At 44.1% G+C, this 69,256-nt stretch overlaps 3 protein-coding genes and 1 pseudogene across 10 annotated transcripts; all 4 read left to right on the top strand.

Moving 5' to 3' along the window:
• The first annotated feature begins 9,614 nt into the window (after positions 1-9,614).
• On the top strand, positions 9,615-14,331 carry LOC308057519 (ankyrin repeat domain-containing protein 26-like). 3 transcript variants are annotated; one of them, XM_080411600.1, is made up of 5 exons: positions 9,615-10,027; positions 10,449-10,583; positions 11,652-11,757; positions 12,170-12,311; positions 13,828-14,331. In XM_080411600.1, exons 1-4 carry the CDS (start codon positions 9,875-9,877, stop codon positions 12,184-12,186), a joined length of 411 nt encoding a protein of 136 aa, XP_080267726.1. In that variant the 5' UTR covers positions 9,615-9,874; the 3' UTR covers positions 12,187-12,311; positions 13,828-14,331. The 3 variants fall into 3 exon arrangements, with proteins under 3 accessions (XP_080267726.1, XP_080267728.1, XP_080267727.1); XM_080411602.1 differs by lacking the exon at positions 11,652-11,757 and having other exon boundaries at positions 12,182-12,311; XM_080411601.1 differs by lacking the exon at positions 11,652-11,757.
• Positions 14,332-29,709: 15,378 nt separating this feature from the next.
• On the top strand, positions 29,710-68,751 carry LOC308057560 (ankyrin repeat domain-containing protein 26-like; annotated as a pseudogene). Its single transcript has 7 exons — positions 29,710-30,276; positions 60,402-61,391; positions 63,276-63,410; positions 64,489-64,601; positions 65,019-65,148; positions 67,004-67,285; positions 67,965-68,751. The product of its transcript is annotated as an ankyrin repeat domain-containing protein 26-like (transcript).
• Positions 42,237-55,859, top strand: LOC308057530 (uncharacterized protein). 5 transcript variants are annotated; one of them, XM_080411617.1, is made up of 4 exons: positions 42,237-42,481; positions 48,010-48,095; positions 51,519-51,745; positions 52,591-55,859. In XM_080411617.1, the coding sequence occupies exons 1-4, from the start codon at positions 42,442-42,444 to the stop codon at positions 52,760-52,762; spliced, it is 525 nt and encodes a 174-aa protein (XP_080267743.1). In that variant the 5' UTR covers positions 42,237-42,441; the 3' UTR covers positions 52,763-55,859. The 5 variants fall into 5 exon arrangements, 4 of the variants coding, with proteins under 4 accessions (XP_080267743.1, XP_080267742.1, XP_080267741.1 ...); XM_080411616.1 differs by having other exon boundaries at positions 48,010-48,134; XM_080411615.1 differs by lacking the exon at positions 42,237-42,481 and adding an exon at positions 46,937-47,318.
• Positions 49,461-50,757, top strand: LOC308057527 (uncharacterized protein). Its single transcript, XM_080411609.1, is given in 9 exon segments — positions 49,461-49,757; positions 49,759-49,809; positions 49,811-50,096; positions 50,099-50,149; positions 50,152-50,192; positions 50,196-50,281; positions 50,283-50,349; positions 50,353-50,477; positions 50,479-50,757. Coding segments are annotated over 9 exon segments (1,140 nt in total). The 5' UTR covers positions 49,461-49,601; the 3' UTR covers positions 50,756-50,757.
• Positions 68,752-69,256: the final 505 nt, after the last annotated feature.

Below are 69,256 nucleotides of genomic sequence, written 5' to 3'. Positions count from 1 at the left end.
TTGTTGTGTGTTTAAGGTTTTTTGTAAACCTGATGCATATGAAGATTCTTGTTCTTTCGTGTGACCACCTGATGTTCTTTCTTGTTCTTTCTTGTTCTTTCCTGTGACTACCTGATGCGCTTTGTGTTGACAAACACTTCACTTCTGTTTAGAGTGCTTTTGAACATGCTGGCCAAGTCAACAATAAGGTCACGTGCACGAATTCTGATTAATTACATGAGTGTGTGTGCACAGGCATAGAAGTATTTCATGTGTTTAAAAAGGGTGAGGTATCTCAGTTTTTTCACTGCAGGTATCTCAGGATTTTTTGCCCTGCTCCCCGCTCCACCTTTTCTCTTGCAGCTGTGTACCCTCCTGACTTCTTGCCCACCCTGAACTTACTTGTGTGGGTTGTGGCAAAGTGAGAAAGAGAAGTTGTTGACACTGTTCAGCCCTAGCTAAAAATCTGGTGTGTTATCAACACTGTTTTGGTCAGAAATCTAACACACAGCCCTGTGTGGGCTGCTGTGAAGAAAATAAACTGCGTCCCAGCCAGACCCAGGACACCAGAGAATCCAAAATTACAGTTCATTGACCTGTAGGAGAAGGATTCTCGGTACTGAAGAGAGCTAAACCCCTGGTATTAAACAGGGAATGCACGTAAGCGTATAGCTACATGTCTGTAGCTGTAAGATTTCTGTCACTTTGCGTGAAGTTTAGGGAACAGTTATTTCAACTATTTGCTTAATATCTTGCGGAAAAATTAGCCTTCCAGTAGACATTAATAGCACACAATAATTGTTTCAGTCTTGAACTATATCTAGCAAAGTTACTATACCAGATTTTAGTTTAATTCAGTTCTGCAATTAAGTTTTCAAAGCAACTGTAGGTATTATTCATAATGCAAAGTAAGCATTTCAGTACTGAAATATATTTCTTGTTTTCTAGACCTGCAGCAACAACCAGGAGTGAAAGGAACGAGGTACTGTAAAACTAGTTTCTTGATAAACAGTCTCTATCAGCTTTTAATCACTTAGATGGGAGCAGTGTTTATGTAGTGATCAACCAGATGTACAAATTGCTGCTGGTATGCAGCTTTATTGTATTTGAGACAAATCTGTGGGCTGTGAAGGAGAGAATGAATCATTCCTGCATTTGTAATGGTCTGTAATACTAGACAGTGGAATTACAGAAAGTACTGTATTTTTTGTAGGTCAGCATACCAGTGGAAGTAACTGATGACCCTGGTTTAACTCACTCATCTGACCCACCTTCAGAGGATGTCCGGTTACAAGCTTCAACCTACAAGGAGACTATGCTGCTGTTGGAAGAGCTTAGTGTGGTTCATATGGGTATGTTTTCAAGTCTCTGTCTTCAGCTGTTACAAGTTCCCCTTAAAACATGATTTCTTTGTATGCACTCCAAAGTATGTTAATTTCATATTTTGATATAGTATCTCTTTGTGACTAGAGATCCCCCTCAAAAGCTGTGAAACTGTCACTTAACCTGAGATGTTGCCTGCATTGCCAGCCGACGTGCCTTACGTTATCATTGGTTCTCTGTCTAGTCAGAGCTGGAGAAGCAGTTTCTTGCAAAGTACAGTTCAGCTCCTTCTAATGCGGTCATCAAAAGTCAGCAAGAGCTTTTTCTTCTTTATATCCCCTTGATGTGGTTTAAGCCCAGCCACACCTAAACACCTAAGCACCACACAGCCACTCACTTGTTCCACCCCAGTGGGGTGGGGGAGAGCATCGGAAAGGGAAAAGTGAGAAAACTCATGGGTCGGCATGAAAACAGTTTAATAGCAAAAGCCACGCACGCAAGCAAAGCAAAGCAAGGAATTCATCCAGCACGTCCCATGGGCAGGCGGGTGTTCAGCCATCTCCAGGACAGCAGGGCTCCGTCACGCATAACAAATACTTGGGAAGACAAAGTGCCATCACTCTGGATGTCCCTCCCTTCCTTCGTCCTCCCCCAGCTTTATATGCTGAGCATGATGCCGTGTGGCATGGCACATCCCTTGGGTCAGCTGGGGTCAGCTGTCCCAGCTGTGTCCCGGCCCGGCTCCTTGCGTACCCCCAGCCTGCTGGCTGGTGGGGTGGGGTGAGGAGCAGAAAAGGCCTTGGCTCTGTGTGAGCGCTGCTGGGCCATAAGGAACACATCCCCGTGCTACCAACCCTGTTTGCGGCACAGCTGTAAAACATGGCCCTGTACCAGCGACTGTGAAGAAAATTAACACTATCCCAGCCACAACCAGCACACCCCTCAACAGCTAATGAGAAAGAGTACAGCAAAATAATGGCTTTGCTTAAAAATAATAAGTACATATATATAACAAATTTCAACTGTCATAAGATGCTTGCATATATGCACAAGGCATTATATAAACATAAGCATCACTTACTAGGGCTCTTAAACTATGCTAAAATTTCATTAGGCAAGTGTTAACCTTGGCTGAAGGCCAAACTCCCCGCCCAGTGCTGCCACTGCCCCTCATTGACGAAACGGGGTGAAAAAGCCTGTGGGTCAGTGTGAAGGCAGGGCTGTCACTTCCCAGTGACTGTCACTGGCAAAACAGACTCCACCGATTAAAATACATTTGGATAGTGAGAAACAAAGACCCCAAACCTGAGAAGGACACGTCGGCACCCCCCCTGCTCAAGCTCTGCTGCGCTCCTTCCCTGCCACCTCCCCAGGCAGCACGGGGAGGCTGCGGTCTGCAGTCGGGACGTAGCAGTTTCTCTCTGCTGCTCCTTCCTCGTCCCTTTTCCCTGCTCCAGTGTGAGTCCTCCCCCAGGCTGCAGTCCTTTGGGGAAAATCTCCTCCAGCCTGGGCCCTCCATGGGTCGCAGGTCCTTCGGGAAGGATCCGCCTGCTCTGGCACGGGGTCCTGCGCAGCACTGCGCTGTGGGTATCTGCTCCAGCATGGTTCTCTCAGGGGCTGCAGGGGAATCTCTGCTCTGGCACCTGGAGCAGCACCTCTCCCTCCTCCTTCGCTGACCTGGGTGTTCGTTTGCGGGGCTGGTTTTCACATGCTTTTCCCCTTCTCTGCCCGTGTGGTGGTTTCACCCTTTCCTACGTTTGTTTTTCCTGAGGAGCTGCCAGCACGGCTGAGAGGCTCAGCTGTGCCCTGCGGTGGGTCCATCGAAACCGTCCATGTCCAGCACGGGACGACCCCTGGCTCCTTCTCACAGGGACCTTCCCGCTACCGAGACCTGCCACCTGCACCTAATGCAGCAAAGCATTGAACAGCTTATACATTGGGCAGTATTTGTGCAGCTTTGTGTCTTTTCTGTCTCAAAACAGGTTCTGCTACTTTGCTGAAAATGCAAAACATACTTCTTGAATATGAACAGAGAATAGAACGTCAGAAAAATCAGTATAAAGCGCTCTCAAGAGAAGTAAGGAAATTGGAAGATGAAAGGGAGGAGTCACAGTTCAGAGCGGAGAAGACTCAAGATTTGAAATCCGTATTGGCTCACCAAGCAGCAGAATGGAAAAGGGATATCCAAAGCCTTAAGTATGTAAATTGTGGTCTGATAATGTATTATCTTGTCAGTGGTTTTGTTCCGAAAGACACTGATGGTGCAGGCAACAGGATGAGAAGTTTCCAGTCTTTTGGGTTTGGGTTTTTTGAATCCCGTGGGCCAGTTATGCTATGAAGTAGATAATGGGAGAGGGGAAAAACGTCCGGATACCAGCTCCATGTACAGTCTTCTGGATGTTGTTCTAACTTTGTTTTCTAGCAAGAAAAGAGCAAGAGAGTGTGTATGGGGAAATCAGATTTATAAGAGAGATTTGAGAGATGGTTGGGTGGTGGTTTTTTTTTTTTCATTTTGTCCTTGCGGCTTCAGTTGGCCTATAATACTAGGGTTTCTGGTAACTCCACCCAGTGCAAGTCAAACCAGAGCTTAGAGCATTTGTTTGCTTACCTGTTTGTTTGTTGGAAAGGTCAAGTTTGGGATTGCCCCTTTCCCCACACTCCTGAGCTAGACCCGGAGGCGTGAGGTTTCTCATCGCTGTTGACATCACGTCAGACAGGGGTGGCCAGCAGGCACCGTAGGCAGTTCAGCAAGGACAACTGCAGAGCCCTGGCCTGGGAGGGGAGATCTCCTTGTGGTGATCCCCGGTGGGACGGCGTGGCTGGGGAGCGGCCCAGGCAGAGAGCGAGCTCAGCAGGAGCCACCGTGAGCTGGCAGCTGGGGCGGCCCGCAGCGGCCTGGGCTGTATGGAGGGCAGCAGTGCCAGGGCACTGGGGGCAGTGAGTGCCCACCCCTCCGCAGGGCTTGCTGAGCTGTGTCTCGAGCCCGGGGCCCGGTGTTTGCCCGCCCAGCCCAGGAGATCTTGCCCAGTCCGTGTGAGGTCGGCAGGGAGATGCCGGGCTGGCCCGGGGGCAGGAGCACCAGCCCTGTGAGGGGAGGCTGCGGGAGCTGGGCCTGGGGGAGTTGGGCCTCCCAGCGCGGGGGAGGGGGGTACGAGGAAGAGAGGCCGGTCCCAGCTTGGCCTGGGTTTGACTTCAGCAGGTGTTCAAAATCCTCAAACATCTGTCAAGTATAAAGAAGTAGTATTTTCATTCTAAGTGAATTCTCCAAGCAGCGTTAAATTTATACTTTCAAAAGTTACACTTTTTGCGAAATTACACTAGAAATTACATGTAAAGCTTTCTCCTTGCAATATACGCCATTCAAATACAAATGTTTCTGTCAGTCTTTCAAGTAATTTTAGTGGTGGTTGATTCTTGTTTTGCGGAATTTCTAAAGCAGGCTTTCAATTGGCAGTTCTTCCCTTAGGTTGACACTTGATTTTTTTTAATTTTTTTTTTTTGTCCACTATTGTGAGTATATGGGAAAAAATAGTCAAAATAATGATCAAACGCAAAGCTGCTTTCTTGTTTGGGTACCGTGGGCACACCATGGACCGTTTTTTACCATGTCAGTGCTCATTGCTGATTGTTTCAGTTGGTAAAGAAGCTGACCTTCCATAAGGCTTTCCTTGTAAGTCAGCTTCAAAATGAAATTGCTGTAGTTTCTCCCAGAGGTAGATCCAACTGAGGTTTAAAACTGTTTTTAATCGTATTCAGCTTAAACCCCATGCATTTCTGAATCTGGTTTTGAACACTGACATCCTTCTTGAGTAAACAGAAGCTGCTTGTTCTGCCTGTGGGCAGCAGTTGTTTTAGACTTACAGAAGGCTGCTGAAAAATTGTCGGGTCTGCCATAGGTAAGTGGCGTGCTGATTCACCAGTATTACTTCTGGTCACTGAATCCGTAATATGTAGGCAATGCTAAGTATACTAAGAAAATGTATACTAACCATAGTAAGTTTACGATGCTTTGATCTGATGAGACAACAAACTCCTTTTTCAACAAAATGGCTGTAATATGAAGATGGGTTTTTTTAATTTTATTTTTCTAGTGTGCACACTGGTGTGTGTTTCCCTATACAAACTTACAAATAACGGATAAATCACCCAAAGTTTTTTTTCTCTATCTTGTACAACTGATACCATGCACAACGGAATGAAGTTAGAATTCTTTAAAAAGTTGAAAAGTACAGTAAAAATATGAACTCTGAAAACATTTAACATTTTTTATGGTTTGAGTTGTCTCTGCAAGTTCATCATGTTGGAATATCTACTTTTATATCAGTGCTTTTGTTTCTCAAATCCTCCGTTAAATCCCAGATGTTCTTTGAAACAACAAGAAGAAAAGAGGCTCAGAGTAGAAGTGCTGTGTGAGAAAATGAGAGAAGACCTCCGAAGGAAAGAAGATCAATATTGTAAAGAGATGGAGGAGAAACAGAAACTTGAGTTACACTCTAGGAATTTAGAAATGGAGTTAAGAACACTGAGAAAGCTCTTGAAACAGGTATATTAAATAATGAATTAAAGTCTTTGTCTTATTTTCTGCTTCTTTTCAATTGTATTCCAGTATGCCTAGAGAAGGAGGCGCTTTGTTCACGGAAGAGGCGTTGGATAACAATTGTCAGGTTTTGAGAACAGTAGGGTACAGTTGGTTCACAATTGGGCTGGTTTTTTTTTTTTTTTTGCTTTGCAGTTTATTATTCCTTTTTTCCTTTTTCAAAATTGAGGTTTCATTTGTATTTCAGGCAAAGCCTTACGTTTTTTTGAATTACTACAAAACATCCTGTATTTCGCCTTCTTAAATTTTCATAAGAAAATTTAAATTTATTTATTTATAGGTGGATTATCATAACGGTGGGGAATCAAAAATGTTTTCAAGTATGCAAGGGAGAATGGGAAGATGTATTGCTAGCTCTGTTTTTTCTTCAGATGCAAGCAGTTTTATTGTATTACTGTAGGTTGAAGAGGAACGTGATGAAACACAGAGACAGCTCTCTTAGGAAAAGAGGGCCAGAGCCCTTCAAGAAGGAATTTTGAACAACCACCTTGGGAGACAAATGGAACTAGAAGAAGGGACAAGAAGATCTATAGGAAAAAAATCAGAGGTAAGCAGATTTTTTTTTCTAATAATAAATTAAATTTCACCATGTTTGTTTTAAAGTCATAATAAATCTTACATAACTTTTTCTGTTTCTTGATGGTTTATTTACTGTTTACCAGTGTAACTTATCTGGGTAAATACCTTTCTTGTTTTCTCTTATGTCTAAAAGTTCTGGAAAGCAGCATCACTCCTGTATGTACCTGAATTACTTGTGCAAGTAGGAAACTAATAGAAGACACTGTTTACACCGTTTCTTAACCTATCTGTTATTTGTCATTTCACAGACATTTCGTCATCACTTTTTAGGCTTTCTAGCAGTGAAACACCTAGCTACCTATGGCAAGGTTGACCAGGAAGAAAGTTGTTTGACAGTGTTTGTGTTTCCATTGCTTTTTTTTTTTTTTTTTAAATTAGTTATTCCCTTATTGAACTTACTTCAAGTATGCCTTTCTTTTCCACCTCCACATAACTAAAATTTTATGATCGAATATCAGCAATGAATTCAACTCTCTGTAAGAGTTAGAGTAACTGGAGGAGAAAAAGCAATCATAAACACTGTATTAAAAAAGATCTTGAAAAGAGTTTACTGAATTTCCTAAAGAATGTGCAGTGCCTGGAAGCCTTTTTGTTCTTGGCTGTGCTGCCCAGTAAATGTAGGGTGAATGTGTTTAAGTGGAAAAAAGTTATACATACAATAAAGAGGAAATATACAGGACTATTGCATTCCGGGGGTGATTGAGTTTTATAGCTAACTTCCAGTAACACAAAAGGATAAGTGTTCAGAAGACATTTGAGAAGGAAAATACCCTTTCTGGCCTTGTGTTTACCAGATCTGTAGCACAACTAATTCAACCTTAAAGGCAGTATTATAAAGGCATGCACATACAAGAAAGCGCTGTCATTTTAAAAGCTTTGGTTGCTGGTTTAAGGGGGGAAAAAAACGTAACTGTATATTTGGGATGTTCATTTAGGTTTTAAGGATATGTTGCACTTCCGTTGTGTACGTACGTTGTACATGTGCATGGGTTCACAGAGTAGCTTATTGCCTGAAACTTCATCTTTGAAGTCATGCTTTAGTACTAGAAATGTTAAAATGCAGTTTATTGCTGCAGGTTTTTTGTAGATTCATTTCCCAATTGGCTCTTTATTCATGTTCCCTGTCCTTCAGGAATCCAGCACTGACAGAGAACAGGATCTGTTGTACAAGAATCAGTTACTACAAGATGAGATTGCTATGCTAAGGCTAGAACTCACTCAAGTAAGACTTAGGCACCAGGAGGAAGAAGGAAAATATTTAAAGGAAAATGAGACCTTGAAAGAAAAAAATGAAGCTCTCAAAAAGGAACTTAAACTGAACAAGGAAGCGTTAAGACAAATGTTTTTTCAGTTCAACACGGAGCTGGACTTACTAAAGACAGAATCTGCAGTGCTGACTTCCAAACTTGAGCAGACAAACAAAAGCAAAGACAGACTAGAGACAGAAATTGAATCATTTCGTTCCTCCCTGAACGCTGCAGTTCAAGAACTTGAACTTCATTTGTCATCAAAAAGCAATGCTGAACGAAGATTTCACAGAGAACGTGATGAATGCCTTTGCTTGCAAGTCGAGCTCCATCGTGACCTCTCTGGCGTGCAAGAAACCAACAAGAGCTTGTCTCTGCAGCTGTGTAAAGCTAAAAGCAAAGCTAATAGGCTAGAAAATGAGCTTCACCAGTTGAAGCAAATGCTCAGAGAAAAAGCTTTGCTTTTAGAAATGGCAAAAAAGAATTAAGTCAAGGCCAGTGTCGGGCAAAGGAATGTGATCATGCTTGACAACTTGAGAAAGATCCAGTAAGCAAACCTGTAATAAAACAGGAGTCCTTGCAGGAGCGATTGGCCCAGCTCCAGAGTGAAAACCTTTTTACTCCATCAGCAATGGGAAGAGATGCAGAACAAGAGGATCATGAAAGAAAAAATAGTGGATTATGTGCAGCACTGTTTTAATGACATTTTCAGCAAACTTAGAGCTGATACAGAAAAGCAAGTTTATCTAATAGAAGAGCGAAACAAGGATTTAAATGCCAAGTGCACTGATTTAAGGGAACAAGTCTTTAAATATGAGACTGACGTAGTAGAAAGACAGGTAAAGTATATGCGTAGAAAGAACAATTTAAAGTTTGTCCATTCTTGAAATTAGTTTGTTCCTACAATGTATCCGGTGTAAGTTATATGCATGGGACCAAAGAATACTGATTTGTTCTGGTTTGTTATGTTCCTCTCGGAATTGCGGAAAGTTTTGGCAACGGGGATATTAGTCCTCAGATCTAAGCAGAGAACAGAAAAAAGGTATCCAAGTCTAAGCTTTGATCAAGAAAGGTGATTCTTCTCTAGAACTTTTTTTCATCTATTTTCCTTAGTCCATGTTATGCCCTATAGAATAGTCTTAAGTATTTGATGGTGTTGATGTAAGTATTGCACTGATGACATGAATGAGAGTGGTATAAAAGGAGGAACCATCCAATACACGAGGGCTGAGAAATGAAGGTACAGAGAAGTGAAGTGGTTGGGGATAGATTTATATGAAGCTTCTATAGAGGGGAAAAAATAGGTTCTCTGTAAGCTGCTATCAAGATTGAAGAGTATTAGTAATGTCCAGCTGTTGATTTCTGTATGTGTTTTGAGGGTTCTGAGGGGCCTACCTGTTCCTCAAAGTTCATGTCAGACGGTGACCTTAAGCTTTCCCTTTTATGATGTGTAGCCACACTCCAGCAGTACTGTCAATCATTGTAAACTGTGACTTGCTTTGTATTCTTACTACCAAAATAATGGGTTCCTTTTGAAGATCATGTGAGAGAGTGTGTGTATATGTATATAGCTATATATATATATGAGCTATGCAGATTTTTGTAAACCTAATCTATCAGTACTTCTAAAACGAGCTGAGTAAGAAGACTACAAGAGGATGTGATTCAACATACCCTTAAAGTGTATCTCAAAGGAGCTTTCAGATATTTGTATTCATTTAATTGTATTTGTATAGTGAAGAAACAGAAGAAAGAACAATCTAACACAAAGTCCTGCCTTCAGTCACCAGAGTAATATTTGCAGTCAAACTGTGGCTCTTAGATCACAACAGATTTCTTTGGGTTTTGTCAGGAAAAAAATACCTGATTGCAGTGTGTTCCTGTGTATTGTTCAAGGAAGAACGATACCTGAGCCTTTTTTATGTGTTAGGAAACAGAAATCCTCGTGAACAGCTGCTGATAGTCAAAGGTTCTCAGCTGAGAAAGATGACGAGAGGTCATCATCCATGCAGATGCCTGCTGCTGGCAGGCAAAATTTCATACTTTTGGGTTCAATCTAGACAGGTCTAATTGTATAATAAAATAAGTTAAAGGCGTATTTCATGTTCTTAGAACTTTCTTCATGCTAATTTAACTGTTTCATTAGGGCATGTTTGGACAACTGCAGCAGGAGCTTGCTGATGCACCTAAAAAGCAATCTATGCCAGAAGCTTCACTTGAAGTTACTACACGCTACCACAGTGACCTGGAGAGAGACAAGCTGCGCTTGCAAAAGGAGTTGGAAAGAAAGTTGAAAACTAAGGTACTTAATGTCTGTAACTATATGAATAAATCTGAGTGTAGCTGTTGAAAGTAGGAGCGAATGTTGTCCTTTTGCACCACCTTTTGCAGTGTTCTTACGAAAACTGAAGTATAGAGGGAACCAGAGGAGCTTTGCAGGAAAGCTGTAGGGTGATTTTGTGTGTGTGTGCATGTCATCTTATCCCCCAAAGTTGTAACCTCATCCTGTCGCTTCTAGAGTATTCCTTCTTCCCACCAGCTCCAGCTGCTGTTCTTGGTTATGGTTCCTAAGGTGTGTTTTACACTCCACATCAACCTTGGCCATAGGTCTTGGATGGGTGGAGGAGAGCTTAGGCCTGTTTCTGTGTAAGTTACTGCATTCTCCTGCGCTCTTGTCTTTTCCGGCCACCTTACTTTTTCTTCTGCCACTGTTGCCTTCACAGACGCAGAAGCAGAACATGCTGGCTCTGACATCCAAGGACTTGCACAGCACGTGGGAGGAGCACTTGAAGTCAAGATCCCACCTTGAAGAGCGCGTTGCTCAGCTGGACGAGGAGAAGGCTGAACTGTTGCAACAGGTGAGCCCAGAAAATTCTCCGGGCACCGAGGCAATACCCAGGAGAACCACATGCACCTTCTGGTCAGGTTCTTACATATCATTGCTTTCTGTTATCCCTGCCATTCAGGCTGCGAGTACCTTATCGTTTGGGGGTCACGGAGGAAGCAAATAAAAGCTAGATGGGTATCTTTGTGTAAGTTCTGGAGTGGCTCTGTTGGGAAGAGTTCCCAGTGTGGTTTGCTATCAGTTGAGCACATCGAGCAAGGCCACAGTTCCCAGTTCTTCCTTGGATTTTGTGTGGTCATCTTCTGACCCCTTGGTTTCTAGGCAGGTTTATGTTTCCAGTGCGTGTATGGAGGAGCTGCTGTATGTTTTCAGCGTAGCGGGAGCTTAAAAGCCTTGCAGAAAAACATACTGAAGGAATGCTGGGTAAATGAACGAGTGCTTGGGAAACAAGCAGCGCCTGCCAGTTGCCAAGGGGCAGCCTTCCCCTTTTCTCCTTTTCTGTAGAGGGAAAATGGAAGAACAAAGTCAAAACAGCTGCCAGCTCTCCTCTGGTGTGGCTGAGAAAACACCAAGAGGAGGAAAACCATCATGTGGCTAAGTAAATGCCCACACAGAAGAGGTGGAGGTAATGGCCGAGGGGAATAAAATGTTGAAGAACTCCAAAAGATCAGATTCCTCCACAAGCCCCTGCCTGCTGGTTGGTGGAAGATCCCATGAAAGCTTTGGATGGATTGATGTTCTCCCATGAAGTGCATACCTACATAATCCCTACTATGAGCAGAGGCACTGCCAAAAGTGTTCTCCAGCATCTTTTCCACCTGTTATGTCTAGAAGAGGATGGCCTTTGCTTCAGGCGAGGGCATCTGTTTCTGTAGTTACATATTGGTCTGTTTGATGTGAAACCTGAAGTGATGGATGGAATAGCCTCGGGAATTCCGTCCCATGGCATTCTGTGGAACGTGGCTAACGGATAGAGATGTCCAGCAGCTTCTCTGTGGAGAGCGCTAGATGCACAGACTGTACGTAGGTATTTTTCCTGTGCTCTGTGTGCGTGATATATCTTTCTTTTCTCTTTTGAAAGTGCGAGAGTGAAAGAAAGGAAGTGAAGAAGCTGGTAGAGTTGAAACGCCCAGTTGAACTACGTCTGGCCCAAGTAATGAAAAGAAACCTCGATCTGCAGAAAGACTGTAAGAGGTACGGCTTTTTAGCGTGGTGAAGAGGTATCCCTGCGTAGGAGTCATGTTTTATTAAACTTTAGTGTAAAAATAGGTGTACCTAACTGTGAGCAGATGCCAGCCTCGTGTTAGTTCTTGCAAGGTACTTCTGTACACCAGCCCCTGGTTTTCAATAGCTGCCAAAACAACTGCAGATGCAGGTTGCCCTGCAGTTCTCCTGGGAAAAAGGGAGTCTTTCATTCCTCTTTTCAGGTGAAATCTGGACTCTCCAAGTGTATGTGGCACAGGAATACTGTTTTTTCCTGGTAATTCCTGGTGCGTCAAGTACATTAAAGATAAAGCAAGCTGTGTCTGTGCTGTTTACATGAGAGTATGTGAAAAAGTCCAGTTTTGTTTCTTTTTGCTTCATTGTTTTCATGACTAGTTTGCTGTGCAGGTTGAAGAGGCTGCTGAGCAGAGCTACGAAGGAACTAAGGGTGTATGAGGCGAGAGGGGGACTGTCCCAGCTTAATTTGCAGGGAGAAGTGAAGAAAATGGTCAATGAAATTGGCAGATTAAGAACAAAGGTGAGCTTTATTTTGTTTGGGTTATTGTGGTGGTTTTTCTTTTGTAACCTTTATTCTTTCTTTATACTTCTTTTCATGTTGTTGATTTTGACTACTTTTTTCTTGGCTGTATTTCTGAAATTATTTGGCTGGTTTTTGATGTTCCTTCTATGGTCACAGTAGTAGGCGACTGTAATACTGATGTAGCTCTTAGGGGTAAAGATGGAAGTGTTACGTACACAGCAGTATCTGCGAGGGCGCATCAGGGGTAGGCTGTCCTGCAGAGGAAGGGCAAAGCAAGAGCCACAGCAAGGCTGGCAGGGTCTGTGACCACACAGGCCAGGGATCAGCCCCACAGGCCCTCACCAAGAAGAGCAGAAGAGTTCTGGGGACAGTTCTGGGGACAGTTCTGGGGACAGTAAGCAGAGTCCTCCAAGAGTGCAGATCACCAGGCCGGTCCATAGGGATGGGCAGGTCTGCAGTCCTACTGGGACGTCACGTCCATGGGTGAGGGCCAGGGCTGAGAGCAGTGAAGGCCCAGCACAGGCCTGGCTGCAGCTTGAGGCCGTGGCAGCATCGTCGGGCTCCGACGGATGCATTCCCTCTCGGAAGAGAGGGGAGTAACGCCACCATCACTCGGAACAACTCTGTGCAGTTGGCCTTGCCCAAGGTCACCCCCTGAAGCCTGTCTCAGGCACGAGTTGAGCAGGAGGCAGGTGGGGGTTTGCTTTTCGGAATGGTGTCTTTGCTTCCCAGGGCACGATGCAGTGTGAGGTGATGCGGAAAAAACCCTGTAACTTGTTGCTTACTAGTAGCTGACTCAGTCCGTCTTTCCCTTGTCATGGAGACCCAGAAGTAGAGTTCCCAGAAGTGGTTCTGAGGTTGCTCTGCGTAATAGATTCTAGTTTTTAATTTTGCATCCTTTCTGTCTAATAATAAACAAACAGTTCCTGTTGTGCCCATAACACTATATCCACAGGACCCATCAGCACTCTCTTACCTTCCAAGCCTGAAACTGAATTTCAGCCCAGCCAGCTACCAAAGTCCCTACCAACTAAAACTGGGTAATCACAGGGGGGTTTAATACCATTCTGAAACATTTGACATTGCACAGGAACTGTAGGGTCTCCTGGTCTTGGCTGGGGAGTGACCTGTAAAAAACCCAAGTTTTTGTGGCTGAGCATGCGTGCACTTGGAAAAGGACTGGAGAAGAAATACTTCCTCCTGGAAAGAGCACAGAGATGGATTGTGTTTACTCTGTATTGCCACCTTGTATATAAATTCCTGCCTTTCTTCTAATGTTTGGAAGAAAACAAATACACCCAATTAAAAAGTGCATTTTGCTCTCCATTCCCCCATTAAATGGTCAGACTGATTACAGAAGTGCTCTTGAAATGGCTGCTGCTCATAGCCATTTCCCAAAACTCATACAATTCAGGTTTTGCAACCTGAATTTACTTGGCTGTGTTTTCAACAAAAGTCTTTTTTCTGTCTTTTTAAAATTATTATTATTATTTATTATAGCTTTTCCTTCTAGAGATCACGTCTACAATAACAGATCGCTGCTAATACATTGAGGATCAGCTAAGGAAAGTGACTGTACATCAGCCACTTTGGTCGGGAGAACACTGCCAGAGTGAACAGGCTTGATAAAGCTGTGAAGGCTCATTCCAGAAAGGAAAATGAAGGTTTTAGGAGCTGTACCATTATTAGCAATGAAGAAAAAGAAGGTATTTCAAAGGGCTGAATCTTCTCCCTAAAAAGTGGTACCAGATTCCTGTCCTGTTGTAATCAATATTTTCAGCGCTAATCACAGTGAAGTGTGTCCCTCTCTCTGATTTAGGATTTCTTTCCCATCTCTCTGTTTTTCACAAACTCATTGGCAAGAGACAGTTTCTAAGAGGAAGTAGTGTGCTGGCAAGGTGTTCCATCAGTCAAACCATCTAGGGTATACTGGACTGTGACATCACCCCAAAACCTTATGGTACTTATAATAAGGTTTCACCACGCTGAACTACCTAGCGGCATCACCGCAGCAGTACAAAAGTTGGGAACCATCCTCCTAATCTATACCAAAGGCATGACCTGTCTTTTGATTTCTGGACCACGTTTCCATACCCTCAGTGCGCGTTTGTGTTCTTTTGTGGCAGTGCCAGCTCAGCCACATTTACTGGAAAGTAACTTTCTGACCCTGTCCTGGCAAGGCAGGTAACTAGATGATGCCTACAGCCCCCCCCCAGCCCCCCTCCCGCTATATTAACCCTTGCTGTTCGTTCCTTTGGCATCCATTTGCCCAGGGCTAACGATGGCACACAAGCAGGACTGCTCAACAAACTAGGAGGCGAATTGCTCGCAGAGCTGTTTTGGCCATAACTCCCTGACGAGATGCCCTTGCCCTGAACGACAAGCGCTTTCCCAGTTTGAGCCATTTTCTTTTAAAACCAACTAGACCGAGCCCCCCAGCGTGCTCGCAGCGCGGGCCCCGCCGGGGCCAGCGGGGAGCTGCTGCTGCCCGGTACGCCGGCACCCCCCCGGGCTTCCCGACAGCGGCCCGAGTGCTCTGCGGGGGGCGCAGCGCCGCCGCCACCCGCCGAGCCTCTCGCTGCCCCCGGCCCCGCTCGGCAGCGCCGCGGCCGGGCACCGCGGGGCAGGAAGTGACGTCACTCGCGCTGGACTCGCGCTGGACACGCGCCGGAGCAGACCCCGCCCCCGCCAGCAGAGCCCGCCGGCCGTTTAACCGCCGCGCTCGCCGCTGAGGGAGGCGCTGTCCGCCGCTGCCGCGCTGAGGAGCAGCCTGTGCGCTCGGCTTCCCGCCCTCTGGTGGTTCGCTCTGTAGACAGCCGTACCGGGCCGCTGCCCGGAGCCCCGATCCCCCTGCCCCGGGGGCCCCCCGATCCCCCGTCCCTGCCCCGGGGGCCCCCCGATCCCCCGTCCCTGCCCCGGGGCCCCCCGATCCCCCGTCCCTGCCCCGGGGCCCCCCGATCCCCCGTCCCTGCCCCGGGGCCCCCCGATCCCCCCCATCCCCCGTCCCTGCCCCGGGGGCCCCCCGATCCCCCGATCCCCCGTCCCTGCCCCGGGGGTCCCCCGATCCCCCGTCCCTGCCCCGGGGCCCCCCGATCCCCCGTCCCTGCCCCGGGGCCCCCCGATCCCCCGTCCCTGCCCCGGGGCCCCCCGATCCCCCCATCCCCCGTCCCTGCCCCGGGGCCCCCCCGATCCCCCGTTCCTGCCCCGGGGCCCCCCGATCCCCCGTCCCTGCCCCGGCCCACCGGCTGCCTCCCGCCGTCGCTTCGCTGAGGCGGGACCGTGCCGCGGGATGAAGAGGTTTTTCAGGTTCTGGAGGAAGAAGAAGGGGCGGCCGGCAGCGTCCGGCAGCTCCGCCAAGCCCTTCCCCACCGGTGCCTACGAGCTCCGGCTGAAGGACCTGGGCAAGCTGCACCGTGCGGCCGCCCGTGGCGACCTGGGTCAGGTGCGGCAGAGACTGAAGAAATACGGCATCGACGAGCGGGACACGGCGGAGCGGTAAGCGGCGGGGGGCAGCAGCGCCGGGCGGTGCTGGGGCGGGGTGTGGGGGGGTTGCGGGCAGCGCCGGCACCCTCAGGTGCAGCTGCAGCCACCGGCAGCTCAAGGGCACTGGGAGCGAACGGCAGCATCGCTGCGGGGAGCCTCAGCCTGGGCGGGGAGCCAGGGCTGTGCTGCCAGGAGCCCTTGGAGTCGGCCGAGCATCCCCCGTCTTGTCCCGGTCTTGCCCCGGCCCCCTCCGTGCCCTCGTTCCCGGGGGTGTTGCCTTGCCTGGGGGCTCAGGAGCTGCAGGGGGCCGGCAGCAGCCTGGCCAGGGCGGGTTGCAGAAGGAGCCTCACGGCCATTCTCCAGGCACACTTGGAAGGCAGAGTGCAATTGCATTACCCCTCTGAGGCCTCAGCATGGGGGGTTAGTAGTTGAGCTGAGCAAGCTGCACTGCCTCAGCTGGGAGTAAAAGAGGGGTAAGCACTGCGTTTAGGAAAGGGTAAATGTGCTGTGTATTGGTGCTGTGTGGACGGTTGCCCGATGTGCCTTTTGTGACTCTGATGTTGCAGCCAAAGCAACATCAGTCTGATTTTAGGTGGCAGTTACTTTGCTGTTTGCTCTGTGGCCTTGGTACAGCTAATTAGTGCCTTGGTTTGGAAGATCTGGGCAGTGCCATGCAGAGGAAGCTGCTGCTTCTGGCAGGTGTTAGGATATGTGCTTTTGAGTCGAGCACAGCAAGTACTTGGCAGTTGTATCTTAAGGAGAAGCCCTGGGCTGCAGCATAGCTCCTCATGATCCACCGTAAGCCTAAGGGAATCAGCTGAAGGTTTTGGGTCTTGTATGTGTTGAGCTGTTAATGCCTTTTCTGAAAAGACTGAGTCAAAACATCCATGACATTCAGAGGAGATGCTGGTTTAATCAGAGTACTTCAGCATCCTGGGCTGTCTTTTCTGAAGACTGGACTTTTGCCAGCCAGCTAGCTTATTGCCCTGAAAACACCTGGAACTGTCTAGATTTGTAGGAAAAGCAATGAAGAATGCAGTCCGTCAGCACGTGGGCTGTGTGCCTGAGTGTTGCCAGCCAGTATTAGTTTATGCAGCTGGAGGGTGGGTGATGCTGGCTAAGGTGGCTCGAGTGCACTTTTGTGCATACTTAAGCTGCCAGAGTCAAGGTGCTCGATGGCATTTATGGAAATAGTTCTGAAAGTCTCTCTCTTTTTCTTCTTACTGCCTTCCCATTCACTGTGGCTGATTCAGTCATCAGTCAGTCACCAGCTCTTAGCAGACCCTGGTATGAAATTGAGCTAGTTTTTGTGTTTCAAGCTCATCTTGTCTAGAAAGCTTTGTTTCCTCTGGAAAGGTTTCCTTCTGTGTGCCAGGCTATTGTCAGTGTTATAACAGGACAAATAAAGTCACAAACGGTAAAAAAAAACAAGCCAGGGCCGGGGGGGGGGGGGGGGGGGGGAGGGGAGAAAAGGCAGTGTACTATGATGAGCACTGTGGTGGTTTTGCCATGATAATGCCCAGTGCTGAAAAGCTGCTGAAAAGCGCGGCTGAGAGCAATTCAGTGGACAGAGCCTGCCTGCTTGCTGCAGCCACTGCCCTCTGTACCAGCCATGGGGGTTGCAAGGCCACCTGTGCCCTCTTAGTGCTTGTGGGTGTGATGTGTGTTGTGAGTGACCACTGGATACAGCTGCATTTCAGGGCTTCATCGTGTTGGAAGACTTGATATCATTGGAAGTAGAGGTGAAGAATAGGAAATAATGCAAAGTAACGGCAAAAATGTGTGCATTGGTTGTATGACTATCTCAGGTTTGCTCCTCAGGATTTCCAAAAGCAAAATCTTGCACCAGGAACATGGCAAGTATCACACATACAAGTTCCTTCCATAAAGTGGGTCCTGTAGCCCATAAGACCTCCCGAAAGTGTGCTTGATGCAGCATCAGTTAGGAGCAGGCAGCTTTCAGAGGTGGTCTAGCAAAACCTTCAGCCTCACTGACAAAGATGGGCAAAAGTCAGCACAGAGCTGGAAGCACTGCAGGCACAATGCCAGCTAGTCATGGATCCTGGGTCAGAGCTCATCGCTAAGGGAGATTTACCCTGTCAGCTGCCTGTCAGACTGAACTCCAGCGCTTTCATTGCTTGGCTTGTAGCTGCTGGGTTGTCGGCTCAAGGGCCATTCAAAGTGTGTACTGCCAACCTGCTGTTTCCCAGTGGGGTTGTTTCGTGGCTGCTCAGCATCAGCAGTTCTCTTCTACTCTGTAGGTGATCAGCATAGCAGCAGCAGGAGCAGGAACAGAATCTGGGCAGTGTCCCCAGGGTTGGGTGGCAAAAGAAGTTCGGTGTTACTGGAGGCCTCTTGCAGGGACAGGCAACCCTGAACACCGGTGTTCTCTGCCAGCCTGTTCCCTGAAGTGGATCTTCTGTGGAGCACAGCAGGCCTTGCTCCAAGCAGAGCCGTCTCCTGTTGACAGACTGAGAGGCTTGGTTGAGGAGGACAGCAACAAGTCCACAAGTTTTCTGAAGGCTTTTCTGTTTGCAGAGCTGATAGTGACTACTTCACGTCTGTCATGCTTCCTAGTGGTTGGTAGTAGCAGCTTTCAGATGATTGTGGACTCCTTCATAACCAGTCCTGGTTAGCTTTCAGATAATCTCAGCCATTCATTTCTTCAGAGATGAAGGATCCTGCATGTTTACATGGGAATTTCTCAAAAGTGGTGGTAGTTGCTCTTGAGCTACTCCTCTGTCAGTGCTCCAGTCTGTTCCCTGTCTGTAGCAAGACATTACAAGTGCTTTGAAGTTTTATGTATTTCTCTCATCCTCATCTTTGTTGCAGTGGAGGAGGCTTTTCAGCTGCCCTGTAACAAGTATCTGTGTTACAGATTACTGTGTTTCTGCATCACCTGCCACTGCATTTGTGTACCTCTCCCTTTCCATTCCCCCGTAGCCAGGGAGCTGTTGTGCTTCTGCCTCAGCAAGGTTGGTTGAGCTTTCCTAAATACAAGAAGGACCTACCCACAGTGATGTGGTTCAGAGCCAGTGCTGGTGTTCCCCTCAGTTCTTGAGGAACTGTGGATTGTTACTGCATCACCTTCAAGGGAGGAAGGTCCCAGCTGTTTTCTAGCTTGTCTTCTGCTCTGTTGGGACAGGTGTCCTGCAGAGCAGCAGGTGCTTTGCCTTTGCACAGAGTGAAGCTTGTGCTGATTTGTGCCTCTGACTTAGGGGGAAACACATGCAAGGACTTTCTGGGCAATTTCTTTCAATATAAGTAGGCTGGTTAATTGACATCAGACCCAAGGTGTTCTGTGGTTTGAAGGAGTCCTTTTCTTTCTGGCAAGGCTTTAACTTGAAGAAAAGAGTTTCATTTTCTTATGCTGGTCATGTATTATGGAAACACAGTATTCCCTCCCTGGAGAGGACTTCCTCTGTAGTAGGCTTATTATGACTATTGTAGTTATACATATCTGAAGGATCAGGTATTACTTTCCTGTACTCAGGATTACAGTGTTCTGTCTGGTTTGCTGCATGTTATGGGGGGCACTTTGGTGCAAGTGAGTACTTGGTTTTGTTGCAGTAGTAAGCAAGCTAGAGAAAAAGCAGAAATTCTTGAAGTGCAGGGAAACGCTAATACTCTTTATATAAAGCCCATCTACATCTCTGATACTTCTGGCACATGAATAATTACAGAACTTAGAGGGTTGCTTGCCATAGTTCTCAGATTCCCAAACTTTGGTCTTTTTTGCTGCACCACAGGTGTAGTCCTGCTGGAGGCAGTGACCAACACCTGGGCACAGGAATCTGTGCAGATTAAGTTCTAGAGTGAAGGAAATGGCACCTTACTAAGCAGATGCTGCGGAGGGGTTTTGCTGGCCAGTCTCGGGTGTTTGGTGCGCAACTGCTGTTACTGGTAACGGAATGAGAAATCATTTCTTAAGCTTGCTTTGTGCAAAGTGAAACTTGTGGTCATATCAATTTATCAGAGCCTGAAATTATTTCTCTAGTTGTCTGTTTGTGCTAATTTAATATGTTTAATTTTTAGGACACCTCTGCATCTTGCTTCTGCGAATGGCCATGTGAATGTTGTTACATATCTCGTAGAAAACAAGTGTAAACTAAATCTTACTGACAGTGATAACAGATCGCCGCTGATGAAGGTATTTGGAATATGTTATGCTCTTTCAAGTGGGGCTTGCCAACTAAATGAGAGGTGGCTGGTAGGATTCTTTACACAGCTCAGCGTAGAAGCATGCATCTGGTAATCAGCGTGGAATAGGCATATGTTAGCTCAGCTTTGTAGGTGCTCTTATTTTCCAGCATTGGGAAGCTGGGGCAATTGTAACAGAGTGCTGGCAGTTCTTCCTTTTTTGCGTGTTGTTCCCAGGCAGTACAGTGCCAGCAAGAAGAATGTGTAGCTATTCTGCTAGAGCACGGTGCCAACCCACATCTGGCAGATGCTGACGGCAACACTGCCCTTCACCTTGCTGTCCGATCTCCTAATACAGCTGTAGTGGGGCTGTTACTTGAGCATAATGCCAATATTGATGCTCGGAATAAGGTAAATTTTTGTATTTGTTGAAGAAGTTCTTTCAAAAAGTTGTACTAGTATTTCTCTTGTAGGGTTGTTTTTTTTACTTTTATTTTTAAATGTATTTATCTGTCCTTTCAGGAGGGAAACACTCCGCTTATTCTTGCTATCTCTGAACGTCATGAAGATATAGCAGAGTTTCTTCTGCAGAGAGGAGCTGATGTGCATGCTCGAGATCACTGTGAAAGGTGAGTGGTTTGTCAAAACTCTGCATGGGTCTCTTCAGTATTCTTTAGGTTGGATTAATCGGAGGCCTGAGAATGAGCTCTGAAAAAAAAAACAACCCAGGGAGCCACATAGCAGCTATTTCTGTGTGACTTGTGAAAGAACATCTGCACTTGGCTGTTGTCATACCTCGGTGGGTGCTTTCCTCGTAGAGGATTACAAGAAGGCATTGTCTGTGGTGGCCCTTCTGGCAGGAAACATGCTGTTAACTCAGCAGCACTGCCTCGGTTTGAAAAGACATCTCCTGCATAGTGGCATAGTTTGTATGTGAGTGTTGTCTATGTGGAAGCTTTGTCTGAAGATTGAACGTTTGGTTGTTTTGACTCCCTCTTGCATTTTATGGTTGCTGTTAATATTTAATGAAAACTGCGTTTTCTTTTGCTCATTCAGTAATGAGGACAGTAGTTTTTGAGAGCAAATAGGAATAAAAATAATTACAGTGTCTGTGTCAAATGATCTACTTCATAACATATTTTTGGTGTTTCAGAACCCCACTTATGACTGCAGCATCTAGTGGACAGCTTAATTTAATAAAAGTTCTTCTTCGATATGGTGCTGATCTTTTCCATAAAGACACTAATGGATGGACAGCTGAGGATTATGCTGTTATTCATGGATATTCTAGGTAAATTTTTGACTTTATTGTTAGAATAGGTTGTCAGTTGTCAGTGTGGCTTTTGAATGTTTTCGGTAATAGCAGCACGGTTTAATGGTGTGTTGAAAGCTGTCCTGAAGCTGTGCTCAGTGGCGTCTTCTGATACATATCGTTCCCTGTGTCTAGTATTAATCTGGATGTTGAAGAAAATTTCCGCCCTGAATTGTCTGTAGATTTTAAGTTTTGACGCTAAGCTTGCACCTGCCCAATACAAACTCTAAAACATGTCTGTATCCTACAGTTACCCAGAGGTAGAACGTGGCAAACTGAAATGCATGTCAGTCCTCTCCTCAGACCAGCACCATTGTCCTTACTGACTTCCACTACAATGAGCAGGAACTACCAGCCTTTTGTTTCAGAGATCTAACATATCCCTTTTGTTAAAGTCTTAAGCAGTTTCACCCCTCTTATGGATAGCTTTGTACCTGTGCGTATCCCTTCTCTAAGGTGGTTATGTGTGCTTAACAGCTAAGCTGAAAATACTGTGCCGAGCGGGAGCTAATAGCTTCGTAGGTGTGGATATGCACCTCTAGAGTGAACATGACTGTAGTGAATATTGAAGTATGTAGTAGTCGTGCAGTAAGTTCTGTGTGTATTACTCTCAGTGAATGCATACAAGTATACGAATTCATACGGCTATGAATATGTGTAGGGTGGATAAGTGGCTGTTAACTGTTCTATTAAACTGTGTAAGCAAGTATGTGGTTGTTTTTACCAAATATGTTTCTTCTCTTTCCCTATATAGTCTTTGTAAACAACTGGTGGAATACGCATTCTGGGGAGACAGAGACGAAGGTGGTGCACAAGGCGACACAGTACCTGGCATTCCTCACCGGGCCAGAGCTGCTGGCTTGACGTTGGGTGCACCTGCTGTGGACAGAGGAGGTAGGATCTTTAATCACGCAGGAGCTCATGAGGAAAATCACTGTGGCCTTTCCTTTAGGGGGTTTGTGTTGTCAGCGCTCACTGTGTTTGCCGTTGACTTTAGTGGAGGCATCAGGTGGGGTAGCGCAAGAAGCTTTGTGAATATGCTGATTTGTTGCTGGTTGGAGGTGCTTCTTGTCAGGGGTGAAGGCAGCTGCGGTTTGTGTGCTACGGGCCCACTTACCGGGTTGTTGCGTTCTGCCTGCCAGATTGCCCATCTGTATAGGTTTTCATACAGAGAGAGAAGGGGGACAGGGAAGGAACTAGGTGAGAGTGGTTTTGGTTTTGGGGTGTGTACTTGTACCTGTAGATGGCCATTCAGATTGTGAAAATGAATTGCAAAAGCAGTAGGTTCGTCCTGAGTAGTTGTTCATCTTCCTGTAGCTGGGAAGCAACAGATGAGTTAGCAGGGCCGTACATGTCTTGTTGATTTCCACTGAGTTTGTGCGATGGTGTTTTAATATTAATAGTTTCACCTGCACTAAGCTGCCTTTAGTGAGTTGTCTTATTTCTCAGCATCAGTTACGATTGTTGCTGTGTAGGTGCTGTAGAGACATACTTAGGAAAAATCGTCTTGGAAAAGTCACTTTGTTAGAAACAATAATGCAACTTCTGTGTGTACTGTATCTTCATGGACATAGTTTGATTCCAGTAAAAATAAATAACACTTCTACTTCCAGTAATTTTATGAAATAAACATTAAAAAGTCCATATTAACTTGTGATCCAGAAAAACAATTGAATTGCCTTGTTATCAAAAAATTAGCTCCTTCAGTGAGTTCATTTTAAATTAAAAAAACCAACTCCTTAATTTTTAAGATCCAGTCTATGCTTACGAGCTCATATAGCCCTAGAGGAATCTTAGAAAACTAATCTTTTAATATAGTACAAGACAGTTTGATCTTTACCTCTCAGGCCCTACAGTGGGAAGTTCTATCCTTTCTGGTTTTTTTAAGGGTGTTACATCAGAACTTTGTGGCAAATGGGCAGCAGACAGTGTTCAAACACAGTTTATTACTCCTTTTTTAAATATGTCATGAAATATGAGCAAAACATGGGATATTTTTTCCGAATTCACTTTTCCCAGATAGGGGAGTTTAATTTAGAGCCAATCTTTGTTCCTTTGACTTGGAATAGTTGCTTTGATCTAGTCAGAGATTTGTAAAGTTTCTTGATAGATTGAAGGAAGATGTAGAGGTTTTTATTTTTTTTTTTATTTTGTTTTTGGAAAGCGCATGGTACAGGTAGTTTAATCAAGAAAATGTTGCTTTTACCCAAACAGCACTCTGTGGCTGCCTCCTGTGCACATAGATAATTGCTGTGGTACCACATTGTGATGACTGACAGGCCTGGGTTATGTTAAAGTATGTGGCTTGAAGAATAATACTGTTGTATATTCATTTTGGAATCACACCCTCAGGGAAATATGGCTTCTTGAACCAAGTAATTTGCTCGGTTCCTTGAAAACAGTAATACTACTAGCATAAGTCAACAATGTTACGGGAAATCCTCACTTGAAGAGGCCTAGTAAGTGTGAAGAGCATATTTATGTGGGTTAAGGACTTGGGAGGAGAAAGAGTGCGCTGTGGTCTCAGACTGTTTATAGTAGGGCTTGTTTTTCTTGAGTAGTACGAATCTTTTTCTCCTTGTGCTCAGTCTCCTAGAAAATGACCCCGGCCTGTTGAGTGAGAGGGATTAGTAGCATGCAGGGAACACTTGGTGGCATTGATTCTGCAGTCTCTTGCTTGCACACACAAAGCACAGGTCCTGCATCCTGAGTCCCTTTGATAGGCTGCAGTAAAAGCTTTGAAGCCCCTGTTAGAGGAGAAGCTAGACTGATCTTGAGACAACGCAGGAATACCCACTTTGAATTCTTTGTTTTAATCTTGCTCTTCATTCCTGTTTTTCTGGGATCTTCAATGTAGTCCTTATTCCTTTTGCACTTGTTGAACATTCTTCAAAATACTCGCTTCTAGTGAGCAAGTCGGTATATTTAAGAGGTTGGCTCATGCTTATTTGAGTGTTTACTTTTTGTCAGAACATGAACCTTTTCGTTGATTACAGACAGACTTGCAAAAACCTCCAAATGAATGGCTTCCACCTCTAGCATATCGAATGACAGACTTTTCAGATTTGAAGCTGGAATTTCTTTGGCAAAAAGTAATTATGCATTTTTTCTAAAAGCGAAGGTTCAGATTTCTAGTATGTCTTCAGTGGCAGCTTTTTTTAGCTGCCACACTGCATATTGGTGTATTGTTCCTTCAGCGTTTCCCTGAGTCCCTACAGAAACCATTGGTTTTTCATCATAGAGCTCTTGGAAAAGAAACAAGTGCTTCAGTGTGTTTCACATTGCTTCTTCATTTCTCGATTTTTGTAAAAAGTGATACAGGAGATATAAATCAATCTTGAGGTCCTTTTTTTAACTCTTACATGTGTATTTTCGATAGGAGTCCTCTTGCCACATCCATTCCATGTATTTGTGGTAACATCAATATAAGCGGGACTCCCTGTTGCTCTGAGGCAAATGTTATGGCCTTGTCACACAGACATTTGGTGTTGGGTAGCTGCAATAACAACCACACCATTCATTGACATAAAAAATAAAATTTTACTAAGTAGGATGGGTAGAGCAGGTGCATGGTGATTTATATTCTAAAGCTTCTGTTCCACAACATAGACACGCGTACACACACAAGCACACATGCATGACACTCACACCAGTCAGTGCACCCGTTCTGGCCCAGTTGTGGCCTGCCCTATAGCCCTGGGGGAACAGGATATTCACTCTGACTGCTTGTCATGCCTGCGTTCTGGCTGGTGGCGTAGCTTCTCTATGTGAACAGTTCAGCATGGTCAAATCAATATATGCAGGGCTTTTACCTTCAGACTGAGGTAGGAGGGGGCTGTGTTTGCTTCAGGCACCATCTGACACAACTGGCTAGCATATCTCCAAAGTTTGTTGGCACCTACAGATTTTTGGGATGCTTAGAGGGATTTTAAGTGTGCCGTATGTATAAAACACTCTACAAATACGAAGGAATTGCATTGGCAGTCAGTGCTGGGCAAGGACCAGTCAAGCTGAGAGAAATTCAAAGTTGACAGTACAGTAAACTGTCAAGAATCTGTTTCAGTGTTTCAAAATATTGGAATATAGGTATTCTACAATGGAGCAAGTAAATTAAGTTACACTGTTTGACACTGTCCCTTAAGAGTAGAGTTCTGTAGGTTGTGATAGGTTTGGCTTCTACTTCTTGTAACTGTAGAGTAGGCTGATGGTCACAGTACATTCTCCCATTGCTATAGCTTTGTTAATGTACTGGTTAGGTTTTCCAAATTTCTGGGAATTCACATTTATTCTGGTGCCCTTGTTTGGTCTGTCCTTGACACGCCTTTCCCTAAATGGATATAGGAATGCCACAATCTCCTAGCCAGACATCAAGAACAGGAAAAACAAAGAAAGGTATTCTATACAGTAGCATTTCAACTATGGAACATGTTGTGTGATGTACAAATACTAACACACCTGTGATGTTTATTATCTTAGAGGTCTCTATTCTGATGGTTTTGGTTTTATAAATCAGGTTTGAGAGCAGGGTTTGGGCACTTTTTGTTTGCGTGTTTTGCACGGGTCCTTTATTACTGAATTGAGTGATTGCTTTGTGTCATTAGTGATAGTAAATAATATTAAAAAAAATATATATGCTCTTCTGTTACTCCACAATGAAAATGGACTTCAATTAAAGTAGAAACAAGTGATCCCTAGATACTACTTTTCTAGATCCCATTTCTACAGTAGGGCATCAAGATCTGTCTGAAAACTAGCTCATAAACTTTCTCTCTTGCTTTTTAAAGGAGAATGGGAACTGGTTTTGATCATTGCTTAAAGTTACTATCCATGGAAAGCAAAAGTTCAGATAACTTACTCAACATGATATGCCCTTTGTTTTCTTTTCCTTCTAATGATTTTGTCTAAGACATTTTGTCTAAGGTTTGGCTGTCATCATACAACTTTATGGAAGGCCACCAATCTTCTATTTATAAGCAACTTCATTTTGTGATGATAGTTAACGAGAACTAATTATCGAGGACTTGAGGAATGCTGAAATAGATACGATGTGGAGGCTCTATTTGTTTTTTTCCTTTCTGTCCTGGGAATTGAAGAGGCCTTTTATTTCATCTTAGTTGTTGGTAATTGAGAGGTTTTCGCACTCTTCAGGCTGGATTCCTAGAGTTCAGGTTTCTTTAGTACATCAGTGGTGTGCTAGAGTGCGCTATCGTTGAGTTTGCAACATGTGCATCTGGGCCACGCTGCCATTCGGAGGGATCTTGACAAGCTGGGTAAATGGACTGTCAGGCCTGTCTTAACAGAATTCAGCAAGGGCAGATGCCAAGTCCTGCACATGGAAAGGAACAACCATTTGCTACAGCACGTGCTGGAGCTGCCTGGCTGGAGAGCTGCTTTGCTGGGAATAGCCAGAGGGTCTTGGCAGAAAGCGAGCTGAGAATGAGCCAGCAGGGTGCCCTGCCGGCTGAGAAGGTTAACGGTGTCCTGGGCTGTATGAAGAGCAGCATAGCCAGGGGACTGAGGAAGGGGATTGTACGCTGCTACCTGGCAGTCCCTGGGTTGTGTCCAGCTCCCTGGGTATAATTTTGAGCCCCCAGTGCAAGAGAGAGTGGTCTTTCATCCGTGAGCGAGTTCAGTGGAGGGCCATCAAACTTTGCCAGGAGCAGGACTACTTGCCTTTTGGGGAGAGACTGGGGGAACTGGGCTTGTTCAGTGTAGAGAAGAGATGACTTTGAAGGGGACCCAGCAGCAGCAGCTTCCAGTACGTGTATGGAGAAGACAGAGACAGGTGCCTCCCAGTGGTGTGTCACATGAAGCAAAGGTACAAGAGGCATAAATGGAAACAAGAGAATTTCTAACAGAATGTGGGCAGCTTCACCATGGTGAGAACAGTAAAACAGAGAGGTTGTGCAGTCTCCTTGAATGGTTCAAGATCAGACTGGCTAAAGCCCTGTGCAGCCTCATCTGACCTCAGAGCTGAGTCTGCTTTGAGGAGGCGGTTGGCTGAGAGACTTGCCGAGGTCCCTTGTGACCTGATTTATCCTGTGATCCTGTGTGCAAGTTGCTGTCTTAACATGGATGAAAGCTTGGAGCGTAGTATAGAGTGCCCTGGTTACGCCTGTTTTGCCTGTTGAATACCCTTTTTGGTGCAGTGTAGAGAACTGCTGGGGATTCTTCTATGTGAGGATAAGCTTTAGATCTTGGTTATGCTTTTTGATGTTTTTTACCTTTTCAGGATAACCTGTAAGTGGGTAGAGCACCAGCTAGTATAGTATATAAACCAGTAAAATCTCTGTCAACAGTGTGTGCTTGTGTGTGCAGTAGGAGTACTTCAGCAGTTCATTTATTTACTGTCTTGCTAAAGCACCAGTATTTTGTTAACTGTTTATTAACACAGCATATTCATGCTATGCTGGCTTTTTTTAGTTTAGAGGTAGTTCTTAAACTTTTGGGTATAAAAGTTCAAAGGAGATAAAACTCTGGTCTTTTTTGTTTTGTCAATTCAGTGTGACTTGAAAAAGCAGTTGTTTGGAAATGCATGCATTCATTCATGCTGTCTTACGTTAAGTTGACTCCCCAAAGTTTCATTCTGTTATGACATGTAGAGTTGTCCAGGTTAAATGTTTGTATGTGCTGGTTAATTTTTAGCATGCCAAATCTAATTTCAACATGTCAATTCGTGTTTGCACAGCAATAGATGACTTGTCGCAAGGAGACTCAATCAGGTAAGACTTTAAACATACCCAGCACATACCTGAGGAATGACTGGAGAGACACAGTACTCATTTTGCTTTACTTTTTAAGAAGCTTGGAGAAAGAGGGGAGTGATGTCAGTTGGCATACTTCTGAGGAAGAACTCGATTTTACTCCCAAGGTATGGTGTATTTACAGTAAATGTCCTATAGAAATAAGTGATCTGAAGGCAAGTTTTCTGGGGGATTGAAAGAAACTACAGTTCTAGCCAATATTGTTTTCTCCTTAGAAGCACTCTCTGACCTGCCAGCCTTTCTTCTGCTGTGAGTTTTTCCTAAAAGACCTTGTAGCTGTGGCAGATCATGCAGCAGATTTGTGGTTTGAGGCAAAAGAGCAATAGGCGACGAGATAAATCACCACAGTTTTATTTGTTCTTGGTCATTTGAGTCAGATTTTAAGTTTATAAGTTACTAATATAACCTGTTCTGTTCTTCCCCAAACACTGTTAATGTTTCCTGTAAATTTTTAGATAGAATCCTAACCGATAAAGGGCACTTTTTAGCGAAGATGTACTGAAATCCTTCATCACTTAGTTCTCCTTTCCTCCTCATCAGGTTACTCAAGAGTGCTCAGTGGATGAGTAACTCAAATGGGTCATGTTTTTTCTTCTATTGAGATGGCATTCTGTGCTTGCACGTAATCTCACACTGCATGTTTTCCCTCTTCTTTTTTTTTGAATGCTTAGGTAGTATTCTTTTTGTCAGCTACAAGCTCTCAGGCCTGCTTTTTTTGCTAGTGTTCTGAAGAATTATTAACTTCTGCAGTGATGTCTGGAACATCTGTTCTGTTGCTCTGGGATTCTGCAGCAATGAGGAACCAGTGTTCTAGTTCAGCCTACTCTGTAATACTGGAGGTGCAAGCATGTTTAGTTTTAACATGATTTCATTTTCTTGCACTGATTTAAATATAAATTATGCATTTTTTGGCATGTTTTTGAAATTTCAGGATATTCTGGTAAGTGTACTTGCAGGGACTAATTAATGCATTAAACCTAGGGTTCTTAACAGTTACTTCCCTTGTGCACAATTGCAAGTAATCATCCAGAAGCTGCGATCTTAAATATAACTGAATTTTACTGAAGTACTACAAATATTAAACCCAGATTTTTAAAACTGCTATGCATGTAACCATAGTTTTGGAAACAATTTTCAGAAGGGTGCCTGCATGGTATTTTGGGGGTGAAATACTCACTGAATTGCATATGTGAGGAGTGTTTTTGTAGTTAGAAGTATAGGATGGAGCCAGCACCTGACCACTATCAAAAGGACAGCCTGATTACATTTAGTGTTCAAGGTTTGATGTGACCAAAGGATTTGTTGTTGTCGTTAGTGTTCTAAAAGAAAATAATCATTTATTTACAGAAGCTGCAGAAGCCAAATTTGACATTGTTAATGAATGTTTCCCAGCAGTTCAGGAAAAACAGTAAGCTATTTGGAAAAGATTGCATAGTATACTAATATATAAAAGTAGATTTGCTAAGTAGTTTTTTAAACAATTCTTTTCCTATAGTAAATGAGAAAAGTAGCATTTTGAAAACACAGCACTTAGGCATTTCAGAAAAAATAAGTCATGCTGTTAAAATGAAGGTATTAATCCCCTCCTAAGCCTTTGTCCCTGGCCAAGTCCTTCCTCCATCCTGCCCATCCTTGACTTGGTTCCTTTTCCAGACATTCCCAGATTACTCCATTAATCTGGTAACATGCCTGTTGCCATTTACATAACTCCTTTTGTTGTTTTGACATAACTGCCATGTCTCCGAAGACGGTGAATAATGAAGTATCTTGCAAGTCAGTACCAAAGCAAACTGTCTGTCAAAATCTAAATAATTTGCAAGATAAACCAGAAAGTTGGAACAAGAAAAGCATGATTCAGGCGAAGTTTCACAGAAATGATGACTCCCTTTTTGCAGAATCTAAGATGACAAACTGGAAAAAAGAGACACCTCGGCTTCTCTCAGATAGTTGTGGTCTTAAGGAGAAAAAGTCAAGCTTCAGTAATGGCTTTGAAAGTGATAATAGTTCTTTGTCAGCAGGAAAAAACCCAAGGCTTGAAAGTCAAAGACCAAACTCTGTCTGTCTTGAACATGTGGATGATGAAGATACAGAAGAAGAGCAATGTGAAGTAGATAATAAAGTCTGTGAAGCACCGAAACAAGAAAGTGAACACTTGTGCTTGAATAGGCATGAAGAAAATGTAAGAGCAGCATTTCACTCAGGCACCAAAGTAAGTTATATAAGGATGATTCAATCACAAAGGTATTTTCTAAGGGGAATAAAGGTAAGAACGAAAAGGTAAACTGGATTTCTGTTGATATTTCACGTATATCCATCTTTTGATCATCCTTTTTTTATAATAGAAAATGCCTTTACTCCTAACCAAAGCAGTTTCTTAGGTATAAGAATAATATTGGGCAGTATTTTCAATATTTTTTTATTGGTTGCAGTGGTTTTGCAGGAAAACAAATAGGCAGTATAGTTTTTCTGAAATAAATTAATTTTTTTCTCAGTTGTATGTACAGTTTTTATCTGTCAAGATTTATTGCCATTTAGTAAAATGCCTGGTGTGATGGCTGAAAATGAGGAACGAAAAAGTTTGAGTAAGATTGAGAGCAGGAAGTTAGTGATTTTCCTGGAGCAAAGTAGAGGAAAAGGAGCATGTTCCAAAACAATGTAACTGAAATGAAAGCTAGAGTTAGGCTGACATGAAGAATTGCTTCTCTGGAGCTTTGCAGAGCCAGGGCTAATGACTTAGGGCTAATGTCATTGCTGTCTCCTCAGAGATTCCCATGGAAAAACTGAAGGCCTTGTAAAACAAAGCTCAACAAAGTTTCCCTGTTGTCTTACACAGGAGAAGCATTTTTAAAGTTGTCAATGGGTGGCTAAGAAGGTGCTTGTTTCTGCTATTTCCAGCTGTTTGGTCAATCTCTTTTAGGAAAAATCACCTGAACAGGAAGAAGAGGAGAAGGAGCAGGAAAAGGAAGACACTGGTGAAGGGCTACAAACTGCAGTTGTTGAGGGTGTGAAAAACTCTATTTGTAATGATAGCCATCAAGTCCACAGTGCTTCCAAAGACAACACTGGTGAGAGAAGTGAGTTAGTGAATACTGATCCCAGTTCTTCCTCTATAAATATTAATGCACAGTAAATGAACTGAAATGGTGATTGACTTCTGAAACAGTAAGTTTTTCCCTTGCCTGTGAACCCTAGTGGGCATTGGCAAGGAGGAAAGTAGCTTTTGTTCCTTTTCGTTCGTTCCTGAAGAACAAATTGTGGCCTTGGATTCCAAATGATGCTACATGGAGCACGTGTCATTCTTGGTTTTGTTGCTGTGTTCTCCCTGAAGCGATCAGAACAAAATGCACAGTTGAAAAAGAGGAGGATTAGAGAGTCTTGGGTGTGACAGTGGTATTCCCCTTTCTGGCCCGTACTGTCAGACTGAAAAGTTGTGATTGCTCTTGGCTGAAGCCTGGGAAAGATTTGAGTCGATCTGAGAGAAAGCTGTTCTGTTCCAGTGCCTCACCTTGTCCAGTTTTAAAACGTAGAAAGTCTCTCCAGTGCCACGCTTGAGTGTGCTTGAAAGCATTGCCATGTCAGTCAGGGCTGAGCACTCTGGTACTCACCTCAGGTCTTGGAGCAGGAGGAGAAGGCACACTTTCCACTGTCTGTCTCCAGAGAGTAGAGTGGTGTGGTAGATGTTACCAGAGCGTGTGTAGCTGCTGATCAAATGCTACAGAGCGGGCCTGGCAGAACCTGCTGTATTCCAGGTGTTGTGCCTATACATGCTCTTCTGTCGGTGCATTTTACCATAAGCCTGCATTTGGCACAGTGTGAGTAGTCCTAGCTGAGGCTGGAACCAGCAGTTCCCCTCTGCTAGGACGGGTGCCCTCACTGGTCTCTAGCTCCTTTCCCATTTTTTGTGTGCATGTCTCCACAAGAGCGAATCCTGAATCAGTTTTACCTAACGGACTAGCTTAAAAGAGAGAAATGAAGATAGTTTAATCTGGCCAGGAACCTACTGAGACTGAGCCTTGCGTGTGCCTAGTAGAGAAGAGATTCGGATGTTAGCCCCCTGAGATAGAGACAAGTTGTGTGTTTGGGGTGAGATTTTGGGCTGTGAGCCTCTCCTCCTTTCAATGGCAATGCTTAGGTGTCTACCTTCTGGGAAGGTGCAGGGTAAAAACTGCTAGTCAAGGAAGGTCTTTTCTGGTAGTGCTACAAAAGGAGCATTGTTTCTTGGTGATTTTAGCGTGAAGATGTGTCGGGTGGTGTTTCTATGGTACTTCTTGTACAGTGGATGGTGGTAGTCAGTGGCAATTTCTGGAGCTGTGGACTGGAGAACAGGTGACCTAAACTCTGTATGCCACAGGGCTGCAGCGTGCTGGAGCCTTTTCCTGAGTGTGACCCAAACACGTCTTCAGTGCTGCTTGTAGCTGTGTCAGCTGTTGTGCATAGCCATCTTCTGCTGGAGAGGTGGCAATCCAAAGGAAGTACCATGATGTTGTGTGCTGGGTGTGAAGAAACCCTTGAATTCAACACTCACTCCTTAGTTTGTCCTCAGCAACAGAGCCGCTGTGCATCTTTTGGGTGCAGGGGTGCTGGGGAAAAGCAGAGTGAAATAGAAGGGCTCAGTGTCTCACCTCTTACTGCCTTTGTAGGTGCCCTGACTGCGGTGGGAGCAGAGGAAGAGGAAGATGCTGAATCTCCCTGGGATTCTGAGGTATTTCCCGTGAAGGACACCGGGGTTCCCAGTGGGGCGGGGGTGGGGAGCGAGATCCAGAAGCACTCGGAGCTTGGGCCCTGCCGCGGCTGAGGCTTATTTCCCCTTCTCCTGGTTCTGCTGTATGTTTGTAACTGGGGGCCCTTGAAATACTTGTGCTGTGTGCTAGCTGTTCAGCGAGGCTTGGGGTGAAGGTAGGTCGAGCTAATGATTTGGGTCTCATGGCAGCTGGCCCTTGGAGTTGGGTTTCTGGTACAGTATTGCGGCAGTGAAGTTTCTTGCTGCTTAAAATAGTCTGAGCTCCTCAGCGGGGCTGGCGGGATTGTTGCTTTTTCACCACACAACTCTATTCCGCTGACGTGTTCAGTGGTTGCCCTTAGGGTCTGCAGCCTAGATGATGAGCTGCTTTGGGAAAGAGCCTTTCTACCGTTTTGGCCCTTTTTGAAAGTAATGTTCAACAGAGATACCACACGTGCTGGCTGTGTTTGCCCTTTTAGTTCTTCCTGTCTGTGGGAATGGGTTAGAAGAAAGCGGGCAGAGTCTGTAGCTTACGCCCTCTGACTTCTCTTGTGAGGAAGAAGGAACTCTTCCCCACCCGCTTCTTAAAAATACAAGGCTAAAATGCTGCTGTGTTGTTTTGGGTTTTTTTTTTTTTGTAGCCTTGGTTTCTGTAAGCTTTGTCTTGCTTGTCTTTGTTCAACCCTTGCAACTGGGAGTAGCAATGTGTTCGCTCCCCACTGCAGGACGTGTGCCTGGGGAACGTCAGCACAAATTTGAGTATCGGGTACCAGTTCAGTCCGAAAGTTGGGTCCCCCCCAGACCTGCAGTTACGGGTTGGCAACCCACAGCTCGAGTTACCGTGTTAATTCTCCCTTGCGGCTGTGCAGTTTGCCAGCGTGACAGACTAGTTTAGATGAGTTGTGAGGTTTTTGCCTAAGATCTGAAAACACACAAGTCTGCTGTGATTTTCCAATATACTGTGTCTTGACGTGCCCTTTCCAAGGGGCTGATCAAAGGCTTTTGTGATTCCATGCTGTGCAAGTTGGCTTAGCAGGAACATTTTGCGTAGAAATGAGTTGAGAATTTGTACCGATGCTCACGCCCGTGTTTTATGCTCTACAGACGGATTCTGAAAGTCCGGAAGAAGGATCACCTGGTGTGTTGCTTCCAGCTGCAGACAGACACGGAGCGCGCTCACGGATTGTTTCAGGGGAGCGCCACACCGGTAACTTCCTGGTGGACTAAATGTTTGTCTGTAAACACGTACAGGCTGAAGTGAGCTTTTATCGATGTCTGCCTTAGGAATGCACTTACGGTGTGGGTGCGCGCTATAGCAATGAAGTGCTTAGTATTTGTTAATTAACACCAGCTGTCACGGCGCTTGCTGGCAAGTTGTAAAGGAAGTTACCTTGTTTGCGTTACGTGTGCCCTTTGGATGTGTTTGTATCTCTTTGGGTTCGGGTTCTTGTGGCATAGTGCTGAAAGTGTATGTGGTTTAGGGCTGACCTGTCTGAACACCTGGACATTCTTGGATGATAACGTAGCAGAAGAAAGCTATGATCTGGCCAAGCACTTTTCCCCCCGTCTTAATTTTTGATACCTTACTGTTACGCTTTGCCTAGGAGCTAAAACGTGACTGAAAGTTCAGGGTTTGTTGTGAAGGGCTTCTGCCTGTAGTTTGCGACGCTGTCTCTTGAGCATCTGGAGTGTAGAATGGCAGGGAAGTTTTGCTGTTGGCGTAGAACTCTCATCTGAAGGATTTCTCCTTTACTAAACGGTCAGTCCTGCTTGTAGTGTAAGTACAATAGAATAGCTGAAGAAGCGAATCCAGTTTTAGTTTAGTAAGCTGGAAGCAAAACTTTAAAAGCTCCTGGGAGCTTGTAAATCCCCTTGCTGAGTAGTTGTCGTGCTTTGTATGATTCTACTGAGAGAAGTTTAAAATCGGTGTAAAAAGGAGGTAAAAGGTGATTACGCTAATCTTTCTAAGGTTTTTCTATACTGCTAGACCACCAAGTTTACTGAAATCAAATGCTGTTTGCTTTTTAACCGTTTTTGTAAACATGAAAATAATGCTGTGGAGCCATTCTTAGTAACATTTCATGCACTTCTTTCATGAGAGGACTCAAACTGTAAGATGACTAAAGCAGAGGACTTGAGAAATATAGGTGGGCCAGTAGATTGTGTGGGTTTGTAAATGATTTCCATGTTGGACAAAAATTTTTTAAAAATTACATATTTGGAACTGTGCTATAAATGCAGATTACAACCAATTGTAATGGGTTGGTTTTTTTCCTTTCCACACAAGCTGGACCCGAACAACCTGATAAGAACTAGTTTGCTTCTACCTCATTGAATGATGTGTATGAGGTGTCTGTGTCTGCACCCACGTTTCCTCTGTCCCATCGATGGAAAGGAAAACACTCCTCAACATTAAACACTTGTAGGATAATCGCAGTCGTAGTGCTGCTGGACTGTTTTACGGTAGTTCGTTACAGCAGACCAGCTTTGGCTTTTGAAATGATCTTTGTAGAAGGCAGGGTTCAGCTCCTCAAAAGAAGTATTTTGATCTTGTTGTGCTAACAAGCATGTCCTTACTGCTTCCTATGGCTTGTCCTGGTTCTGTGAGTATTGTTTCTTAAATCCAAGGCGCACGATGGGAAGCGTGCATTGTCCATTTCTTGTATACTGATACAAATGCTGGATGTTGAAGTAGATTGAATGTTAAGTATCGCAGTCTCGATGGAATAAAGCTTGCGAGTAATACTTAGTTGTAGAAACTGCTGATGTTGAATGGAGTGAAAGGTGCCTTCAATTAAATGAAATAACACTTTCCAAAACATTTTTTACCTCCAGGCATTTTGGAGAACCCCGACAATTCCCAGGTAAGTATTTGTTCGTGTCAGACTGACTACTTGTCCTGCTCGTTAAATATTATGTAGTTACTTCAAGTCTGAATTTTTTTTTTTTTTTTTTTTTTTTTTTTTTTTTGTCATTGGATTGTCTTTCATAGCTGAAGACCCCTGAATCTGTTTTGGAAATGAATGAAACCTCTCCTAAAAAAATGCAGCAGAAATCAGGTAATGTTCACGGCATGTAGTTCTGGGTTTAGCTTTGTAATCTTTCTAGATGGGAGTATTTAATAAAGCATCTGATTGATTTGTTTTGCGGATCTGTTGGAGGAATTTGGTTTAGGACACGCAGAAGATATTGAAGGTGTTCATAACAATCTCTTTGTAGTGTTCTTTTATGAACAGACCCATTGTACTTGCAATTTTCTTTCTAATACGAAATGAATGGCTCTAGCAAGGCATCCCGGGAGCAGAAGGTGTACTGAAATAATCCTCGGTGTATGTGTTTGCTCCCTCCTCTAGTCTGCTGTTCAGCACTGTCCATACCCTTCCGTGATGTACGCTTCCTACACCGTACTTGCTGTCATCTCCCCTTTTCAGGCAGTCCTGAAGTCTGCTTTTCTTTCCGTGGCTCACCCCCCCCCCCCCCCCCCCTGATTGTCTTGGTCCTTTGAGCATGTGCTGTGGCTGATTCCAGGCTAGGGATCTGTAGGCTAGGCTGTCCAGGAGCTGCCCGTGAGCCACAAAGGGTAATTCTTGGGCTCGTGCCGTAGCTGTAGTTTTCAGGAAATATTACTTGCCTGGCTTTATCTCTACCTGCCTGGCAGTTGTTTTGAAACATGTACAAACACGTTCCTCTGAGGCTTCCCTCTCTTGTTTCATGGAAAATGACCAGCAGGCTCAGAGGCAGGGGAGGGAGGTGAGGAAGAGAGACAAGATGGGAGGAAATTAGTGTCAGCGTGTTGTCAGGAATTCTTTTTTCTTTGGAAACAAGGCTAAAGTTGAGGCGGCTAGCTGGTCGGCTATGTATTGGAGAGAGGATATGTAACCTTAATGGGGTTTTTTTGTTTCTTTGTTCTGAGGTTTATTGATTTGTATAGTTGATAATTTGTGTTGTATTTTGTATTAATCACACTTGTTAATCGGATGAGAAACAATTTGCCATTCAGGTTTTAGAGTTTCTACAACTGTCTATTGACAATATAAACCAGAGAGAGGTGAACAGATATGCAGAAAAGTAAGCGGACTTGGAACTATTTGTGTTCTATACTTAGAAGTTACAAGTTCTTTGGCATCTTTGCTTTAGGCGAAGAAAAAAACCAGTATTGTTGTTCTTTTGACAATAATAGAGATGAAACTTCTCTCTAGGAGATGTATCTTCCTCCTTCTCCTCTCGCTCTTCTCCCTCTCCTGTATTTGCAATGGGTAAGCAACAGGTCCTCTCTTGCCCTTTATTTTGCAGTGACAGTGTTCTGGTAAGACACACAAATACTTGTTAGAGGTTGTTCGGTTAAAACTTGAGTTTTGGTTATGTCTGTATTCCACGGTAACGTGAAGTGTAGCCCCACAACGGACCAGTATGTTACGATATTACAAACACAGAAAGGTTGCCTTTTCGTGGCTCATTTCATGTCGGCTGTTTTTCCTGTGTGGCTTTATTCACCTGCGTCATGCTGGTTTTTAGCCATATGTTACCTTGAAGGTCGGGTGCTAAGAAGTAGGTGTAGATGTAAAAATTTCTTTCTTTCAAACAGTTTATGTTTGGATTTGGGTTTAAGGAATTTAGGTTGCTTCAGCAAAGCATCATGATTCCTGCAGCGCAAATATTTCTGACTCTAAAAGGGTTGAAATGCCATCCTTGACAACTTGATTTCATAAATCTGGAGAACAGGTACAGTATCTTTCACAATTAAATGTTCAGTGAGAGCTGGAATTTCCCATCCTATTTACTTTGTTACTGTTGCATAGTAATACATCCTTAAAATCTATTTTTGAGGCAAAGTAGTGGTGTTCTCGTGTTTTCTGCATAGAAGAGTAGCTGCTGTCCACTGCAATCTGCCAAAAGTCATTATGTAAGACAATTTATGAGGAGGGAAGTCTCAGAATAGAGTGGAGAGGTGAGGACTAATTGGAAAGAACTAAGATGACCAGAAGTCATTTTTCAATGCTAGCTAGAGAGCAGACCAGAGTAAAAGGTGGGGGATTTGCATCTTTTTGTATGCGCTGCACTGCAGGCATCCGTTAATAAAAATGCATGGTAGCAATAAATGACAGGCAAAAATACTGGAATCTGGTTTACCCTGTGAATTTTTTATATACGTTTTTTTGAATGGTGGGCTCTTCAGAAGCCTTGGAGTAGGGTTCTGCCAGTGTTTTAACTAAGACTTTCTCCCTGTGCTAAAAGTGAAGAACTCTTGACAGTGAGGAGTCCTCCTCTTTCACAGTGTTGACAGAAGCCAATAGAAGCCAGTGTTGGCAGAAAATAGACTCGTGAATTACTGCTCCAAGGAAAGAAGAAATTTTACTTGCAACAGCTAATGGGAGAAGTCCTTATCTTTTTAGTTTATGTTTTTGAGTTATTTTTCCAGTGGTTGGAAAAATAATTAACTGACTAGAGTTACCGACACGATGAGAACTGGAATTTTGCAGATAGAAGAACACTGTAGCCTTTCATCTTTCCTGCTTCTTCCTTGTTCTGTACCCATCATACAGAAATGTCAAGATTGATTAAACCCTGTGGAAAAGGATTCTTAGGGGCTCCAATGTTGTTAAAATTTTACCTAAAAAGGGAGACTTCAGGCTCAAATAGCTGCTGCTGAACACCTTCCTGTTGACCGTGACGGGCAAGGCTGAAGAGGAGTTAAGGGTTGCTTTTCATTCTAGCAGCATGGCGCCTAATTTTGAAGTGACTGCACTCTGAAACAGAATCCAGAAGACGAAGACACCTACGTACTCTGAACAGAGAATGTGACTTGCATCCTTAGAAGGCCCGTACAAAACAAAACCCTGGGTGCTCGCAGGTCTGCTTTTATCCAGCTTTCAGGCAGATACAGTTGACCAGAAAAGCTGGTCATTCAGCCTGTGCTGTGCACAGGGGAGGTGTCACAGCTCTCCTGCATCCACATCTAAGTCTTATCTTCTAAGCAAAATTGTGGTGTCCATGTTACATGATGGGAGTGATGGCGCGTATCAAATTGCATGGTAGGAAGCTGCCTGCATTTTTCTGTTTGTGACCTGAGTGAACATTGGTGAAGTGACAGAAGAAGTCTGGTAAGCGTACCTTCATGGAAGGAGAGTAGGAGCAGCCCCGTCTGTCTGACCGACTGACCACCCGCTGCTGTACGTGGGTGGAGAGGCTTCTAGGAGTAGCACGTAGACAATGAAAGTTTGTAAAAGGAGTCGCCTACAGGAGAAAATGCCAAAAGCGAGGCTGGCCCTGTGATTCATCAATAGTAGACCCTTTTGTATTTTTATGATGTTCCGGATTTTCTTCCTGTCTTGCTCGCTTTTCTTGTGCGAAGAATGTTGCGTCCCTCTCTAGCAGCAAAGCTTTGTGCATAGCCATCTCCTGCTGGAGAGGAGGCAAGAGAGGTGGCGATCCAAAGGAAGTACCGTGGTCTGTTGTGTGCTGGGTGTGAAGAAACCCTTGAATTCAACACTCACTGCTTAGTTTGTCCTCAGCAACAGAACCGCTGTGCATCTTTTGGGCGCAGGGGTGATGGGGAAAAGCAGAGTGAAATAGAAGGGCTCAGTGTCTCACCTCTTACTGCCTTTGTAGGTGCCCTGACTGCGGTGGGAGCAGAGGAAGAGGAAGGTGCTGAATCTCCCTGGGATTCTGAGGTATTTCCCGTGAAGGACACCGGGGTTCCCAGTGGGGCGGGGGTGGGGAGCGAGATCCAGAAGCACTCGGAGCTTGGGCCCTGCCGCGGCTGAGGCTTATTTCCCCTTCTCCTGGTTCTGCTGTATGTTTGTAACTGGGGGCCCTTGAAATACTTGTGCTGTGTGCTAGCTGTTCAGCGAGGCTTGGGGTGAAGGTAGGTCGAGCTAATGATTTGGGTCTCATGGCAGCTGGCCCTTGGAGTTGGGTTTCTGGTACAGTATTGCGGCAGTGAAGTTTCTTGCTGCTTAAAATAGTCTGAGCTTCTCAGCGGGGCTGGCGGGATTGTTGCTTTTTCACCACACAACTCTATTCCGCTGACGTGTTCAGTGGTTGCCCTTAGGGTCTGCAGCCTAGATGATGAGCTGCTTTGGGAAAGAGCCTTTCTACCGTTTTGGCCCTTTTTGAGAGTAGCGTTCAACAGAAATACCACACGTGCTGGCTGTGTTTGCCCTTTTAGTTCTTCCTGTCTGTGGGAATGGGTTAGAAGAAAGCGGGCAGAGTCTGTAGCTTACGCCCTCTGACTTCTCTTGTGAGGAAGAAGGAACTCTTCCCCACCCGCTTCTTAAAAATACAAGGCTAAAACGCTGCTGGGTTGTTTTGGGTTTTTTTTTTTTTGTAGCCTTGGTTTCTGTAAGCTTTGTCTTGCTCGTCTTTGTTCAACCCTTGCAACTGGGAGTAGCAATGTGTTCGCTCCCCACTGCAGGACGTGTGCCTGGGGAACGTCAGCACAAATTTGAGTATCGGGTACCAGTTCAGTCCGAAAGTTGGGTCCCCCCCAGACCTGCAGTTACGGGTTGGCAACCCACAGCTCGAGTTACCGTGTTAATTCTCCCTTGCGGCTGTGCAGTTTGCCAGCGTGACAGACTAGTTTAGATGAGTTGTGAGGTTTTTGCCTAAGATCTGAAAACACACAAGTCTGCTGTGATTTTCCAATATACTGTGTCTTGACGTGCCCTTTCCAAGGGGCTGATCAAAGGCTTTTGTGATTCCATGCTGTGCAAGTTGGCTTAGCAGGAACATTTTGCGTAGAAATGAGTTGAGAATTTGTACCGATGCTCACGCCCGTGTTTTATGCTCTACAGACGGATTCTGAAAGTCCGGAAGAAGGATCACCTGGTGTGTTGCTTCCAGCTGCAGACAGACACGGAGCGCGCTCACGGATTGTTTCAGGGGAGCGCCACACCGGTAACTTCCTGGTGGACTAAATGTTTGTCTGTAAACACGTACAGGCTGAAGTGAGCTTTTATCGATGTCTGCCTTAGGAATGCACTTACGGTGTGGGTGCGCGCTATAGCAATGAAGTGCTTAGTATTTGTTAATTAACACCAGCTGTCACGGCGCTTGCTGGCAAGTTGTAAAGGAAGTTACCTTGTTTGCGTTACGTGTGCCCTTTGGATGTGTTTGTATCTCTTTGGGTTCGGGTTCTTGTGGCATAGTGCTGAAAGTGTATGTGGTTTAGGGCTGACCTGTCTGAACACCTGGACATTCTTGGATGATAACGTAGCAGAAGAAAGCTATGATCTGGCCAAGCACTTTTCCCCCCGTCTTAATTTTTGATACCTTACTGTTACGCTTTGCCTAGGAGCTAAAACGTGACTGAAAGTTCAGGGTTTGTTGTGAAGGGCTTCTGCCTGTAGTTTGCGACGCTGTCTCTTGAGCATCTGGAGTGTAGAATGGCAGGGAAGTTTTGCTGTTGGCGTAGAACTCTCATCTGAAGGATTTCTCCTTTACTAAACGGTCAGTCCTGCTTGTAGTGTAAGTACAATAGAATAGCTGAAGAAGCGAATCCAGTTTTAGTTTAGTAAGCTGGAAGCAAAACTTTAAAAGCTCCTGGGAGCTTGTAAATCCCCTTGCTGAGTAGTTGTCGTGCTTTGTATGATTCTACTGAGAGAAGTTTAAAATCGGTGTAAAAAGGAGGTAAAAGGTGATTACGCTAATCTTTCTAAGGTTTTTCTATACTGCTAGACCACCAAGTTTACTGAAATCAAATGCTGTTTGCTTTTTAACCGTTTTTGTAAACATGAAAATAATGCTGTGGAGCCATTCTTAGTAACATTTCATGCACTTCTTTCATGAGAGGACTCAAACTGTAAGATGACTAAAGCAGAGGACTTGAGAAATATAGGTGGGCCAGTAGATTGTGTGGGTTTGTAAATGATTTCCATGTTGGACAAAAATTTTTTAAAAATTACATATTTGGAACTGTGCTATAAATGCAGATTACAACCAATTGTAATGGGTTGGTTTTTTTCCTTTCCACACAAGCTGGACCCGAACAACCTGATAAGAACTAGTTTGCTTCTACCTCATTGAATGATGTGTATGAGGTGTCTGTGTCTGCACCCACGTTTCCTCTGTCCCATCGATGGAAAGGAAAACACTCCTCAACATTAAACACTTGTAGGATAATCGCAGTCGTAGTGCTGCTGGACTGTTTTACGGTAGTTCGTTACAGCAGACCAGCTTTGGCTTTTGAAATGATCTTTGTAGAAGGCAGGGTTCAGCTCCTCAAAAGAAGTATTTTGATCTTGTTGTGCTAACAAGCATGTCCTTACTGCTTCCTATGGCTTGTCCTGGTTCTGTGAGTATTGTTTCTTAAATCCAAGGCGCACGATGGGAAGCGTGCATTGTCCATTTCTTGTATACTGATACAAATGCTGGATGTTGAAGTAGATTGAATGTTAAGTATCGCAGTCTCGATGGAATAAAGCTTGCGAGTAATACTTAGTTGTAGAAACTGCTGATGTTGAATGGAGTGAAAGGTGCCTTCAATTAAATGAAATAATACTTTCCAAAACATTTTTTACCTCCAGGCATTTTGGAGAACCCCGACAATTCCCAGGTAAGTATTTGTTCGTGTCAGACTGACTACTTGTCCTGCTCGTTAAATATTATGTAGTTACTTCAAGTCTGAATTTTTTTTTTTTTTTTTTTTTTTTTTTTTTTTTGTCATTGGATTGTCTTTCATAGCTGAAGACCCCTGAATCTGTTTTGGAAATGAATGAAACCTCTCCTAAAAAAATGCAGCAGAAATCAGGTAATGTTCACGGCATGTAGTTCTGGGTTTAGCTTTGTAATCTTTCTAGATGGGAGTATTTAATAAAGCATCTGATTGATTTGTTTTGCGGATCTGTTGGAGGAATTTGGTTTAGGACACGCAGAAGATATTGAAGGTGTTCATAACAATCTCTTTGTAGTGTTCTTTTATGAACAGACCCATTGTACTTGCAATTTTCTTTCTAATACGAAATGAATGGCTCTAGCAAGGCATCCCGGGAGCAGAAGGTGTACTGAAATAATCCTCGGTGTATGTGTTTGCTCCCTCCTCTAGTCTGCTGTTCAGCACTGTCCATACCCTTCCGTGATGTACGCTTCCTACACCGTACTTGCTGTCATCTCCCCTTTTCAGGCAGTCCTGAAGTCTGCTTTTCTTTCCGTGGCTCACCCCCCCCCCCCCCCCTCCTGATTGTCTTGGTCCTTTGAGCATGTGCTGTGGCTGATTCCAGGCTAGGGATCTGTAGGCTAGGCTGTCCAGGAGCTGCCCGTGAGCCACAAAGGGTAATTCTTGGGCTCGTGCCGTAGCTGTAGTTTTCAGGAAATATTACTTGCCTGGCTTTATCTCTACCTGCCTGGCAGTTGTTTTGAAACATGTACAAACACGTTCCTCTGAGGCTTCCCTCTCTTGTTTCATGGAAAATGACCAGCAGGCTCAGAGGCAGGGGAGGGAGGTGAGGAAGAGAGACAAGATGGGAGGAAATTAGTGTCAGCGTGTTGTCAGGAATTCTTTTTTCTTTGGAAACAAGGCTAAAGTTGAGGCGGCTAGCTGGTCGGCTATGTATTGGAGAGAGGATATGTAACCTTAATGGGGTTTTTTTGTTTCTTTGTTCTGAGGTTTATTGATTTGTATAGTTGATAATTTGTGTTGTATTTTGTATTAATCACACTTGTTAATCGGATGAGAAACAATTTGCCATTCAGGTTTTAGAGTTTCTACAACTGTCTATTGACAATATAAACCAGAGAGAGGTGAACAGATATGCAGAAAAGTAAGCGGACTTGGAACTATTTGTGTTCTATACTTAGAAGTTACAAGTTCTTTGGCATCTTTGCTTTAGGCGAAGAAAAAAACCAGTATTGTTGTTCTTTTGACAATAATAGAGATGAAACTTCTCTCTAGGAGATGTATCTTCCTCCTTCTCCTCTCGCTCTTCTCCCTCTCCTGTATTTGCAATGGGTAAGCAACAGGTCCTCTCTTGCCCTTTATTTTGCAGTGACAGTGTTCTGGTAAGACACACAAATACTTGTTAGAGGTTGTTCGGTTAAAACTTGAGTTTTGGTTATGTCTGTATTCCACGGTAACGTGAAGTGTAGCCCCACAACGGACCAGTATGTTACGATATTACAAACACAGAAAGGTTGCCTTTTCGTGGCTCATTTCATGTCGGCTGTTTTTCCTGTGTGGCTTTATTCACCTGCGTCATGCTGGTTTTTAGCCATATGTTACCTTGAAGGTCGGGTGCTAAGAAGTAGGTGTAGATGTAAAAATTTCTTTCTTTCAAACAGTTTATGTTTGGATTTGGGTTTAAGGAATTTAGGTTGCTTCAGCAAAGCATCATGATTCCTGCAGCGCAAATATTTCTGACTCTAAAAGGGTTGAAATGCCATCCTTGACAACTTGATTTCATAAATCTGGAGAACAGGTACAGTATCTTTCACAATTAAATGTTCAGTGAGAGCTGGAATTTCCCATCCTATTTACTTTGTTACTGTTGCATAGTAATACATCCTTAAAATCTATTTTTGAGGCAAAGTAGTGGTGTTCTCGTGTTTTCTGCATAGAAGAGTAGCTGCTGTCCACTGCAATCTGCCAAAAGTCATTATGTAAGACAATTTATGAGGAGGGAAGTCTCAGAATAGAGTGGAGAGGTGAGGACTAATTGGAAAGAACTAAGATGACCAGAAGTCATTTTTCAATGCTAGCTAGAGAGCAGACCAGAGTAAAAGGTGGGGGATTTGCATCTTTTTGTATGCGCTGCACTGCAGGCATCCGTTAATAAAAATGCATGGTAGCAATAAATGACAGGCAAAAATACTGGAATCTGGTTTACCCTGTGAATTTTTTATATACGTTTTTTTGAATGGTGGGCTCTTCAGAAGCCTTGGAGTAGGGTTCTGCCAGTGTTTTAACTAAGACTTTCTCCCTGTGCTAAAAGTGAAGAACTCTTGACAGTGAGGAGTCCTCCTCTTTCACAGTGTTGACAGAAGCCAATAGAAGCCAGTGTTGGCAGAAAATAGACTCGTGAATTACTGCTCCAAGGAAAGAAGAAATTTTACTTGCAACAGCTAATGGGAGAAGTCCTTATCTTTTTAGTTTATGTTTTTGAGTTATTTTTCCAGTGGTTGGAAAAATAATTAACTGACTAGAGTTACCGACACGATGAGAACTGGAATTTTGCAGATAGAAGAACACTGTAGCCTTTCATCTTTCCTGCTTCTTCCTTGTTCTGTACCCATCATACAGAAATGTCAAGATTGATTAAACCCTGTGGAAAAGGATTCTTAGGGGCTCCAATGTTGTTAAAATTTTACCTAAAAAGGGAGACTTCAGGCTCAAATAGCTGCTGCTGAACACCTTCCTGTTGACCGTGACGGGCAAGGCTGAAGAGGAGTTAAGGGTTGCTTTTCATTCTAGCAGCATGGCGCCTAATTTTGAAGTGACTGCACTCTGAAACAGAATCCAGAAGACGAAGACACCTACGTACTCTGAACAGAGAATGTGACTTGCATCCTTAGAAGGCCCGTACAAAACAAAACCCTGGGTGCTCGCAGGTCTGCTTTTATCCAGCTTTCAGGCAGATACAGTTGACCAGAAAAGCTGGTCATTCAGCCTGTGCTGTGCACAGGGGAGGTGTCACAGCTCTCCTGCATCCACATCTAAGTCTTATCTTCTAAGCAAAATTGTGGTGTCCATGTTACATGATGGGAGTGATGGCGCGTATCAAATTGCATGGTAGGAAGCTGCCTGCATTTTTCTGTTTGTGACCTGAGTGAACATTGGTGAAGTGACAGAAGAAGTCTGGTAAGCGTACCTTCATGGAAGGAGAGTAGGAGCAGCCCCGTCTGTCTGACCGACTGACCACCCGCTGCTGTACGTGGGTGGAGAGGCTTCTAGGAGTAGCACGTAGACAATGAAAGTTTGTAAAAGGAGTCGCCTACAGGAGAAAATGCCAAAAGCGAGGCTGGCCCTGTGATTCATCAATAGTAGACCCTTTTGTATTTTTATGATGTTCCGGATTTTCTTCCTGTCTTGCTCGCTTTTCTTGTGCGAAGAATGTTGCGTCCCTCTCTAGCAGCAAAGCTTTGTGCATAGCCATCTCCTGCTGGAGAGGAGGCAAGAGAGGTGGCGATCCAAAGGAAGTACCGTGGTCTGTTGTGTGCTGGGTGTGAAGAAACCCTTGAATTCAACACTCACTGCTTAGTTTGTCCTCAGCAACAGAACCGCTGTGCATCTTTTGGGCGCAGGGGTGATGGGGAAAAGCAGAGTGAAATAGAAGGGCTCAGTGTCTCACCTCTTACTGCCTTTGTAGGTGCCCTGACTGCGGTGGGAGCAGAGGAAGAGGAAGGTGCTGAATCTCCCTGGGATTCTGAGGTATTTCCCGTGAAGGACACCGGGGTTCCCAGTGGGGCGGGGGTGGGGAGCGAGATCCAGAAGCACTCGGAGCTTGGGCCCTGCCGCGGCTGAGGCTTATTTCCCCTTCTCCTGGTTCTGCTGTATGTTTGTAACTGGGGGCCCTTGAAATACTTGTGCTGTGTGCTAGCTGTTCAGCGAGGCTTGGGGTGAAGGTAGGTCGAGCTAATGATTTGGGTCTCATGGCAGCTGGCCCTTGGAGTTGGGTTTCTGGTACAGTATTGCGGCAGTGAAGTTTCTTGCTGCTTAAAATAGTCTGAGCTTCTCAGCGGGGCTGGCGGGATTGTTGCTTTTTCACCACACAACTCTATTCCGCTGACGTGTTCAGTGGTTGCCCTTAGGGTCTGCAGCCTAGATGATGAGCTGCTTTGGGAAAGAGCCTTTCTACCGTTTTGGCCCTTTTTGAGAGTAGCGTTCAACAGAAATACCACACGTGCTGGCTGTGTTTGCCCTTTTAGTTCTTCCTGTCTGTGGGAATGGGTTAGAAGAAAGCGGGCAGAGTCTGTAGCTTACCCCCTCTGACTTCTCTTGTGAGGAAGAAGGAACTCTTCCCCACCCGCTTCTTAAAAATACAAGGCTAAAACGCTGCTGGGTTGTTTTGGGTTTTTTTTTTTTTGTAGCCTTGGTTTCTGTAAGCTTTGTCTTGCTCGTCTTTGTTCAACCCTTGCAACTGGGAGTAGCAATGTGTTCGCTCCCCACTGCAGGACGTGTGCCTGGGGAACGTCAGCACAAATTTGAGTATCGGGTACCAGTTCAGTCCGAAAGTTGGGTCCCCCCCAGACCTACAGTTACGGGTTGGCAACCCACAGCTCGAGTTACCGTGTTAATTCTCCCTTGCGGCTGTGCAGTTTGCCAGCGTGACAGACTAGTTTAGATGAGTTGTGAGGTTTTTGCCTAAGATCTGAAAACACACAAGTCTGCTGTGATTTTCCAATATACTGTGTCTTGACGTGCCCTTTCCAAGGGGCTGATCAAAGGCTTTTGTGATTCCATGCTGTGCAAGTTGGCTTAGCAGGAACATTTTGCGTAGAAATGAGTTGAGAATTTGTACCGATGCTCACGCCCGTGTTTTATGCTCTACAGACGGATTCTGAAAGTCCGGAAGAAGGATCACCTGGTGTGTTGCTTCCAGCTGCAGACAGACACGGAGCGCGCTCACGGATTGTTTCAGGGGAGCGCCACACCGGTAACTTCCTGGTGGACTAAATGTTTGTCTGTAAACACGTACAGGCTGAAGTGAGCTTTTATCGATGTCTGCCTTAGGAATGCACTTACGGTGTGGGTGCGCGCTATAGCAATGAAGTGCTTAGTATTTGTTAATTAACACCAGCTGTCACGGCGCTTGCCGGCAAGTTGTAAAGGAAGTTACCTTGTTTGCGTTACGTGTGCCCTTTGGATGTGTTTGTATCTCTTTGGGTTCGGGTTCTTGTGGCATAGTGCTGAAAGTGTATGTGGTTTAGGGCTGACCTGTCTGAACACCTGGACATTCTTGGATGATAACGTAGCAGAAGAAAGCTATGATCTGGCCAAGCACTTTTCCCCCCGTCTTAATTTTTGATACCTTACTGTTACGCTTTGCCTAGGAGCTAAAACGTGACTGAAAGTTCAGGGTTTGTTGTGAAGGGCTTCTGCCTGTAGTTTGCGACGCTGTCTCTTGAGCATCTGGAGTGTAGAATGGCAGGGAAGTTTTGCTGTTGGCGTAGAACTCTCATCTGAAGGATTTCTCCTTTACTAAATGGTCAGTCCTGCATGTAGTATTTTTTTTTATTTTGTGTTAAGTTTTTTGTCACAAGTAGGATGATTCAGGATGCACTCTAGGTGTAAATAAGTAATATGAAGTCTTGATGGTTATAAAAATGTGTGGTTTTTCACTGCAGGTGAGAACTCGGGATCTACCTTTCATATGTCATCATCAGCTGAAAAAGAAGACATGAAAGATGGCATTGAATATTATGGTGTGCGGGTATGTAAACCCAAATATTTTGGATTGCAGTCTGATTCAGTAGGCTGTATTATACACTAAGGTAAAGAAAACTTACCAGTCAATGAATAATGCAGAAGGGACGTCCTGTAGGTGAAGGCTGTGTTTACCGTCCGAAATAAAGTTGGATACAGTCTTCTTATGGTGGGGTTAAATCCTTGTCACTGTCGGATGCTTGTTGTTTTCAGTTGGTTTGCTTAAATTTTGAGCGGTGTTTCTCCTCTTGTGCACTGCTGAGAAACAGTGCCACCAAATGTGGGTTTTATTGCCTGTGCAAAATGCACGTTCAAGTGAAGAGGGAGATTTGTCTATAATATGCTGATCTGTTTGATGAAACATGCCGGTCTTCCTCTTTGTAAGACAAAGATCAAAGAGAACACCTTGAAATATCGCGACCTTTCTGATGCTTCCCCAGCCTCTGCAAAATACGCTCTTGTTTGGCCACGTGAAGTGTTTGAAAAGGGTTTTCTCAGAGGGTATCCTAGAGGGGAATAAGGCAGGCGTCCTGCTTGTGGCGGGTGTGCGGGGCAGGGCTGCACAGCGGGGTCTGGCGTCCTCTGGAACGAACACCCGAAGGGACAGCGTAGCAAATGATTTCCACCCCACAGCCGGGCGTCACGAGAGAGGGACGTGCCTAATTCCAACAGGCAAAGCGCAGGACTTAAGCCTGTTGCAAGGTGGTAGTAGTTGGCCAGTGAGCTTGGGAAGGGGGAGGGTGAGACAGGTGGTGTCTGGCTGAGGTGCTCCTTCCCTCTTGTGAGCGGAGGGGTCTTTGCCGCGGGAGAACAGGGCCTGGCTGACGAGAGGAGCGTGAGGAGCGTGACGGTCTCAGCCCGCTGGGACACCAAGGCTGCAGGCCCTCTTCAGGAGGCACCACGAGGGGAAGGGGCGTGTGGGCAGGACTGTGACACGGGGCAGAAGCCGTCGGTGCTGTTGAGAAACAGAGCGTGGGGACAGGGACTTGAGGGGGCTGGGTAGGATTAAGGTGTGGTGCGGTTTTCCTGCGAGCTTGGGTTCCTGATTCCTGGGATGAGGGCAGGAGCAGGCAGGTTCCCCTAATAAATCCTTTCCTTTGCACCTTGGAGTGGAATTCATTATTTCTGAAGCTTGGGTGAAGAAATAATCCTCCCTTAGCCAGTTCTCCGTGTGGTGAACAGTAAGAAGCTTGTCATGTTCATTCCCGTTGGGTTAGCTTAGGTGGCCGGGGACTGTACAATGCCAGACGGTAGAGCGCGATGGAGGGAGGAGGGTAGGTGAGGAAAATGTTGGCAGTTTTAATGAAAAATGGTATTAAAGCAATAAACCGTGAAAAATAAACATGCTCTGTGACAAATGCCAGCAGTTACAGCAAGCAAGCAGGCTAAAAGGTAAAAGCAACCCTAATGCCTAGGCAAACCTAACCCAAGAAACTGCTGTCTCTGAGTCCTTCTCTTGTTAAGAAGATGGTGTGCAGTGAACCTTTCATTTAGTGTCCCTTGATTTTTTTTAATGAAAATGGCTTTCAAAATGCCTTATTTCTATTATAGGATGAGTTTGCAACAGAAATTGCATAGATTAACTGTAGTAATTTTTCTTGATAATCTTTCTGTCTGTACCTGTTTACTTAAGGATAAATATATTTTAGAAACTACCAACTTGATAGAAAAAAACAGCACATGAAAACCACACTGGTAAGGCAGAAGTTTTACATCAGAAATTTCACAGCAGAAAATGAGGAATTGCACAGTGCTGACAAGCAGTTAAGTCCAAGACCTTGGAAAGAAAGATATGCAAGAATGTGGGTTGAAAATGAGAAAAGGGAATTGAAAACAAATTGTAAAAATGTTACAGCAGAGCTAAAGCAGCTGCTTGGTGAAATTAATGAAACTGGGAGAACTACTTCCCTTGTGGAAGAAATGTCAGAAGATGGCTTCAGTGCTGAATTGAAGAGTTCTCATGTTGTTTCATCTCATGCAACGGAATCAAGTAACAGCTTAGAAAGTAAAGTGAATTTGGAGATATTAAACTTATGCTAGGTGGAAAAGTACCCAAAATGGAAACTGTATTCCGAGTCTTGGTGTCCTTTCTGATCAAGATAACTGAAATGCAAACATGGAAGATACCTGGAGTACAGATGAAGAAGATTGCACAAACAATATCGATGATACAAAGATGCCTCTAGCAGAAGGAGGGAGAGAGAAAGAGAGAGAAAAAAATGCCTTGTATGGAAATGGAAGAGAATGAAACTGAAAGTAGTTGAAATGCAGTGGGAAGTCCTGAATACTCCCTGAGATACAGCTTTAAAACAAGTCTTTTGGATGACATTTCTAATATTATTCCTAAAATAAGACCAGTTTCTACATGTGATGAAAATGCACTTTCTGTAACAGAGGAAACTTGGAAAAGACTCTGGATTTAGTGATGATTTTCCCAGGGACTGCTTTATTAACAACAAAATAGGAGAAACAGAAATGGAAAGACTTTTTGCAAATGCTCAGCAATCATACGTCATGCTGAAAAGGAATCTTGATGAAGAACTAAAACAAGATACGGGAAGATTTAAGGGTAGGGTAGGAATGCTGCAAATAGTATTCCTGGCTTTGGAGAAAGAGAAGGTACAGCTGCTAAAAGAGGTGGTTCACCTGCTACTCTTTATTCTTTAATCTCGCTCTGGATCAACGGTCCTGTTCACTTTAGCTATTCATCATTAAAGGAGGATGCTTCCTACAAATTGGGGTTTGTTCTAATTAAATTGGTGACTGGTGAATAAAGAGAGCAGTAGAGAGTTGTCTTTTTTCCCCATTTTTGGAAAACGGAATGCATTATTGTTCCAGTTTAACAATAGGTGGCACTTGGTTCCAGTGCAAGTAGTTATCTCTTCATTGCCATAAAAAGAAATCCAGGTTCTGATTCTGAATCAAAGAATGAAAATAGCTTCTGAACAGGGTCCTGACTAATAATTCATGTGCTGTGATATCTGCGTGGTGTGTCTTCATTGCCTTTCACTAAAATTCCTCTTTCCTGTGAAACCAGTTGTGTTTGTGGGTTTGGGATCTTTTTTTCTTTCCTCCCCTTGTTCGCAGTTCCACTTGATTTTTTTCTGGTGGTGTTACAACGAACATTGTGCAGTCCTCCTAACGCTTTGTCCATCAGTACTGTTTTCACTTTTTTCTTGTTCATGTTTTAAGAGACACTATTGTTTTCTTTCTAAGGGCTGTATTTTTGTTATGTCTTGCATCATGAGTGAATTCAAAGTACTTTCAATGGCATAATACACCTTGTAGTGTAGTTTTGTGAAAATGCTTCTCTATGAATTAAAAAAAAGATCATTTTATATTATTTCAGGGGTAAACTCTGAATTAATCAATCTTGGATGTGGTGTTTCTGTCTTCTAGAAATACGTGAAGCTTAACTTTGTTTTTATAGGTTAAGAAGGAAAAAAGCAAACAAAGATGTTCAAAAGTGCAGGCCGTGGCAAAACAGGAATGTGTGGATAAATTAAATAACATCACTAATCGGCAAATGAAACAAAAGATTACTGTAAGGAAGAATGACTGTTTGAAAATGGAGAATGAAAACACGATAGAAGAAAAAGACAAAAAGAGTTTTTCATCTGGGGAGAGCTCAAAATTGATTAAAATGCCAATGAAAGGGTAAGCTAAGGAAATAATCTCTAGCTCTTATTTGTAGTACTATGTAAGTGTCTTAGGTTTTCTGATACTGTGGTAGTTGAAGTAGTTTCCTCAGTGGTGAAAGCCATAGTGAGTAGTCCACTGCTTCTCAAAAAATGAAGAAAAATTCTTTTTAGACAAAATGAAGCGCACGATGGAGGTTCAAATTTATTGCCTGCTCTAAAAAAAGAAAAGGGGAAAACAAAAGAAAACGCCCACCTAAATTCCTGTGATTTCCATGTCAACACTGAGGTAAAATGCATCTTCAAAACCAGAACTGAAGACTGGAAAAAGCAGTTATTTTTGTAGGAAATGGCCACCTAGAAAAGAAAAGTAGGAACTTGGGGTTTGCTACTACTCCCTTTTCTAGGTGATTTTAGTGATCTCCGTGCAGTTGGTGTTTTCCTTTTCATTAAGTTAATATGCCCTTTGTCGGGAGAGGGGAAAAGATGATATTACCAAACCAATCTCAAAAGTCTAAAGAAGGCACACGTATTTTTATGCAGACCTAAGCAGGAGCTTTTTCTGTCTGTCCTTCAAAGGAATCTCTGCTCTAGATGCTTTCTGTAACGTGGCTGTTGGATATAGTCCAGCTTAACCTGGATCCAGCTCAGATTCCACGTGTCCCCCTCACTCTAGGGGAAGGGTTTTAAATACTTGGGCATATTCCACGATCTTTACAGTCAAGTCTGTGATTTTATCATAGCTATTTTTTGTCTCGGTTGTTTCTGGACATCATCTTAAGTATGTCTGTTTCACAGAAATATTTTTTTATAAACCTACTCACTTGGTGTTTTGTTTTTTTTCTTTCTTTCTGTGTAATGCAGTAAAATTGCCCTGAATGCCAAAGGTGCAAAGGAAAGTAAAAGACAGCCTTCAAAGCAGAAGGCTCATCAGCAGATGAGCTCTTCCAGTGGCAATCATGGTCAAGTACCGGATGATAGCACTTCCAGTGAAACATCTGAGGATGAAGGAAGGTATGCATATAAGGAATGTTGAAAATAAAACTCACTTAATGATAAAAATTGGCCTGAGAGCTAGAGGCAAGTTTGGGGTTTTGTTGTGTGTTTAAGGTTTTTTGTAAACCTGATGCATATGAAGATTCTTGTTCTTTCGTGTGACCACCTGATGTTCTTTCTTGTTCTTTCTTGTTCTTTCCTGTGACTACCTGATGCGCTTTGTGTTGACAAACACTTCACTTCTGTTTAGAGTGCTTTTGAACATGCTGGCCAAGTCAACAATAAGGTCACGTGCACGAATTCTGATTAATTACATGAGTGTGTGTGCACAGGCATAGAAGTATTTCATGTGTTTAAAAAGGGTGAGGTATCTCAGTTTTTTCACTGCAGGTATCTCAGGATTTTTTGCCCTGCTCCCCGCTCCACCTTTTCTCTTGCAGCTGTGTACCCTCCTGACTTCTTGCCCACCCTGAACTTACTTGTGTGGGTTGTGGCAAAGTGAGAAAGAGAAGTTGTTGACACTGTTCAGCCCTAGCTAAAAATCTGGTGTGTTATCAACACTGTTTTGGTCAGAAATCTAACACACAGCCCTGTGTGGGCTGCTGTGAAGAAAATAAACTGCGTCCCAGCCAGACCCAGGACACCAGAGAATCCAAAATTACAGTTCATTGACCTGTAGGAGAAGGATTCTCGGTACTGAAGAGAGCTAAACCCCTGGTATTAAACAGGGAATGCACGTAAGCGTATAGCTACATGTCTGTAGCTGTAAGATTTCTGTCACTTTGCGTGAAGTTTAGGGAACAGTTATTTCAACTATTTGCTTAATATCTTGCGGAAAAATTAGCCTTCCAGTAGACATTAATAGCACACAATAATTGTTTCAGTCTTGAACTATATCTAGCAAAGTTACTATACCAGATTTTAGTTTAATTCAGTTCTGCAATTAAGTTTTCAAAGCAACTGTAGGTATTATTCATAATGCAAAGTAAGCATTTCAGTACTGAAATATATTTCTTGTTTTCTAGACCTGCAGCAACAACCAGGAGTGAAAGGAACGAGGTACTGTAAAACTAGTTTCTTGATAAACAGTCTCTATCAGCTTTTAATCACTTAGATGGGAGCAGTGTTTATGTAGTGATCAACCAGATGTACAAATTGCTGCTGGTATGCAGCTTTATTGTATTTGAGACAAATCTGTGGGCTGTGAAGGAGAGAATGAATCATTCCTGCATTTGTAATGGTCTGTAATACTAGACAGTGGAATTACAGAAAGTACTGTATTTTTTGTAGGTCAGCATACCAGTGGAAGTAACTGATGACCCTGGTTTAACTCACTCATCTGACCCACCTTCAGAGGATGTCCGGTTACAAGCTTCAACCTACAAGGAGACTATGCTGCTGTTGGAAGAGCTTAGTGTGGTTCATATGGGTATGTTTTCAAGTCTCTGTCTTCAGCTGTTACAAGTTCCCCTTAAAACATGATTTCTTTGTATGCACTCCAAAGTATGTTAATTTCATATTTTGATATAGTATCTCTTTGTGACTAGAGATCCCCCTCAAAAGCTGTGAAACTGTCACTTAACCTGAGATGTTGCCTGCATTGCCAGCCGACGTGCCTTACGTTATCATTGGTTCTCTGTCTAGTCAGAGCTGGAGAAGCAGTTTCTTGCAAAGTACAGTTCAGCTCCTTCTAATGCGGTCATCAAAAGTCAGCAAGAGCTTTTTCTTCTTTATATCCCCTTGATGTGGTTTAAGCCCAGCCACACCTAAACACCTAAGCACCACACAGCCACTCACTTGTTCCACCCCAGTGGGGTGGGGGAGAGCATCGGAAAGGGAAAAGTGAGAAAACTCATGGGTCGGCATGAAAACAGTTTAATAGCAAAAGCCACGCACGCAAGCAAAGCAAAGCAAGGAATTCATCCAGCACGTCCCATGGGCAGGCGGGTGTTCAGCCATCTCCAGGACAGCAGGGCTCCGTCACGCATAACAAATACTTGGGAAGACAAAGTGCCATCACTCTGGATGTCCCTCCCTTCCTTCGTCCTCCCCCAGCTTTATATGCTGAGCATGATGCCGTGTGGCATGGCACATCCCTTGGGTCAGCTGGGGTCAGCTGTCCCAGCTGTGTCCCGGCCCGGCTCCTTGCGTACCCCCAGCCTGCTGGCTGGTGGGGTGGGGTGAGGAGCAGAAAAGGCCTTGGCTCTGTGTGAGCGCTGCTGGGCCATAAGGAACACATCCCCGTGCTACCAACCCTGTTTGCGGCACAGCTGTAAAACATGGCCCTGTACCAGCGACTGTGAAGAAAATTAACACTATCCCAGCCACAACCAGCACACCCCTCAACAGCTAATGAGAAAGAGTACAGCAAAATAATGGCTTTGCTTAAAAATAATAAGTACATATATATAACAAATTTCAACTGTCATAAGATGCTTGCATATATGCACAAGGCATTATATAAACATAAGCATCACTTACTAGGGCTCTTAAACTATGCTAAAATTTCATTAGGCAAGTGTTAACCTTGGCTGAAGGCCAAACTCCCCGCCCAGTGCTGCCACTGCCCCTCATTGACGAAACGGGGTGAAAAAGCCTGTGGGTCAGTGTGAAGGCAGGGCTGTCACTTCCCAGTGACTGTCACTGGCAAAACAGACTCCACCGATTAAAATACATTTGGATAGTGAGAAACAAAGACCCCAAACCTGAGAAGGACACGTCGGCACCCCCCCTGCTCAAGCTCTGCTGCGCTCCTTCCCTGCCACCTCCCCAGGCAGCACGGGGAGGCTGCGGTCTGCAGTCGGGACGTAGCAGTTTCTCTCTGCTGCTCCTTCCTCGTCCCTTTTCCCTGCTCCAGTGTGAGTCCTCCCCCAGGCTGCAGTCCTTTGGGGAAAATCTCCTCCAGCCTGGGCCCTCCATGGGTCGCAGGTCCTTCGGGAAGGATCCGCCTGCTCTGGCACGGGGTCCTGCGCAGCACTGCGCTGTGGGTATCTGCTCCAGCATGGTTCTCTCAGGGGCTGCAGGGGAATCTCTGCTCTGGCACCTGGAGCAGCACCTCTCCCTCCTCCTTCGCTGACCTGGGTGTTCGTTTGCGGGGCTGGTTTTCACATGCTTTTCCCCTTCTCTGCCCGTGTGGTGGTTTCACCCTTTCCTACGTTTGTTTTTCCTGAGGAGCTGCCAGCACGGCTGAGAGGCTCAGCTGTGCCCTGCGGTGGGTCCATCGAAACCGTCCATGTCCAGCACGGGACGACCCCTGGCTCCTTCTCACAGGGACCTTCCCGCTACCGAGACCTGCCACCTGCACCTAATGCAGCAAAGCATTGAACAGCTTATACATTGGGCAGTATTTGTGCAGCTTTGTGTCTTTTCTGTCTCAAAACAGGTTCTGCTACTTTGCTGAAAATGCAAAACATACTTCTTGAATATGAACAGAGAATAGAACGTCAGAAAAATCAGTATAAAGCGCTCTCAAGAGAAGTAAGGAAATTGGAAGATGAAAGGGAGGAGTCACAGTTCAGAGCGGAGAAGACTCAAGATTTGAAATCCGTATTGGCTCACCAAGCAGCAGAATGGAAAAGGGATATCCAAAGCCTTAAGTATGTAAATTGTGGTCTGATAATGTATTATCTTGTCAGTGGTTTTGTTCCGAAAGACACTGATGGTGCAGGCAACAGGATGAGAAGTTTCCAGTCTTTTGGGTTTGGGTTTTTTGAATCCCGTGGGCCAGTTATGCTATGAAGTAGATAATGGGAGAGGGGAAAAACGTCCGGATACCAGCTCCATGTACAGTCTTCTGGATGTTGTTCTAACTTTGTTTTCTAGCAAGAAAAGAGCAAGAGAGTGTGTATGGGGAAATCAGATTTATAAGAGAGATTTGAGAGATGGTTGGGTGGTGTTTTTTTTTTTTTCATTTTGTCCTTGCGGCTTCAGTTGGCCTATAATACTAGGGTTTCTGGTTACTCCACCCAGTGCAAGTCAAACCAGAGCTTAGAGCATTTGTTTGCTTACCTGTTTGTTTGTTGGAAAGGTCAAGTTTGGGATTGCCCCTTTCCCCACACTCCTGAGCTAGACCCGGAGGTGTGAGGTTTCTCATCGCTGTTGACATCACGTCAGACAGGCGTGGCCAGCAGGCACCGTAGGCAGTTCAGCAAGGACAACTGCAGAGCCCTGGCCTGGGAGGGGAGATCTCCTTGTGGTGATCCCCGGTGGGACGGCGTGGCTGGGGAGCGGCCCAGGCAGAGAGCGAGCTCAGCAGGAGCCACCGTGAGCTGGCAGCTGGGGCGGCCCGCAGCGGCCTGGGCTGTATGGAGGGCAGCAGTGCCAGGGCCCTGGGGGCAGTGAGTGCCCACCCCTCCGCAGGGCTTGCTGAGCTGTGTCTCGAGCCCGGGGCCCGGTGTTTGCCCGCCCAGCCCAGGAGATCTTGCCCAGTCCGTGTGAGGTCGGCAGGGAGATGCCGGGCTGGCCCGGGGGCAGGAGCACCAGCCCTGTGAGGGGAGGCTGCGGGAGCTGGGCCTGGGGGAGTTGGGCCTCCCAGCGCGGGGGAGGGGGGTACGAGGAAGAGAGGCCGGTCCCAGCTTGGCCTGGGTTTGACTTCAGCAGGTGTTCAAAATCCTCAAACATCTGTCAAGTATAAAGAAGTAGTATTTTCATTCTAAGTGAATTCTCCAAGCAGCGTTAAATTTATACTTTCAAAAGTTACACTTTTTGCGAAATTACACTAGAAATTACATGTAAAGCTTTCTCCTTGCAATATACGCCATTCAAATACAAATGTTTCTGTCAGTCTTTCAAGTGATTTTAGTGGTGGTTGATTCTTGTTTTGCGGAATTTCTAAAGCAGGCTTTCAATTGGCAGTTCTTCCCTTAGGTTGACACTTGATTTTTTTTAATTTTTTTTTTTTTGTCCACTATTGTGAGTATATGGGAAAAAATAGTCAAAATAATGATCAAACGCAAAGCTGCTTTCTTGTTTGGGTACCGTGGGCACACCATGGTCCGTTTTCTACCATGTCAGTGCTCATTGCTGATTGTTTCAGTTGGTAAAGAAGCTGACCTTCCATAAGGCTTTCCTTGTAAGTCAGCTTCAAAATGAAATTGCTGTAGTTTCTCCCAGAGGTAGATCCAACTGAGGTTTAAAACTGTTTTTAATCGTATTCAGCTTAAACCCCATGCATTTCTGAATCTGGTTTTGAACACTGACATCCTTCTTGAGTAAACAGAAGCTGCTTGTTCTGCCTGTGGGCAGCAGTTGTTTTAGACTTACAGAAGGCTGCTGAAAAATTGTCGGGTCTGCCATAGGTAAGTGGCGTGCTGATTCACCAGTATTACTTCTGGTCACTGAATCCGTAATATGTAGGCAATGCTCACTATACTAAGAAAATGTATACTAACCATAGTAAAAGTTTACGATGCTTTGATCTGATGAGACAACAAACTCCTTTTTCAACAAAACGGCTGTAATATGAAGATGGGTTTTTTTAATTTTATTATTATAGTGTGCACACTGGTGTGTGTTTCCCTATACAAACTTACAAATAACGGATAAATCACTCAAAGTTTTTTTTCTCTATCTTGTACAACTGATACCATGCACAACGGAATGAAGTTAGAATTCTTTAAAAAGTTGAAAAGTACAGTAAAAATATGAACTCTGAAAACATTTAACATTTTTTATGGTTTGAGTTGTCTCTGCAAGTTCATCATGTTGGAATATCTACTTTTATATCAGTGCTTTTGTTTCTCAAATCCTCCGTTAAATCCCAGATGTTCTTTGAAACAACAAGAAGAAAAGAGGCTCAGAGTAGAAGTGCTGTGTGAGAAAATGAGAGAAGACCTCCGAAGGAAAGAAGATCAATATTGTAAAGAGATGGAGGAGAAACAGAAACTTGAGTTACACTCTAGGAATTTAGAAATGGAGTTAAGAACACTGAGAAAGCTCTTGAAACAGGTATATTAAATAATGAATTAAAGTCTTTGTCTTATTTTCTGCTTCTTTTCAATTGTATTCCAGTATGCCTAGAGAAGGAGGCGCTTTGTTCACGGAAGAGGCGTTGGATAACAATTGTCAGGTTTTGAGAACAGTAGAGTACAGTTGGTTCACAATTGGGCTGTTCCTTTTTTTTTTTTTTTTTCCTTTTCAGTTTATTATTCCTTTTTTCTTTTTTCAAAATTGAGGTTTCATTTGTGTTTCAGGCAAAGCCTTACGTTTTTTTGAATTACTACAAAACATCCTGTATTTCGCCTTCTTAAATTTTCATAAGAAAATTTAAATTTATTTATTTATAGGTGGATTATCATAACGGTGGGGAATCAAAAATGTTTTCAAGTATGCAAGGGAGAATGGGAAGATGTATTGCTAGCTCTGTTTTTTCTTCAGATGCAAGCAGTTTTATTGTATTACTGTAGGTTGAAGAGGAACGTGATGAAACACAGAGACAGCTCTCTCAGGAAAAGAGGGCCAGAGCCCTTCAAGAAGGAATTTTGAACAACCACCTTGGGAGACAAATGGAACTAGAAGAAGGGACAAGAAGATCTATAGGAAAAAAATCAGAGGTAAGCAGATTTTTTTTTCTAATAATAAATTAAATTTCACCATGTTTGTTTTAAAGTCATAATAAATCTTACATAACTTTTTCTGTTTCTTGATGGTTTATTTACTGTTTACCAGTGTAACTTATCTGGGTAAATACCTTTCTTGTTTTCTCTTATGTCTAAAAGTTCTGGAAAGCAGCATCACTCCTGTATGTACCTGAATTACTTGTGCAAGTAGGAAACTAATAGAAGACACTGTTTACACCGTTTCTTAACCTATCTGTTATTTGTCATTTCACAGACATTTCGTCATCACTTTTTAGGCTTTCTAGCAGTGAAACACCTAGCTACCTATGGCAAGGTTGACCAGGAAGAAAGTTGTTTGACAGTGTTTGTGTTTCCATTGCTTTTTTTTTTTTTTTTTAAATTAGTTATTCCCTTATTGAACTTACTTCAAGTATGCCTTTCTTTTCCACCTCCACATAACTAAAATTTTATGATCGAATATCAGCAATGAATTCAACTCTCTGTAAGAGTTAGAGTAACTGGAGGAGAAAAAGCAATCATAAACACTGTATTAAAAAAGATCTTGAAAAGAGTTTACTGAATTTCCTAAAGAATGTGCAGTGCCTGGAAGCCTTTTTGTTCTTGGCTGTGCTGCCCAGTAAATGTAGGGTGAATGTGTTTAAGTGGAAAAAAGTTATACATACAATAAAGAGGAAATATACAGGACTATTGCATTCCGGGGGTGATTGAGTTTTATAGCTAACTTCCAGTAACACAAAAGGATAAGTGTTCAGAAGACATTTGAGAAGGAAAATACCCTTTCTGGCCTTGTGTTTACCAGATCTGTAGCACAACTAATTCAACCTTAAAGGCAGTATTATAAAGGCATGCACATACAAGAAAGCGCTGTCATTTTAAAAGCTTTGGTTGCTGGTTTAAGGGGGGAAAAAAACGTAACTGTATATTTGGGATGTTCATTTAGGTTTTAAGGATATGTTGCACTTCCGTTGTGTACGTACGTTGTACATGTGCATGGGTTCACAGAGTAGCTTATTGCCTGAAACTTCATCTTTGAAGTCATGCTTTAGTACTAGAAATGTTAAAATGCAGTTTATTGCTGCAGGTTTTTTGTAGATTCATTTCCCAATTGGCTCTTTATTCATGTTCCCTGTCCTTCAGGAATCCAGCACTGACAGAGAACAGGATCTGTTGTACAAGAATCAGTTACTACAAGATGAGATTGCTATGCTAAGGCTAGAACTCACTCAAGTAAGACTTAGGCACCAGGAGGAAGAAGGAAAATATTTAAAGGAAAATGAGACCTTGAAAGAAAAAAATGAAGCTCTCAAAAAGGAACTTAAACTGAACAAGGAAGCGTTAAGACAAATGTTTTTTCAGTTCAACACGGAGCTGGACTTACTAAAGACAGAATCTGCAGTGCTGACTTCCAAACTTGAGCAGACAAACAAAAGCAAAGACAGACTAGAGACAGAAATTGAATCATTTCGTTCCTCCCTGAACGCTGCAGTTCAAGAACTTGAACTTCATTTGTCATCAAAAAGCAATGCTGAACGAAGATTTCACAGAGAACGTGATGAATGCCTTTGCTTGCAAGTCGAGCTCCATCGTGACCTCTCTGGCGTGCAAGAAACCAACAAGAGCTTGTCTCTGCAGCTGTGTAAAGCTAAAAGCAAAGCTAATAGGCTAGAAAATGAGCTTCACCAGTTGAAGCAAATGCTCAGAGAAAAAGCTTTGCTTTTAGAAATGGCAAAAAAGAATTAAGTCAAGGCCAGTGTCGGGCAAAGGAATGTGATCATGCTTGACAACTTGAGAAAGATCCAGTAAGCAAACCTGTAATAAAACAGGAGTCCTTGCAGGAGCGATTGGCCCAGCTCCAGAGTGAAAACCTTTTTACTCCATCAGCAATGGGAAGAGATGCAGAACAAGAGGATCATGAAAGAAAAAATAGTGGATTATGTGCAGCACTGTTTTAATGACATTTTCAGCAAACTTAGAGCTGATACAGAAAAGCAAGTTTATCTAATAGAAGAGCGAAACAAGGATTTAAATGCCAAGTGCACTGATTTAAGGGAACAAGTCTTTAAATATGAGACTGACGTAGTAGAAAGACAGGTAAAGTATATGCGTAGAAAGAACAATTTAAAGTTTGTCCATTCTTGAAATTAGTTTGTTCCTACAATGTATCCGGTGTAAGTTATATGCATGGGACCAAAGAATACTGATTTGTTCTGGTTTGTTATGTTTCTCTCGGAATTGCGGAAAGTTTTGGCAACGGGGATATTAGTCCTCAGATCTAAGCAGAGAACAGAAAAAAGGTATCCAAGTCTAAGCTTTGATCAAGAAAGGTGATTCTTCTCTAGAACTTTTTTTCATCTATTTTCCTTAGTCCATGTTATGCCCTATAGAATAGTCTTAAGTATTTGATGGTGTTGATGTAAGTATTGCACTGATGACATGAATGAGAGTGGTATAAAAGGAGGAACCATCCAATACACGAGGGCTGAGAAATGAAGGTACAGAGAAGTGAAGTGGTTGGGGATAGATTTATATGAAGCTTCTATAGAGGGGAAAAAATAGGTTCTCTGTAAGCTGCTATCAAGAGTGAAGAGTATTAGTAATGTCCAGCTGTTGATTTCTGTATGTGTTTTGAGGGTTCTGAGGGGCCTGCCTGTTCCTCAAAGTTCATGTCAGACGGTGACCTTAAGCTTTCTCTTTTATGATGTGTAGCCACACTCCAGCAGTACTGTCAATCATTGTAAACTGTGACTTGCTTTGTATTCTTACTACCAAAATAATGGGTTCCTTTTGAAGATCATGTGAGAGAGTGTGTGTATATGTATATAGCTATATATATATATGAGCTATGCAGATTTTTGTAAACCTAATCTATCAGTACTTCTAAAACGAGCTGAGTAAGAAGACTACAAGAGGATGTGATTCAACATACCCTTAAAGTGTATCTCAAAGGAGCTTTCAGATATTTGTATTCATTTAATTGTATTTGTATAGTGAAGAAACAGAAGAAAGAACAATCTAACACAAAGTCCTGCCTTCAGTCACCAGAGTAATATTTGCAGTCAAACTGTGGCTCTCAGATCACAACAGATTTCTTTGGGTTTTGTTAGGAAAAAAATACCTGATTGCAGTGTGTTCCTGTGTATTGTTCAAGGAAGAACAATACCTGAGCCTTTTTTATGTGTTAGGAAACAGAAATCCTCGTGAACAGCTGCTGATAGTCAAAGGTTCTCAGCTGAGAAAGATGACGAGAGGTCATCATCCATGCAGATGCCTGCTGCTGGCAGGCAAAATTTCATACTTTTGGGTTCAATCTAGACAGGTCTAATTGTATAATAAAATAAGTTAAAGGCGTATTTCATGTTCTTAGAACTTTCTTCATGCTAATTTAACTGTTTTGTTAGGGCATGTTTGGACAACTGCAGCAGGAGCTTGCTGATGCACCTAAAAAGCAATCTATGCCAGAAGCTTCACTTGAAGTTACTACACGCTACCACAGTGACCTGGAGAGAGACAAGCTGCGCTTGCAAAAGGAGTTGGAAAGAAAGCTGAAAATTAAGGTACTTAATGTATTTAACTATATGAATAAATCTGAGTGTAGCTGTTGAAAGTAGGAGCGAATGTTGTCCTTTTGCACCACGTTTTGCAGTGTTCTTACGAAAACTGAAGTATAGAGGGAACCAGAGGAGCTTTGCAGGAAAGCTGTAGGGTGATTTTGTGTGTGTGTGCATGTCATCTTATCCCCCAAAGTTGTAACCTCATCCTGTCGCTTCTAGAGTATTCCTTCTTCCCACCAGCTCCAGCTGCTGTTCTTGGTTATGGTTCCTAAGGTGTGTTTTACACTCCACATCAACCTTGGCCATAGGTCTTGGATGGGTGGAGGAGAGCTTAGGCCTGTTTCTGTGTAAGTTACTGCATTCTCCTGCGCTCTTGTCTTTTCCGGCCACCTTACTTTTTCTTATGCCACTGTTGCTTTCACAGACGCAGAAGCAGAACATGCTGGCTCTGACATCCAAGGACTTGCACAGCACGTGGGAGGAGCACTTGAAGTCAAGATCCCACCTTGAAGAGCGCGTTGCTCAGCTGGACGAGGAGAAGGCTGAACTGTTGCAACAGGTGAGCCCAGAAAATTCTCCGGGCACCGAGGCAATACCCAGGAGAACCACATGCACCTTCTGGTCAGGTTCTTACATATCATTGCTTTCTGTTATCCCTGCCATTCAGGCTGCGAGTACCTTATCGTTTGGGGGTCACGGAGGAAGCAAATAAAAGCTAGATGGGTATCTTTGTGTAAGCTCTGGAGTGGCTCTGTTGGGAAGAGTTCCCAGTTTGGTTTGCTATCAGTTGAGCACATCGAGCAAGGCCACAGTTCCCAGTTCTTCCTTGGATTTTGTGTGGTCATCTTCTGACCCCTTGGTTTCTAGGCAGGTTTAAAATGCTTGATGTTTCCAGTGCGTGTATGGAGGAGCTGCTGTATGTTTTCAGCGTAGCGGGAGCTTAAAAGCCTTGCAGAAAAACATACTGAAGGAATGCTGGGTAAATGAACGAGTGCTTGGGAAACAAGCAGCGCCTGCCAGTTGCCAAGGGGCGGCCTTCCCCTTTTCTCCTTTTCTGTAGAGGGAAAATGGAAGAACAAAGTCAAAACAGCTGCCAGCTCTCCTCTGGTGTGGCTGAGAAAACACCAAGAGGAGGAAAACCATCATGTGGCTAAGTAAATGCCCACACAGAAGAGGTGGAGGTAATGGCCGAGGGGAATAAAATGTTGAAGAACTCCAAAAGATCAGATTCCTCCACAAGCCCCTGCCTGCTGGTTGGTGGAAGATCCCATGAAAGCTTTGGATGGATCGATGTTCTCCCATGAAGTGCATACCTACATAATCCCTACTATGAGCAGAGGCACTGCCAAAAGTGTTCTCCAGCATCTTTTCCACCTGTTATGTCTAGAAGAGGATGGCCTTTGCTTCAGGCGAGGGCATCTGTTTCTGTAGTTACATATTGGTCTGTTTGATGTGAAACCTGAAGTGATGGATGGAATAGCCTCGGGAATTCCGTCCCATGGCATTCTGTGGAACGTGGCTAACGGATAGAGACGTCCGGCAGCTTCTCTGTGGAGAGCGCTAGATGCACAGACTGTACGTAGGTATTTTTCCTGTGCTCTGTGTGTGTGATACATCTTTCTTTTCTCTTTTGAAAGTGCGAGAGTGAAAGAAAGGAAGTGAAGAAGCTGGTAGAGTTGAAACGCCCAGTTGAACTACGTCTGGCCCAAGAAATGAAAAGAAACCTCGATCTGCAGAAAGACTGTAAGAGGTACGGCTTTTTAGCGTGGTGAAGAGGTATCCCTGCGTAGGAGTCATGTTTTATTAAACTTTAGTGTAAAAATAGGTGTACCTAACTGTGAGCAGATGCCAGCCTCGTGTTAGTTCTTGCAAGGTACTTCTGTACACCAGCCCCTGGTTTTCAATAGCTGCCAAAACAACTGCAGATGCAGGTTGCCCTGCAGTTCTCCTGGGAAAAAGGGAGTCTTTCATTCCTCTTTTCAGGTGAAATCTGGACTCTCCAAGTGTATGTGGCACAGGAATACTGTTTTTTCCTGGTAATTCCTGGTGCGTCAAGTACATTAAAGATAAAGCAAGCTGTGTCTGTGCTGTTTACATGAGAGTATGTGAAAAAGTCCAGTTTTGTTTCTTTTTGCTTCATTGTTTTCATGACTAGTTTGCTGTGCAGGTTGAAGAGGCTGCTGAGCAGAGCTACGAAGGAACTAAGGGTGTATGAGGCGAGAGGGGGACTGTCCCAGCTTAATTTGCAGGGAGAAGTGAAGAAAATGGTCAATGAAATTGGCAGATTAAGAACAAAGGTGAGCTTTATTTTGTTTGGGTTATTGTGGTGGTTTTTCTTTTGTAACCTTTGTTCTTTCTTTATACTTCTTTTCATGTTGTTGATTTTGACTACTTTTTTCTTGGCTGTATTTCTGAAATTATTTGGCTGGTTTTTGATGTTCCTTCTATGGTCACAGTAGTAGGCGACTGTAATACTGATGTAGCTCTTAGGGGTAAAGATGGAAGTGTTACGTACACAGCAGTATCTGCGAGGGCGCATCAGGGGTAGGCTGTCCTGCAGAGGAAGGGCAAAGCAAGAGCCACAGCAAGGCTGGCAGGGTCTGTGACCACACAGGCCAGGGATCAGCCCCACAGGCCCTCACCAAGAAGAGCAGAAGAGTTCTGGGGACAGTTCTGGGGACAGTAAGCAGAGTCCTCCAAGAGTGCAGATCACCAGGCCGGTCCATAGGGATGGGCAGGTCTGCAGTCCTACTGGGACGTCACGTCCATGGGTGAGGGCCAGGGCTGAGAGCAGTGAAGGCCCAGCACAGGCCTGGCTGCAGCTTGAGGCCGTGGCAGCATCGTCGGGCTCCGACGGATGCATTCCCTCTCGGAAGAGAGGGGAGTAACGCCACCATCACTCGGAACAACTCTGTGCAGTTGGCCTTGCCCAAGGTCACCCCCTGAAGCCTGTCTCGGGCACGAGTTGAGCAGGAGGCAGGTGGGGGTTTGCTTTTCGGAATGGTGTCTTTGCTTCCCAGGGCACGATGCAGTGTGAGGTGATGCGGAAAAAACCCTGTAACTTGTTGCTTACTAGTAGCTGACTCAGTCCGTCTTTCCCTTGTCATGGAGACCCACAAATGCTTTTGAGGTTGCTCTGGCTGTTCGGTAGCATGGAACCTTTTAGCTGCTTCTCCGCTGATTACTGAGATAGCTGTGTTTCAAAGTTATGCTCCTTTTTAGAAGATATTATTGTAGAACGAGTCAACTGCCTTGACAGTGGCTCACTTGTAGTTCACAGGTTAGCAGCATATTTGTGTTCCTGTTGGAAGAGCTATTTTGAATGACAGGGAATGGAATTACGTTTGGGCAATTTTAAATAAGTGTAAAGTTTCTACGTATTTTAGAGACTTTCAAGTGTTGACTCTGGTGGTTTCCCCCTCTTTTTTAAAAATAAAAGATGATGGGATATCATGTTTTATGGTTAATAGGTATAGACGATGGATGTTTCTGGAGGGGGAAAGAAGGGGATAGAAGCTGTAGTTGACCATTGGGACCTATGGGAACTCTGATATTTCCTGGAAATCTTTTGAAAACAAACTGTAGCTTTGACCTAAAGAGACTGTCTTCTGCCACCAGTGCTGTAAAAGCGGTGTTCTGAACCACTATTTCCAGATCTGTTAGCGTAATGGAAGGAAAGGGTATCCGTTTCTTGCCTTGTCAGTTCTGTGACGAAGCTTTGACCGTGTGACAGCATGTGAGAGTTCCTCTGAAGCATGATACATGGGTTTTTTTCTGATGAAACCAGAATGTGGCTGTGATGTAACTGGGTATGGGTGTGTTTGATTTCCTATGATCGTATGAACATCTCGCAGAAGAATAGCCCTAGTGCTTTTCAGCCTAGCCCTGCGGGTGTAATGCCGCTGGTTTGGTACCTCTTGGTCTGTGACCCACTGCAGAACTGAGGAAGGATGGGAACCTGAGGAATGCTGTCAGAAATGATGTGAAAGCTGTTCTTGTTTTAAAAGAAGAGCCTGGTTTCACTTTTGTTTTAACACTGAATCAGCAGATGATAAATAGTCTTGATGGCCAACTCCTTTACCAATTTTCACAGATTTGACTAATTTTAGATCCCTCTGAGTTCCCTGTTTTTTTCCCCTTTCCTGTCTACAGGTTGATGAACTTTCCCAGCAGCTGGAGATAGAGTCTAAAAAAGGCATGCAGCTAGAAGCACAAAATCATGATTTGCGAGAGGAGTTGTCCACCATGCGTGGGAGCCATGAAAAACTGGAAAAGAGCAAAAGCCAGCTGAAAGAAGAGGTGGCTAATCTCAAACACCATATGGAGACTAACATGGTGGATCGCAGCCAAATAGAACAATACAAAAGAGAGGTGGAAGAGTGAGCTGAACAAGAAATAAGACAAAAACTGCAAGAAGTCAATCTGATTTTGCAGGTAAGTTAATTTCTTATGTGTGTCTGTTATAGACTTCTGTTTTGGTTGTCATTTTATAGGGGCGGGGGGTGGTGCCTGATTCCATGTGTTACGCTGTACTTTTGTTTTTCCTGAAGGGCAGTGGGAGAAGGGAATATGGTTGGGCAAGATGCTTTCATGTGCGTGCAGTGTGCCTGCAGGCCCTGAATCAAAAACTTGCCAAGGTAGGTTTTCATTTTGCAGTTCTTGGAGGGGTATCACTGTCCACTGGTCTGTTCTCATTGTTTATCCTTGAATGGGTATTGCAACTTAGAGTTGTCACAGCCAGGCATACACATCTTCCTTAGTCATTGCACAAGGGGCAACGCTCAGAAAAGAAGTCACCAAAGCTGCAGGGTGGGGGCTGGGGGTGCGGCATCTCCATGATTTCTTTGAGGAATGCTATGCCCTGTCCTACAGAGATAGTGTTCCTTCATCAGTAGCTTTGATGAGTAATAGTGCTAAGATGGGGGTTCTTTCTGAATGAAAAGAATCATTTAGTGTGGTAGTTCCAGGGTTCTGCCCTGGTCGCTGATGGCAGTGAGGAGGCACAGTTGCCTCGCTGAATAGAGCTGGGCCCTTGAAATTGGGTGCACGCAATTGACTGGCGAGGAGAGTTCTCTTTTTCTTTGCGGTGGTTGAAAGTGTGTATCTACTTCAGATGCAGGCAGCCTCCCAGGACAGATTAGAACAAATCAGAGCCAGTCGTCATGCTTTGCTGACAAACCAGCTAGACCACAGAATTGGAGACCTCGAACGTGAATTGGACAGGATAAAAAATACCCAACGAGACAGTATTTTTCAAAAAGAATCTGTACAGGCAGAAGCGGAAAAGTACAAAGACCTGTACCTGGAGGAAGTTAAAAATGGAAGATGCCTAGGAAATAAACTAGAAGGGTAAGTCCATGCATTTTTGGGGTGATAATAAGATACTACTTCTTCCTCAAGCAGTTTTCTTCGTTAAATACCTTTTCTACATCTGGTCAGCATTATGCATAAGATAGCATATTTGTGATGAAAGTACCTTAAGGGTCCCCCCTGTTCATTGGAACTATCTTCATTTCTCTTCAGTGTTCCAGCAGTAACACCACCGATCATGGGCATTAATAGGATATTTTTGAAGTTGAGTTTGTTTTAACAGGCAGCCTTTTTGCCAGTCTCTAATCTCCTCTTCTTACTCTAAGTATGGCAGAAAAGATAATGTCATGTCCTTTACTGCTTGAATAAGGATAGGCCCTTCAGAGAACAGCATTTGGTGCTGTGAAGAAGAACAACAAAAATCTTTTGGCTTCCATTTTAGCCGCATGTCATAGGTTTCAGCTTTCTTTGGGAAAGGAAGGGTAGCCCAGAGTTCTTATGCAGGTGATGTACCTTTCAGGAAGAGCTATGTAAACACACGGTGTGCACAGACTGCTTTGAGGCCTTAATGCTGAGAAGTCCAAAGTATTGGTTAACTTGCTGCTTCTTGCAGGTAGTGTGGCTACCTAGAAATAGGCTCTTCAAAAAAACTCAGATCAAATTATGGACGTTTTTTTTGGACTCTCTTAATCCCTTCCACTTTGAGAAGTCAAATAATAGTCAAAGACCTGGAGGGTAACTTTGCGGAGGTGTTATTACCAAAGATAATTCTTTGTATGCTTCTGAATGTTTCAGAGCTAATGAGAGACGAGCAGAAGCCAATGCTAAGCTCCTTCAGGAGTGCCATAGAAGCAAACCTTTAATTGCAAGCAGCGCTGTCAGTGGTCCAGTTCTGTATTCAACTGAACTGGGACATACTAGCAACGATCTGGCACTGAATAGAAGTCTAAATCTAGGAGGAAGCTTCCTAACCCCAACCGTGAATACGTTAGCCACATAGGCTTCAACTCTGTTTCTTGATGGTAAGGTAAGCGTTTTTAAATACTGTTCTCAACTAGTGTTGAAGAGTATCTGTAAGCAAGGTTGTGCTTTTCA

The sequence above is a fragment of the Falco punctatus genome (genome assembly GCF_963210335.1).
Source record: "Falco punctatus genome assembly, contig: scaffold_22, whole genome shotgun sequence".
Classification (NCBI taxonomy): Eukaryota; Metazoa; Chordata; class Aves; order Falconiformes; family Falconidae; genus Falco; species Falco punctatus.
This window is presented reverse-complemented; position numbering and strand designations above follow the sequence as displayed.

What these genes read in the sequence shown, in the direction of transcription:
- LOC308057530 (XM_080411614.1), top strand. Translation starts at nt 47,186, where the DNA reads ATGCTCACGCCCGTGTTTTATGCTCTACAGACGGATTCTGAAAGTCCG. An exon ending in TTCAGGGGAGCGCCACACCG is followed by an intron (nt 47,319 to 48,009) that starts GTAACTTCCTGG and finishes TTTTCACTGCAG; the next exon opens with GTGAGAACTCGGGATCTACC. An exon ending in TTGGATTGCAGTCTGATTCA is followed by an intron (nt 48,135 to 51,518) that starts GTAGGCTGTATT and finishes TTGTTTTTATAG; the next exon opens with GTTAAGAAGGAAAAAAGCAA.
- LOC308057519 (XM_080411600.1), top strand. Translation starts at nt 9,875, where the DNA reads ATGTTTGGACAACTGCAGCAGGAGCTTGCTGATGCACCTAAAAAGCAA. An exon ending in AAAGAAAGTTGAAAACTAAG is followed by an intron (nt 10,028 to 10,448) that starts GTACTTAATGTC and finishes TTGCCTTCACAG; the next exon opens with ACGCAGAAGCAGAACATGCT. An exon ending in AGGCTGAACTGTTGCAACAG is followed by an intron (nt 10,584 to 11,651) that starts GTGAGCCCAGAA and finishes CTCTTTTGAAAG; the next exon opens with TGCGAGAGTGAAAGAAAGGA.